Genomic DNA, 72,089 nt, shown 5'->3' on the forward strand with positions numbered 1-72,089 from the left:
CATAAATTTACTAATAACCAGCCTATGCACAGTTCTCTAAATGCTGAATCTAGAGCTAGACATTTGAAATCAGAAGCAAAATTTTATTTCTGAAACAAGTCATCTTCTGACAAACTCAAAATCAGCAATCACTATAAAGGGAACACACATCATGCGGTCTACACTGTGTTCTCCCACTTTATGTGAGTGGGTCTGCTGAGAGCATGATTATAGGTATGTTCGCCTTCATAAAACAGAAACATCAGCCTACAACAGTGAAAGGTCTGCAAAAATAAGATCGAATATGGATACAGTCTCAGAGTCAAAATGATTCTGATTCTCCTCTTCCAACTGCCAGCCTCCTGATGGAGACGCTACACAAGTCTAGCTCCCTCACACACTTGCCCACGCCTTACTGTGGTCTCTTGTCTCAAAAGAAACAGTTCCATGTAAGGAGGAAATTGCAAGAGGGACCTGGCCAGCTCAAAGCCTTTCTTGGGGGTCCATAGAGCAAAACACAAGAAGTGCAGGGGGTGTCAGAGAATTACACATTTTCTGAACTCCGAGGTATTAGGATGTCCAAAATCTTCTAGGAGGCCCTTCTAGAGGAGAGACTAAAAACAAAGACACAGAACCCTCACACACCTAGCGAGGCCTCCAAGCCTCTGCAATGTTGAGTCTCTACCTCAGCTACATTGGGGAGATTTTGGTCACTGGCATCTGGCTTCCTGCCTCCCAGGGGCCCGGACTTGCCCAAGGCCCCGAGGCACCTAATTTTCACTGTAGTTAACCAGACAGTCATAACTGGAAAGGCCGGCTTGTGTACTGAGCAAAGTGAGGTAGACAGATAAACGTCAAAGACGACTATGAAAATGAGCACTTGAACAGGTGAGGACTAAGAAGACAGTAAGCAAACCACAGCCGTGACGTCAGCATGGCCCTGATGCTCTCGGGCTGTGTGGATAAAGTTTTTTGATTCAAAGAGTTTCTCTATGCCCAAGTCTTCCCAGGCTGAGCTCAATTCCCAGCTTCCCCAAAATATCCACCCATTACCCTATGTAATACTTCACACTGTCCCATCCCAGCATCCCACGATCTTCCTATCATGCATAGCGCTTGCCACTTTCCCACATACTATGTAATTTATTTGTTATGTGTATTGTTCAATTTCCATCTGCATGCATCAGAATGAAACTCGTGAAAGGAAGGACTTTATCTGTTTCTCTTACTGATATCTCATGGGAATCCAGAAGAGTGCCTGGCACATAAAAAGATACCTCATTAATATTTATTGAATAAATGAATGAATCTATGACTTTACCTGTCCCGAAAGCTTTGGCTTCCTTCCCACAAACCCTCCTCCATAGCTTGCCAGCTTATCCCACCTTCAAAATGAGAGGAGAGGAATGAGTCCCTCCCTCCAAGGTAAAGTATCTATCAACCCTCCATGCTAGAGTGGGAAGATCATGGGACCAGGCCAAGGGATTAAAGCCTTGAGCTCCAGAAAGACACCCCCTCTTTTGGGGTCCTTCTAGGAACCATCTCCTTGGAGATTTCTTTTCCTCCCAACATAGCCGGCAAAATAAGGTTGGCCTGTTTCCCTTCTACTTTAAAGGGGCTTTTGCCTCTGGTGGAAACCAGGAATGGCCTCATAGAAAGAAGCCATTTATACTTCACATCCACTAGGATGGCTAAAACAAAAAATAACAAAACAAAACAGAAAATGACAAGTGTTGGCATGGATGGGGAGAAAATGAAACACTTGTACACTTGTACTTGCCGGTGGAAATGTATAACGGTTCATCAGCATAAAAAATAATTTGATAGTTCCTCAAAAGTTGCACATAGAGTTACCATCTGACCCCAGAATTCTATTCCTAGGTAGATACGTGAAAGAACTGAAAATGCGCAAGTACAGGTGCATGCACATTCATAACAACACTACTCAGGACAGTCAAAAGGTGGAAACAATAGTCTAAATGTCCATCAACAGATGAATGGGTAAACAAACTGTGATACACTCACACAATGGAATATCATTCAACCATGAAAAGGAGTGACTTCACTTCACCAATACACCCTACAGCATGGAGGACCCTTGAAAACATGATGTCAAATGGAAGAAGCCAGACACAAAAGGTTACACATTGTATCATTCCATTTACATGAAATACCCAGAATAGATACATCCATGGAGACAGAAGGCCAGACAGAACCATCAGACTGGTAGTTGCCAGGGGCTGGGGGGCAAGGAGAGGATGGGGAGAAACTACTTAATAGGGAAGGGGTTTTACTTTGGGGTGATGGAAATGTGTTGGAACTAACCACAGACAGTGGTTGCACAACTCTGTGAATGTGTTAAATGCCACTGAATTGTTCACCCTAAATGGTTAATTCTATGTTATGTGAATTTCACTTCGATGACTTATTATTTTAAGCAACAATTTTTAAAAAGAAGCCACTTAGGTTCACTAGGTATAGACAAAGAATCCTGAAGGTTCAAGTTGTCCAGTGCACTGGGGTTTGGGTCCAAAGCCAACTAAGTAATGCAGTGTGCCTTTGGCTTTATTCTCTCTGCCTCTGTGTGTACCCACCGGAGGTCAGAGGAAGTGATCTGGGGATGGGGAGGTGGCTGCCCAGCATTCAGGTATTCATCCTAGACCCCAGCCTCAAGACTCTTTATTTCACTTGTACCTTGGATTTATATCAGAGAATACTTTAGCCCTTTTTACTGCAGTGGAGATCAAGAAAACTAGCTTTGGAGGTATTTCATTTTCCCTAACCTTGCTCGATCACTGGAACAAGCAAAGGACTATAAAAGAAGCAATACAATGGAGCAACGGGTCTCAAGTTCGTTTCTTTACCAGCTCTGTGTCACTGGACAGTTCAGTTAACTTCGAAGAATCTCTGTTTCTTCACTCATGAAAAAAAGATAAGAATTCTCATCCTACTTACCTGCTGGTTTATTTCAACTGTCAAATTAGAAAAGGAATGTAAGTGCTTTGCAAATACCTGTCATCCTTCCTCCTCCTGTTCTGCAAATCCATATATTTCTTTTCACATTCATGTCCACACACTCCCTTCAGGACATTATCATCATCATCATATTGCACCTGGTTTGCCCTAACCAGCTAAGGAAGGCGATGGCTACTTCCAGTTTGCATTCTTCCCATGCGTTCTCCACTTTGTTATCAGATGATCTTTCAAAACCAAACCTAATGATTCACCTCCCTGCCAGACACCCTTCAACATTTCCCCACCGCCCTGAGAGCAAACTCCTTAACATGGCCTCAAGACATTTTTGATACAACCCCATTTTACCTTTCCGGCTCCTCTCTCATTAACACTTCACTTTCAGTTTCTTGAACGTACATCATGCTGTCTAAAATAGTTTCCCCATTTTTCTACCTCTCTTGGATTCCCTCCATTCCCACTTCCTTAAGCCCTCTGCCTGGGTAAAGTCTATCAAATTCTATCATAAGGTTTCAATAAGACATTGCTTCTTCCAGGAAGCCTTCCATGATACGTACCCCAAGATTGGATTAAATGCCCTTGCTACAGGAGAGGATCCCTCAGATGGTTAGCTCTCAGGGGGCAGATAGGGAAAACACGGCAAGTGGGTGCTGTGTCCTCTCTTACTGCAAGAATAGCTGGCGGGGATATACTTGAGGGATAGGAAGCTGCTCCCACACCATCATATTCTTGATCCTCTGTATTGGAGAAAACCTATGTGAATATGTCGATATTATCACATGGATCTTCCTGCTCCTGGACCATGTGTACAAAGCCAGTGTGAATGTCCTTTTTCTGAGTAGTATTTGTTGAGAGGCTGATTCTAAAGAGTATAGAGGATACAAACATGAATGAACCAGGATGCATCCTCAAGGAGCTCCAACAATGAAGGGACTCAGACGGTTAGGAAGTCAGGCGAGAGCATCTTGACGTGTGAGTTACCACATCCACCCCCCATTGGCCTGAGCTTTATGAGAGCCTTCCATGCACGCACACGCATGTCCATACGCATAATCATAGGCACATATAAGCACTCTCGATACACATACACACACACCCCACTTAAAATTGTCTTCAACAAGGGTTTCTGAACAGGGCTACAGCCAGCTTAGACAATGGCTTTCTGTAAAAAAAAAACAAAGTTGACTGCCTCTAGGCGGACTAGTTAGTGAAGGCAACCCTTCCCCTGAACTCCAGCCAGAGGAGGCCCAGGCCAAATTTCAACTCCCATTTGCAGGACCTTCACAGGTGCCTTACAGGCGCTAACTGACACCGATGGCACAACCATGTGCAGTAGACAAGCCTCACAGGGCCCATCTGACCCACGTCCCTTTGTCATCTATGGCCACTGACCCAAAACCCCACATGAAGAGAGAGAATGTGTGGTGCTTAAGGTTTTCAACCCACAGTAGAAGGAAGAGTCAGTCCCTGCTGCCCCGAGGGGGGAGGAAGTGTTTTAAATTCCCGTAAAAAACCACCTCCCTTTACAGACTTATTAATGCTGGAGACATAGGCTCCATGTAAAAGCTGCAACTCCTTCTGTCTCTTTTTGTTTCATATTTACACATATTAGAGATGCATTCTGCCCCTGCTCAACAAATGTCAACTCTTGGAGTTCAACCAATGAGATGAAGCTCATTATCTCCATATCTAGGGTCAATGATCTTTTTTCATTTGTACAGGTCACAAGACCACTTATCCAGAGAGGACTGATGCTGACAGCAGTGGGCCCTGGAATATGTGGCCCCAATCACTTGCTGCCCCATTGATGAAATGTGCCCCTACCAAGGTCACAGCCCTTCCTGCATGGTCCCCACCCGATGACTTATCTATGAGGGCAGGGCAACATGAAAAGATGCTCAACATCAAGGAAATACAAATCAAAAATACAATGAGATATCACCTCATACCTGTCAGAATGGCTGAAATCAACAACACAAGAAACAACAGGTGTTGGTGAGGATGTGGAGAAAGGGGAACCCTCTTGCAAGGGTGGGAATGCAAACTGGGGCAGCCACTCTGGAAAACAGTATGGAGGTTCCTCAAAATGTTAAAAATAGAACTACCCTATGATCCAGCAGTTGCACTACTAGAATACAAAAATACTAATTCAAGGGGATACGTGCACGCCAATGTTTATAGCAGCAGGATCTACAATAGCCAAATTATGGAAACAGCCCAAGTATCCATCGACTCATGAATGGATAAAGAAGATGTGGTATATATACACAATGGAATATTACTCAGCCATAAAAAAGAATGAAATCTTGCCGTTTGCCACAACATGGATGGAGCCAGAGGGTATTATGCAAAGTGAAATGAGTTGGTCAGAGAAAGAGAAATATCGTGTGATTTCATTCATATGGGCATTTAAGAAACAAAACAAATGAGCAAAGGGGGGAAAAAAAGAGAGATGGAAAGGCAAATCAAGAAAGAGACTCTTCACTATAGAGAACAAACTGCTGACTACCAGAGGGGAGCTGGGTGGGGGGAACCAGGTGATGGGGATTAAGGGGCGCACTTGCTGTGATGAGCACCAGGTGTTGCATGGAAGCCTTGACTCACTATATTGTATATGTGGAACTAATGTTACCCTGTATGTTAACTGGAACGTAAATAAAAACTTTACAAAGTAAATAAAAAATAAAATCCAAGGTACAGAAACAAAAAAAGAGTAAAAAAAAAAAAATAAGATAAAATCCGGTCATTTCAGTCCAACCTGAGACAAGTCCGACATGCCGTTTTAGCTCCAGAGCTCCCCGGGTGGTGGCTGAGGCCGCTGTCAGTCCTACATTCCATCCCAACTTCTCTCTGCATAGCCCGCTTCCTTTCCTACTCCCACACCCTTCCAGTCATGTAGATTCCCGCCTGCTATCTGCCTCAGAGTCCACCTCCCAAAGAACCCAACCTATGACACTGACCATGACCCCATTTCATCAGCTCATCAGCTTGTCTGGGAAGAGAACCCTACCCAGTACTATAAGGCCAACAGTTCAAAAGCCATGTGAATCATTAATTTCATACAAATAAAAGCCTTATTCAAGGAACAGAAATGGAAACCCCATTCACAGGACAGCTTTCCTCCAACCATCTCCTCCCGAAGAGAGACGCACCTGCCTTTAGGCACTGGGTCAGGACTATTACCTCCATACACACAGAGCCAAGGAGGACCACATGCAGTGCTGGGAAATACAGGAAAATTAAATGTAATCTCTGACTTCTAAGAATTATGCACACGTAAAAATGTAACTCCTAGGAGGGAAAAATGAGGGGGAAGACCCAAAGAAGAGAAAATATTTAAAATGTGATGGTGTCAATAAAGAATATTTTCATAAGGGTCTTCTTCATACCCCACTCCCTAGTCCCAACTCCATCTTCACCTAAGAGGTTTTTTCCAGCTTGTCCAATTGTATTGACCTAAAGGCCATGCACACGTTGGGCACATTTGCATGGGGTAGGGGAGGAACTGACATCCTCCTTCGTGGGTTTACATGTTCAGCTACAAGAGGTAAAGACAAGGTACAAGACCAACGGACACACTTTTCCTGGGGTTCTGTGATTACCTCTGACTTCAAGCAAGCCATTTTACCTTTCTGTGCCTTAAAGTTCCAAATACGTGAATATTGGACATGATATCCTAAAGCTTCTCTAGTTAGGGGATTCTATGCTCCTTAAATATTAGTAAAAATTAAATTTTGGAAATTGAGAAAATTTACATAATACTTATCTTGAATTTTGGGGGCAAATCATAGAATCTCCCAAAACTCAGATAATCACTACTAAATGTGTATGGAATTATAAGTTTAGAAACTGGATAGTTTCTTGTGTATGATGGGAATACATTCTCACAAAGAATAAATTTCCATTTGAGTGACATGTATACAAATCATGACATGGAAGTAAATATGAATTAAGTTCTGAATTTCCAAAACTTCCTTCTCATTCTCCACTCTCAAAATCTGAAATCAAATGTCATCTTGTTTGTTACAAGGGCTTGAGGTCAGGATCCGAGTGCTAAGGTTTAACCGAATACGCCTACAAGGATTCCTATGAACACTGTGAACTGAATTGTCTAAAAAATATGATATGGAAGAGACCAGGGTATAGGGAAGCTAAAGCCAATAGATACTTTTCTTTGCTTAGTAGGTAGGCAAGAATTTAAAAGAATGATAATATTCACTGCTGATGAATTGTGAAGAAAAATGTGCTGGTCCAGAAAGATAAGTTAGCAATATGTAGCAGAAGCTTTAAAAATAGTCATATTCTCAATGCTGAAAAATTCTAATTCTAGAAATCCACCTTCAAGCGATAATTTAACACCAGTGTTCACAACTGTGCTGTTTTTAATAATGGAAAGAAATGGATACAACCCAAATGTTTTATAATAAAAAACTGTTTCAACTACAATATTACTATAAAATCACATACTATATACAGCCACCAAAAATACTAATAAAAAATTCTGTTGAGTGAAATAGAAAAATGCTCATATTATTCAACTTAATGAGGAAAATAAGTTACAGAATAATACAAATAATATGAGATAATTTTGTGTAAACACACACACACACACACACACACACACACACACAGACATACACGCATGCATGCACGCATCCAAAAAAGCATGGAAGGATATAGAAGTACAGTATCTGGGAAGTTAGTTGATACACGTTTACCTCCTTTTTTTGCTATATTTACTTTTGAATCCTTGTTCAATTAATATGAATTAGTGGCTAAATAATTTAGTAACTATTTCTAATGGTCTTTCATAAACATTAAGTTCACATTCAAAATAAGGCCCTCAAAGCTACAACTGACATTATGAAATTAGCCATCAGAAAATATGATGGATATTAGAATATTTGAAAATATTGAAAATATTGAAAAATATTTGAAAATATCAGAATATTATCAAAACGTGAAAGCCCAAGGTTTTCAAGAAGCTACTTTGAAGAAATTTTAATAGACAATCTTTTAAAGTACCTCCCTTAACCCTTTCTGAGACTAATCTGAATTCAAGTTTTATAATATGAAACACACACACATACACACAGCAGAAATGACCCAAATCCTAATGGTGGTTATCTCACTATATATTGTCTTTCTTTCTGAAGTAGGTATATATTATTTCTATAATCACAAGAAACCACTTGCTTTTAAAATATCACTTTCAGGGGTGCCTGGGTGGCTCAGTCATTAAGCGTCTGCCTTCGGCTCAGGTCATGATTCCAGGGTCCTGGGATCGAGCCCCACATCGGGGTCCCTGCTCGGCGGGAAGCCTGCTTCTCCCTCTCCCATTCCCCCTGCTTGTGTTCCCTCTGTAGCTGTGTCTCTCTCTGTCAAATAAATAAATACAAATCTTAAAAAATAAAATAAAATACCACTTTCACATGCTATAAGGAAATGATTAGTGATGAGATTAAACATTTTTGTCTCCTACTTTCCTGTTTTCCCTAGATTTTCCAAATAAAGCCTATACTGCTTTCATTATTTAAAGAAAAAAAAAAACCCACTAGAAATACACAAATAGAATGGTCCCAAGTTTCAAAGTTTGATCAAAATTTTGAAGCTTTGGAAAGAATTTAAATGATCATTGGAATTATGGGTGGTATGTTTGTAGTTGCTTTAACTAACAGAAATACAAAACTTAGTATGCAGTTGTCACCAAACAGGATCTGCTGTGTACCTGCATGGAAGGGTCATAATCCAAACACAATTCTGACAGACAGAGACACACCACCGCCATCATGCCAGCATTACTAACACCACTGTTGTAAGCCCTTCATTTAACACTACTCCACATACACATCTTGATTTTCCTAAAAAGGCAGAAACATTTTAAAAGCCAGAGATTAGGCATTTTTGCATCCTTAGCAAAAGCATTGTTCAGTCTTTATAAAGTCAATGGGCTCTGGGCATGTCATATCAAAACACTCTTAAAAGATGATGCACAACATTAAGTAACTGAATGTACTAGAGGAAAAGCTTTAAACAAAGATAATTCATTTTCTTAGATTAAAAAACTTTCCCTGAGGGCTGTTTTGCCTCTAAGAACCACATAATACAATTAAACGTCTCCTCTAAAATATCACTTAATGATATTAAAAAAAAGAGAAAAATACAAGAACCCTCAATGTCTTGAGTTTAAAAATTGTCTTCCTGAGAAGAATCTATTCTTTTTTCTTATTAACACAATCATTTTGAAAACAGTGTCATACAATCTATTTCTTCTAATTTTTGGCTATTCAAACAAAGTATCAGAAATTTAATGCATCATAGCACATTCTAGCTGATCTTTGCAAAACTTGACGTACACTCTAAATTCCAAAAACGCTGGGGTGCTTGGGTGCCCTAGTCGGTTAAGCATCTGCCTTCAGCTCAGATCCTGATACCAGGGTCCAAGGATGGAGGACCCTGCTCAGCCGGGAGTCTGCTTCTCCCTCTCCCTCTGCCCTTCCCCCCTGCTCATGCTCGCGTGCTCTCAAATAAATAAAATCTTTAACGAATAAATAAATAAATTCCAAAAATGTCAAAGCAAGTACAGGGTGGCCTTTTTCAGATAAACTTATTCTCACTTAGTACCATTTACTTACAATATCCATTTCCGAGAATGTGATGGCACCAGTTGATTTAGAACTCCCCCTCACCGTTTGTGACTGACATTCTCCTAGCTACTGGCCCCACCCCATTCTTCCCACAATCCTCCCTGGCTTCTGGTGCCCAAGCTCTCTGGCCTTCCTCCTAAGTCCTATCACTTCTGTTCATTCCTCCTCCTCTGTTGGCTTTCAGATCAAGTGTCCCTCTTCAAGGAAGCCTTCCCTGACGACTCAGAAGACACTGGTTCCCTTTTGTACCCTCTCATGGCCTACAGCCTCCTGTGCCCCCTTCCCAGTACTTCTTACACTGCAAGTCCTTGTCACTAAGGACTTATTTTCAATTGATTAACCCTGTTCCCACCCAAGGCAGGGAGTTCCTTGGAAGCAGGGGCTAAGTATTTACTGACCATTAAATCCCTAGAACGTAGCATGGTGACAGTGGTAGAAAGCTACTCCATTAATCTTTTGCGATTTTGACTGAATGAACTTCATTCCGAAGAGAATTTCCATGTTGTAGACACACTTTTAGTCAAATACCTATATTTGTGTCTCTGCTTAAATGTCAACTCAAAATGGTCTTTCTGCAACACCTCCTATCCACTATTCTCTATCATTTGACCACACTTTATGCTCTTTCAAACTACTTATCACCCGCCCCCCGACATACATTTATCTGTTTACTATCTGTCTACACTGCCCACATGAAAGCTCTGGGAGAGCATGGCCTTGTTGACTTTGTCCTTTGCTGTATCCCAAGGACAAAGAGCAGTTTCCGGCACATGGTAGGCACTGAATAAAGATTTGTTGAATGAATGAGCTGGGTATGCCGGGAAAGCTGCACAAACAGGAATCCCACTCCCACACCCTGATTTCTACTTTCTGATAATCTCTGCCCATCTGTTGCTAGCTTTTCAACGTAAAAGATGTATTTCCATTTTCCTTTCTGTTTTCCAAATGCAAGCTACTCTGACATCAGTACTATTTCAGTTAGTATATAAAAACAAGTACCCTGCTAGAAACTGTGTCCAAAACAGTCCAAGATGCCAGAACAAATTCATTCCTTTCAACATTTCCAGGGCAACAGCGAACCCAAGATGACCTTCTGGTTCCCTTTTGCCAAAATGCATTATAACCCTGCTCAAATAAATGCTCACCAGAAGCAGAGTTCACCATATAAATGGAATTTAATAACACACTTCCTATCTGGAAGCACTTTATATACAATTTAAGAAATCCAGTTTTATTAATAAATTTTAGTCTAGCGAAATCAAGCTACCAAAGAACTGTTTTAAAGTTAGTTTGCTGTACACGTTTTAAAAAGGGTGAATTTTGTGGTATGTGAATGATCTCTCAATTAAAAATCCCACTTGAGGAAATTTCTATAAAGTACATGATCAGTGTTCCTCAAAACCATCAAGGTAATGAAGAAAAGGAGGGCGCCTGGGTGGCTCAGATGGTTAAGCGTCTGCCTTCGGCTCAGGTCGTGATCCCAGGTTCCTGGGATCGAGTCCCGCATCAGGCTCCCTGCTCCTTGGGAGCCTGCTTCTCCCTCTGCTTCTCTCTCTCTCTCTCTCCCTCCCTCTGTCTCTCATGAATGAATAAATAAAATCTTTAAAAAAAAAAAGGTAATGAAGAAAAGGAAAGTCTAAGAAACTATCAGAGCCAAGATGAGCCTAACTAAGGTGATATAATGACTAATACAATAAGATACCTTGGATGGAATTCTGGAACAGAAAAAGAACATTAAGGAAAAACTGAGAAAAATCTGAATGAAGGATGGACACCAGTTGGTATTGGCTCATTAATTGTAACCAATATACCATACTAACAAAAGACGCTAATAAGTGGGTGAAATGGTGTTGCCCATATGGGAACTCTCTGGACCTGATTTGTGATAATTCTGTACCTTGAAAACTGTCTTAAAATACAAAGTTAATAAAGAAGAAGACTTTTAGTTTCCTTTCTCATCTGGTAAGCTTAAGTGCTTACTACTTCCAATAACCTGAAGCTTCCGCAATAAAATCTTCAGTGCGCCATCATCTTAAGAAGTTCTGACTTTCCTTGTAATCTTCATCCCAATGCAATTACACTGAAGAAGTGTAAACTGAACTTCTGCTCTAGGCCCAGTAGTGGGGTAGCTTTATAGTGAATATAAAGATGGGTAAGATAAAATCCATGCTCTCCCAATATGAAGAATACAACACCCAAGTCACTAACCCCAATGCAGATGCTCTGTGTGGTAACAGCTGACACAGGCTGAGCACTGTTTTCAGCATATGTCATGGGATAAGCCTTTCAACCCTATCGACAACCCCATGAGGTAAATGCTACACTTATGCTCCCACAGAGGAGCACTTAGTGCCCTAGAGGAATGAAGTAACTCTCCCAAGAACACTGAGCTAGTGAATGGCAGAGCCGACCTCAAACCTGGGGAGTTTAGTGAAGCACCAGGACTTCTAACCACGACACCACACAGCCTTCCAGAAGCATCTATCTGTGCACATGTAGAAGAATCCCTACCACCTGGGGAGTTTCCACAGATGGGGTGACATTTGAGTTGTACCTTAAATGGCCTGTAGGATTTAAAAAAGGGTTAGAAGGACAGGGTTGAGGGAGAGGACAGATGATGCTACACGGGCAGGAGAGCCACCGTTCGGAGAACGTGGACTCGATGCTGGCATCCCCCTAAGCACTTTACAGATGACATCTCACTGACTCCTCGGGACTCCACGGTATATGGGATGATAATTGTATCTGCATCTCACAGAGGAGGAAAGGGAGACCTAAAGTTACTTCCACCAGCAAATACTTCGCTGCAAAGCCAGGACTCAAATGAGGGCTGTCCAAATGCACCATCTCTCCACCACACTGCTTCTCTATCTCTTACTAATGAAAACAATACAAGGATATTAAAATTCGGTTTGCATACTGTTTTCTCAACTACTACAAATGTGGTGATTACATAAATGTGAGTGTGTGTGAGTGGGAGACGAGATGAAAGGATTTGGGCAGAAAGACTCCAGGGTATTAATAACGGTTACAACTTTTGATGGAGGGAATTAGTGATTTTTATCTTCCTCTTAAAATTTTTTTCTACTTTTTTCACATTTTCTCTTATGAGTGTATGTTAGTTTTATGTTTAGAAAAAAGCAACATAGCAAACTGTGATTGAACTGACTGAAAGTTTATGTTGCTGTAAAATGTTATCTGATTTTTTACTTTTTAGTATTTTTACCTCCTCCACCTACTTTTAAAAAATGGTAAACAGGGGCGCCTGGGTGGCTCAGTTGTTAAGCGTCTGCCTTCAGCTCAGGTCATGATCTCAGGGTCCTGGGATCGAGCCCCATGTTGGGCTCCCTGCTCAGCGGGAAGCCTGCTTCTCCTTCTCTCTCTACTCCTCCTCCCTACTTGGGCGCACTCTCTCCTCTTTCTCTCTCTCTCTCAAATAAATAAATAAAATCTTTTTTAAAAAAAAGGCAAAAGGGTACTGCAAATGGGTTATTTTCTCTGAAGGCTAAACCTCAGCAGAATGTCATCAGCAAAGGTACCAAGTGCCAAAAACGGGAAGACGTTTAACTAAAGCTGTGGGCTCACCTGTACTCACAGTAAGATTAAGCTTACTGATTGCGAGAAGGTCTCAAAGTCTCAGCTTTCCTTTTGCAGGAGGGAAGTTCTATGGGAGGAAGGAAAAGACGTAGGTGAGGTCATTTGGGTCCAGGCATTTACTCAAATGGAGAGGTCTAGAGGGCAACGTGACCCTGGGTCAATGGATACCAAGAGCAGAGACAGAAGAAATGAGAAATGGATCCCAAAGATACGTGTGATCTCTTTGCTTCATCTGGGCTAAAAGCCTTAATGTGGATCCTTGAGGGGAAGATGGCCCATGATCCATCTACTTTTATTACTTTCCCCAAGTTTTCAGGATTTGATCAGTACCTGCTGCATGCCAGATGTTTACCTGTGGTTACATTATCCCTATTCCTCAAAACTGCCCTCTGAGGGAAGGATATGATCTCCCCATCTTACAAATGAGGAAACTGGAAACCAGGGAGGTTGACCTTCATAATACCACCTGACTTGTATATGACTGCAGGACCCAAGATGAAAAGCTGGTTTTGTCTGGCCCAAGTTCTCTGCATTACATAACCTTGCCTGCCCTGGTATCGTAATGGGGAATCATTGGCTTCGGTGAAAAATGTCAATTTCTCTGGTAATTAGAGGAAATCTGAGATATTGCCCACCTACGAAAGGAAGTGAAGATTTAATCTAGTGCAACTGATAGCAGGCCCCTTGCCCACGAAGATGCCCCTGTCACTCATCCTTGGGACAATTCTTCTCCATGGGTAGACTCTCTCTCAAGCCTGGCCTGTGTCTGCTGTCTGTGGTTCCAGAGAAGCCAGAGAGATGTATCTTGTCACTCCATCCCGTTACATTTCTATGTTGGCAAAATACAAGATCATTCTTCTCCTTCCAGAGAGCAAAAGGCAAATGAGGCTACTAGGTTTCTAAACTACAGTCTTATATGGCCTCAGAATTCTCCCTCGCATAAATACACGCTGATACGCTAACTCGGAAGCCAAGAAAAGAAACTATAAATAGCCCCAGTTCCAGCCAGCAGAGGAAGCGGATCCTGTAGTCATGCCAACTTGTACATAGAAGCATAAGGATGGATTCTTCAGGGCACATCTTTTCCTAAAGCCTCATCTACCTATACACAAGGAGAATGCCATGAAGAACAACACCTTTGTCAACAATGAACTGAAAGTCTTTTCATCAAGTTATGCAAGTCAGAGAAAGGTAAAATTCACAAGTGAGACTCCTGGGGGAAAATTGGGTGTGGGTGACTTGTCTGAACTAAAAGAGTTTTAATGTCATTCTTTCATGGGGAAGTACAATTTAAACACATGTGTGCCTGTGTTTACTAATAAGCAAAAGAAAAATAACCCCATATGCAATAAGGCATACACAAAAATTTAAATACCAAACTAAAACGCAAGCTGCGAAACTAAAATACCTTGAAAAAAACCTCGAGTTCCATCTTTAAAATCTGATTTCAGCTTATCTTTACCCAAAGATCCTAAAAAGATTTACTAAAAAGACATAAATATGCATATCTTACTGCGGCACATTCAGAATAACCAGATTACAAAAAAAAACTGTATCTGATCACCAAAGTCCAACTTTTATTTAGCAACAATGACCAGGTGTGCTATAGACTAAATGGAAAGAAGGTGGTGCTGGGGGGTGGGGTGCAGGGTGGGAAGACCTGTGCCACCAGTTCAACCATCGAAGAGCTCATTTGGTCACCCTCCCTTTTACCCAGGGGCACGGAGGGCCCTTATTAATAATCATGGGATAAATATCAACTCTCTACAACAATTCACAGGACAGCCAGGGCTGCCATGAGGCTGCATACAAGCTCTTTCTGTCTCCAGAACTCACAACACGATCTTCATGTTTTCTGATATTCTCCTGAAAGAAGCAGGGGAAAAAGTTACTGATATTTATTTCAGGGTATTAAGTTTCCATTGCAATGGAAATGTTTGTAGTTCCCCAGCTGGTAGAAAAACCATTCTACAGTAAGGCCTAGGAAGTTATGATTCGTTTCTGCACATGTCTCAACTGGAACAAAGAGTTGCCAGGTCTGGGTCTCTCGGTCTGTCTCTCTCTTTCCGTCTGTCTCTCTCTTTAAAATGGCAAAGTGAAGAGCTCCATGCTCCCCTGTATTTGGCCATTTCCTCTACCCTCATCCCTGCAGGGCTTGGCAGCTTATTCCAGAGCCACTTTCCAGTGGCTCAAAGGGTCTCTGTTTCAAACAGACTTGCTAATGGAAGCACCTTCTAAGTCCTGGTCCCCATGGCAACACTAAGGCCAGACCTGAAAAACTTCAGAGCAGAATGCAGCAGAAGCAGAAACAGTGATTCCGATTTCACCGAATTTTTGTTAGCGCTTACATTTCAAGTACATATGCACCCTCACACCCAATATTCTTACTTCCAGCCAAAGATGTTTCTATCATCCATGCTAAATGAAACAAGAAAAAGGAAAACGAACCCCCACCAAATCACTATCTCTTTTGTGACCTTATGGGGCCCCAAAGAAATAAATAAGAATAAAATGAATCGAAATAGAAGAGATTGTGTTGGGCAATCAGATCCTCGAGGACATGACCCCCGTCTGATTGATCTCTATGACTTTCAGCATCTGACATGTGTGTGAATGATGACAGACATGAACAAATCAGATGTTTAATAAACGTTTCCTGAATGAGAATGAATCTGAGAAGTTTTCTTACTACCTGGGCTCTAACAAAGACTAATAAGGTAAAGTTAGTGCCTACAGTACCATTTCAAAGGATTTAAAATTCACTGTGAAGATCACTGACAACAAATATCACAGATACACATGCCAAGGATCACGTGCACTGATTATGAAGGTAAGGTCCTCAAACCCTACAGACTGACCACTGAAAAGAAATTGCAAATACAATGCAGTGACATCATCTCTACATTACCCCAATTCAACCCTACAGCCTCAATAACCACCACCAAAAAAAGGAGAGGGAGAATCTGGGATATGTATCCGTGTGCACTTATTGTCAGTAACCCCTCCCCCCAATAATTGATGCTTTTCTTTCCTTACCCTGTTTATAAGCCAAATATACATACGCTCATATGATTGTTTAGTAAACACTATGTGATCAGGATTGGAGTGCACAATTTTCCTTGGCATCCTAAAAATGACTCTGATGAAGACGTAAAAGGTGTTCTCATCTACAATATGCTGATTTCAGAATTCAATCCAGTCTTAACCCTCTGACCTTGTCTGCAGCAAGAACTCACATCCACACCCACCCCCGCCCCTGGGCAGGTTCCTACTGTAAAAGCATACAGGGTGCTTTCTTTCTACTGGACACCATAATAATCTGGTGGAGGGGGTGGTAATTTTATTTTTAAAAAGGCAGAAGACTGGAGCCCCCTGTCCCTGGGCAGTGCTTCTGGGCATGTGTGTGAGTGGGTGTGGTGTAAACTGTGCATGCGTGTGGGGAAAGAGTTCTGAAGACTTAATGAATAAAGAACCTATTAACTTTAATAAAATGAATGTTCCTCATAAAACATTTTGTTCCTAATGCTGATTTGGTATTTCAATAATTCTAACCTTTTCTCCATACATAATAATAGTTTAATTCCAACCCAACCTACACATCATTTGACTCCCATCCCTCTTGTTCATTGACTATGCAACAAAGTAAACCGACAGAGTAAAGGTAAACCACCCATATGCTTGAGAGGGCAGATCTTTCAAGTTTCTGCTACTTTGAGGCCATGAGTCAAGGGAGATACCCCAGTATCCAACTAATGTCAATGCAGAACCTAACAGCAACAGTGACTATCTGTATTTTCAAACAACATTGCATAAATTTTGACACTGACCCACATAATTACATTGTGTTCAATATTAAGAAACATGGAAAATGGAATATTCTTTAGATTTATTTAAAAGGATTTAAAAGTAAGACCCTATAGTGATGTGAAGTCTCATCAACCAGATGAAATGGTTTTACCAGTCTCTAGCTGAAGGTGGTTAATAGGTTTATTTTGTTTTTTTTAAGATTTTATTTATTTTTTGAGAGAGACTGAGAGAACAAGTGGGCGGAGGGGCAGAGGAAGAAGTAGACTCCCTGTGGAGCAGGGAACCCAACGCGAGACTCGATCCCAGGCCCTTGGGATCATGACCTGAGCCAAAGGCAGGCACTTAACTGACTGAGACGCCAGGCGCCAAACAGAACTGGTTTAAAGGTTATTTCATTTATAAATTATGTTAATATTTTATTTGTAAATCATTATTTCACTGATGCCATAACACTCTTCACTTTGCTTTGTGTGTCTTAATTTATATCTTTATTTTTTAGGTCTTGAAAACAAAATAAAAAGTCTCAATTCTTTAAAATGAAAAAAAAAATTTAGAAAGCAGTATTGAAGTCAGTTCCGACTACTTGCTTCCAGCACAAAATAATTTAAAATGTTGAACACGATATAGTTTTAATATATAATGCAATGAATGGTGTCATAGACTGAATTGTGACCACCTCTGAATTCATATGTTGAAGTCCTAGCCCCAAGCACTGCAGAATGCATTTGGAGATAAAGCATTTGGAGATAAAGCCCTTAAAGAAGTGATTAAGGTAAAATGAGGTCATAAGGACGGGCCTTAATCCAATTTGACTGGTGTGCTGGACAGAGATACCTGGGATGCTCAAGCACAGAGGAAGTCCATATGAGGATAAAACAAGAACGGGGCGATCTGCAAGTCAAAAGAGAAGCCTCAAGAGAAACCAAACCTGCCAACACCTTGATCTTGGACATCTAGCCTCCAGAACTGTGCAAAAATAAATTTCTGTTGTTTAAACCAAAAATAAATAAATAAATAAAAAATAAAATGAATTTGTTTTTTAAACATTTGTATCAGTTAAGGGAAAAGTTTAAAGGTCAAGCTCAACAAATCTAAATTGTATTTAAATTTGAACCAATATTAGAAAGAACAGATATCTGGTGCACATACTCCTCCACAGTGACTGAATCATACAAAACAACAAAGCAAATCTGAAGTCAGAAATAAAGGTGTCTCAAATTCCCATCTTCAAAGGTACTCAGTTTTACTTGTTTTGAGCAATGATAAGATTAAACCAATTTTCAAACTATTCAAAAGGTAAACTATTATAGGGGTACCTGGGTGGCTCAGTTGGTTAAGTGTCTGCCTTTGGCTCAGGTCATGGTCTCAGGGTCCTGGGATCGAGCCCCACATCAGGCTCCTTGCTCAGCAGGGAGTCTGCCTCTCCTTCTCCCTCAGCCCCTCCCTCAGCTCATGCTCTCTCTCTCACTCTCTCTCAAATAAATAAATAAATCTTTTTTTAAAAAAAGGAAACTGTTTGAACAGAGCTTCTATTAGTTACTATTATAGACTAGAGTCTCTTTTTTCACTCTCCAGAAGTTTCTATTACTAGATTTTTACTAATAAAAGTACTCATTTAATAAAGGCCATTTGAGACTCACCAACTATAGCTTTCTTCTGGCAAACTACTTCTGCTGCTACCAGTTCCCCTGAGCTTACTAATTTGCAAATATATCTGCTGTACTTTTATAGAAATGTAAAATCTAAACATTTAAACATTTAAAAGTCTCAGTGAATTGCCAAGCATTTTCAAAACCTACAAAAATGTAACAAGACACAGCCCTACCACTGGATACAAACGCCTAAATATCAACAAAACACACAATGTCCTTGCTTTCCCTGTTAAGAAAACACGTGATATTCAACAGTCAAAAAGTATGCTTCCCCATATTCAAAACCCCCAATATTCATTATATAATGCTAACTGCAAAGGCGGAAAATATTAAACAATGGATTTGATGGTGTAAGGAAACCTAAACCCTCCCAAAAAAGTTAAAACCAAACTCAAAGTTTCTATGGCCTATACAGCTCCTAGGCACCCCTTCCTTAATATGTTCCAGAATCTTCCAATCATGAATACATCTCTTACCTGTGGGTCTCCTGTAAGGAAATACACACTGTCCTAGAATAAGCCACTGGCCTGAATGTTTTATTAACACCCTTTGTGACAATATTTATAGAGTTTACCAAATACCAGGTAGGGTGCTAATATAAACCTTAGGATTTGATGAAATATCTTTCCTTCATCTACATCACTTTTTTTTTTCACTTCTCACAATAGCTTTATAAGGTAAGCCTTTTTATTTTCCCCCATTTGAAGATAAACTGAAACTCAGAAGGGTTAAGTCACTTGCCCAAAGTCAGACGACTGGGGAGATTTGGGAGCACAGACTTGAACTCAGCAGTCTGACTCCAGAGCCTGGGCTTGAAAGAGCTCAGCAATTCTGCCATGAATGGCCAACATCGACATGCTAGTCTCATGCTTGTCAATTAAGTAGGACACACAGTGAGCATAAAGTAAAATATTTGTAGCTTTTAGCAGTGGATTCTGATGACACTAATAGAAAAATACAATTGTGATAACAAGACAGTCTGGTGTGGCGTAGTGGGCACAGGACACCGGGGTTAAAATCCTGCCTCTACTATCTCCTAGCTGGGGAACCTTGGGCCTAATTTCTGTGAACTTGTTTCCAGTACCAGAAGATACTGTATCACTGGAAAGAAACGATGTATGAAAAAACGCATGAAAAACTAGAAAGCGTCGTGCAAATGGAATCTAAGGGGAACCGTGAAAATTCAAGGTAAACATATTTTCAATCAAGTACTCAGAAGGAAGTGCTAGCTCTTCATACCTTGAAAGATGTCACTCTTGGCATTCCCCAGGATAGTATATTTTTTACCCTCCCACCTCACCCTACCCTTCAGTAGAAAGGGTAAGATAAAGGATCCATGATCTCTGTGAAGCGTCTGCTTCCTTCTGCACAGTGTGCAGGGGACAAAGAGACACTCGTATAAGCATCACATACAATGGAAGTCCAGTAGTTCCGCGGACAATTGGCTTGCCCAGCATCCTTTTCAACGTTGTCGGATAACATCCCCCACCCTCCTTCTTTGGTTGACTTGCATGTCCTCAGCTCTAACCATGCCATCCGCCTGCCCTTGCACACCCACATTTGACCAAGCTGGCCCTTCATCCTTGTCCACAGAGATTGGTCCAAAAGATGGTACATGAACTAAGGAGGTCAAGTAAGAGTCCTACTCTGAGGTTCATTGAACTGGAATTAGAAAGAGTGAAAAGACAGAAGCAGCCTTTTATTCTCTGTTGTCCAAGCTGGCAGAAAGGGGGCCTGGAGCTTGCAGTTGCCATGTCCCTGCCTACGTGGGGAAATCTTGTCTGCTAAAAGCGAATCCAGCACCGATATGGGGAGACACAGTCCTGCCAGCATCTTGTCCCCTCCAATAATATCCATGCCTTTTACACTGATGGGGAGCAACAAATCCCCTTTTGCTTATGCAAGTTTGAGATAGGATTCTGACACTCACAACAAAAAAATCCTAACTTGTCACAATCCCCTTTCTAAAGGCCAGCCCTTACATTTCCTGGATGGAGAAACTGAGTGAAACATACGCCAGAAGGAACCCAAATTCTCAGCAGACAACAATACTGTATGTCCTTAACAGGTCTACCCAATTCCACTTGCCACATGTCCTGTGCTGTTAAGCATAAAGGGCAGTTATCACTACAAAGGTCTGAAAACAAGACCAACAATTTTGTTGGGATGTGTGCGAAGCATGCTTTTGATGACAAAGCCAGTGGTACTGAATAGAACATAGGCAGTGGGAAACATCTCACAAGTTGGCAAACGAGTCTTTCTACTGAACGAAGATTCCAAGCAAAAGTTATCATTATTACTTGAAAAATACAATCTAAATCTCAATATGTTAATTTCCCCCAATTAGTAAGATTCTCAAACAGCTCTTTATATTCCCTGAAGGTATCTAGTGTTGTGGGAAAGCCTGGCAATACTATATTCAAGCCAAAAATAACCATTGTCAAGAACATGACTTACTGCTTATAAAAAACAATGTATGCTTAACTCATTGAAAAATAAAAAGAAGTTATTGGTTTCTAAAACTGGTGTAACTCTCTGTTCTGCCTCTAGCACACTGGTGCTGGTTCAAATGTTGTTAAGGCCATAATATTTAGATTTAGCTAGTCTTCTTGTCCCCACAAGGGCTTTTTTCAGAAAACATACATAACACACTATACAACGCTGAAACATTCTAATTTTATACCATCAACCTGGGGTGGCTTCACATAAAGACTACGATTTGATCATTTAAAAAATATACAGGCAACACATATGGCCATCAACATATATTCCTACATGGATATATTTACATACCCATTCCCAGGTCAACAGGCTTCATTCACCCCCTAAAGTGGACCTCATTCTCTTTTTCACCCTCCTCTACCTCATAACAAACAGTCTTCTGATATTTCTCCTGAGAAGTCACCACTTTTCTCTCTCTTAGTCCATGGGCCTTCTGTCAAGTTGACTCTCCTCCCAACTTTAGAAAGAGCACACAGCTTAGGTCTGGCCCATCAGTAGGTCACGGGCCACTTGAGCGATTAGCTCATGGCTACATAGTCATTCAATCAGAGTCAACGAGATACAACTCAACTTGGAAGGATGTAGGCCCAGAGCTATTGGGAACCATCTTGTCACACCTAGAATGGAGAATGAAGCAAACATGGGAGAAAGTAGAGATGAGAGATGGAAAGAAAATCAAGTGCCCAATGACATGTGAGCCACTCCAGTCACTGACACCAGGGCTTCACAGTTAAGAGGGACCCCAAATTACCTTTTTGCTAAGCCATCCTTGGTCATGTTTACAGTCTCCTGCAATAGAAAGTTCTAACTGATGTACCCTTTTGTTGTAGTTGTTTTTCAGATCAGGACTGGGAAATTGGAGGAAGGATGTGAATAAATGAAAAAACTGGTACCGTAAATGTAAGTGATCAACAGGGAGGCAAATACCATCACCAAGTAGAATTTTCTAATAAAAAACGCTTATCTATACTACCTAGTGTAAAATATAGTATAAAATATCCACCTTCCATTACATAAACATTTGGACAAAAACCTAAAATTGAGCAAAATACTCTGAAGTTGAACTCAATCAGAGGACTTTATTCAGAGGACAGTATTTTTACCATACGATTATGCTTTTAACCTCATTCTCTACATTGTACTTTAAAATGGAAATAGATCTGGGTAGAGGAATCAGGAGCTAACCTTTAAGTGAGCATATATTAATTTTATGCCCAGGAAAAAAAAAACCTATTTTGAGCATAAAACAAGAATGAAAGTAGCAGATATTTTAAGTGGAATCACCTACTAAACACATAGGTGTCCTAACAAAAGAACCACTCATTGCATACAAAGCTTTTCTAGCTGGACCAAAACACTGTCACACCATGTACTCCTGGCCATCTTTAAATCAAACTTACTTCTTTTTCTAATACATGTTGGACACATCAAACAGGAAGAATTGGTTTCTTTTAAATTGCCACAAAGACAACAGTATTATCAGTACCGATTCTCTCTGAAATTCTATGCTACTGTAGCTAATGATTGGTATAATCGGGTTATTCAAGCTAGTCCGGGTACCTTTTATTATGTATAGTTAAGTCACCATTTATTTATGTATAGTTACCATTTATTATGTAGAGTTAAGATGGGGATTATGAATGAACTAACAGAAGAAAATAGTTGTTTTTCAAATTTCTGGGCTGTGAAGAGACTATAGAAAAGAAAGTGGTCTCCAGATCAAGCACATTTCATAAGGTCTTTGCAGGGAAACACGAGCCCCAACAAATCAACATCATTGGTTTATGTAAATCATTCACCAGGAGCTTCTATCTGGGGCAAATAATACATGTTTGCTTTCCAAAATGGATTTCTATAGTCCAACTAATTGCCCACTAAGTCACCCAGGCCAGTCTTCCAGTCACACTGTACCGGATGCACCCTGGTGAAAGAGAACCCAGAGGCTGTATTCCAATGTTTGAGTCAAGTTGGAAAGCTGAGCAGACAAAACGGATCTCTTAGCTCCTGAGGTCAGAGAATGAAAAAAAAAAAAAAAAAAGGCAGTATAAAGTGATTGATGTATTCTAAAGATAGCTTCAGGAAACAAACCAAAAAGAGATGGGTGAGAAGGACTCAAATCTAGACCGAGATTTCAAGAAATCACATTTTTGCTGAATGAAGGTCCTTTTGTGTAAGACACTTTGTTCAAAATCAATTTCTAGAGGAAAAAAATAAGTTAATTATCTGTTAATTACAGATTTTTCTCGTAGCTTGATTATTCCGCAACAGCACCTTTCAGCCTTGATCAATAGCTTCCCCAGCTCTCCTTCGCAAAAGAAGTAAAAAACAAATCCAAACAAACAACAGCAACAACAACAATCCAACTGCATGGAATATGAAACTTGTACATGGTTATCTTTTAGAAGTGGAGGTACGGCAATGATTCCTCCAACATTTCTAACACAAAGAGATTTAAAGGCAAAATCTAGAGTAAAGTACCCTGAAATGGGGGTGGCAGGTGGCCTGGGGAAACTTGCTGTGAAGATGCACTTGTTTGGTAAGCATGTAGCTTTCACTGGGGTCTTACATTTGTTTGATAGGACACGTGTCTTAAAGGCACACTCGCCTACGGAATGTGCTGTTTTCCCCTGGATCATGGACTTGTGATGACGGAGATTATGAGCAAGCTGAGGTGCTCCCCCCAGCAGCTACCATCTGTTTTATTAGCCTTACTTTCCAGAGGAGCTGAGGGTTCATGTAACTTTACCAGGTCACACAGGTACTGAGTAGCTGAGCCTCAAATAAAATAAGTACTATTTTCCATAGTCTGCTCAAGCATCTCTGACATGAGCTGCAGGGTTGAGTAGCCTAATGAGAAAGAAAATGATGGCTGTCCTTCCCCCCTCACCCTCCACAGCACCCCCACCTAATCTGTACCGATTTTCCCATAAGAAGCTGAGAACTATTCTAAACAACTTGACCTTTACGAACAGGGTGGGAGTGACCTAGTCGGGGAGGGTGGAGTGGTGGCTGCAGGCTCTAGAGACTTTCCAGCTTCCTTCTCAATAACTGGGAAGGAAAATGGGAAGAACTGTTATCTAGAAGTTTTAGAGAACTCAAAGTACTTCCCAAGCCTTGCTCATTTCCTTTCTCTCCCCTACTCCAGAGAGGTCTGAGGGCCCTCAACAGCTTTTCCTCCTTCTTTGTCAGCCTGAACTATACCTCATAAACCAAAAGGCTTAGTGCACAAATAAACTATCCCCCAAATAATGAAGTGTTTATAATCTCTTAAACATACATCCAGGAAGATTTGTAAGTTTGGAGATTAAAACAAAGGAACTCCTAGGATGCCTGGGGGGGCTCAGATGGTTAAAGGTCCGACTTGATTTTGGCTCAGTTCACGATCTCAGGGTCGTGTGAGATCGAGCCCTGTGTTGGGCCCCCGCTCCGAGTGTGGAACCTGCTTAAGATTCTCTCTCTCCCTCTGCTCCTCCCCCCGACTTCTGTGCATGCTCTCTCTCTCTTTCTCAAAAAATAAAGAGTAAAAGTAAAAACAAACAACTCCTAAATACATGTGGTATCAATTAATTCATATTTGAACTGCCTTGATTTTTAAGATTTGTCACTGTTAACGTATAATGGTAATACTTACGACCTTAATAATAACAGTAGGTTACATTAATCATGTAATCCCTAAAATAATCTGTCAAAAGAAATGTGCATACACTTATACATATATGTGTACATCTACAGTCATACCTATTATGGATATAGGATCAATCTATATTTAAAGCTTGCTTTTTAAATTACATAACTTTCTCCGTAGACTCCTTTTGCTCTAAAATCGCAAATAAAGCACAGTATGTCTGACCCAGAAACCTCCAAATCCTTGAACCACAGAAATATAAACATCTATGGTCAAACTAATGTCAGTTTGAAGGGAAATAAGAAGGCCTAGGGCTTTTGTTAATAAATACACTGCCCTTTAAAATGCCCCACACTGGGGCGCCTGGGTGGCTCAGGCATTGGGCGTCTGCCTTCGGCTCAGGTCATGATCCCGGGGTCCTGGGATCGAGCCCCGCATTGGGCTCCCTGCTTGGCAGGAAGCTTGCTTCTCCCTCTCCCACTCCCCTCCCTGCTTGTGTTCCCTCTCTAGCTGTCTCTCTGTGTCAAATAGATAAATAAATAAAATTTTTAAAAAATAAAAAATAAAATAAAATGCCCCACGCTAACCGACAGCCATGAGAGTCAACCCTTATATGGTGTCGGTTGAGACAGAGTAGGGCCTGAGCAGTTTATTCGGACTGATGTATGTGAATAAGGTGTTGGAGAGATATGTAAACATTTCCCCTGCTATAGAAGTAGAAAGCACAGGTGTCCTACATGGGGTACACAGGTGTGGTGACAGCATTCTCTGGGTTTCACATACCCATACTTAAATGGCCTCATCTCCCACCCGCCCAGCCACCAGCCCGAACAGATGGAGCATGACATTTTCCCCCCTCTCTTCCTGCCTTGGCACAGGATGAGCTCGCTCAGCCTGCCACATTCCTTCCCAGGTTCTTCTCCTAGGACATTTCCCCTCATCCTTCAGTCTCCAGTTCAAACAGGACCTGGGAGAATTAATTGGTCCCTTCCCTTTGTATCTGCCACATTTTGAATTCACCTCTACTACAGAATTCATAACAATGGACTTTAAAGCACTAATACATTTAAAGCTTTAATATTTTAATCGAGAAACCCTGTTATTTTTACTGAGCTATAATAGACGTATAACACTGTATTAGTTTTAGGTGTACAACATAATGATTTGATATATGTACCAAACATCACCACAATAAACTGAGTTAAGTAACATCCATCATCACACAAAGCTAGATTTTCCCTCCCCTGGTGATGAGGGGTGTTTACTCTCTTGAAAGCTTTCAAACATACAATACAGTATTATTAACTACAGTCACTAGGCTGTCCGGTATATCCCCAGGACTTATTTATTTTATAATTGGAAAGAACTTGGTTATTTTATTTTCTATCTGGCCCAGTGCCTGACAAAGACACTCCACATGGGTTGTGAATAAACAAATGAATGAATGGATACATACATGAGTAAATGAGGACCAGGAGAGAGAATGTAGTACAAATCAAGTCTAGCAGAGTCAGAAAGTACATGCACACCTGGCCTGTCTCCAAGGTACTTTTCACACCAACACAAACAAAAGCTCAGAGACACTGTTTCACAAAAAACTGTGGATACCTTCAAATCCTGAATCCAGACTCACTTCTCTGCTTTGAATAAATAAGACTAAACACTGATAATTCGGTCCTGTCCTGAAACAACTGTGTTTGAAAATCAGGCCACATGCAATCTTTTTTTTTTTTAATCATTAAAACACAGTATATTACATTCATAGTACTTATCCCATCTTCACAAAGCTGATGCTTTGTATATTAACTGCAATAGAGAGAAACCATGGAAAACGAGAGTAAAACTGTTTTGATCTGTTTTATAGGAAGACTGTAAACATCTCCCCAAAGACCATTAGCATGCAGAGTTGTCTAACAAATACTAAGCAATTCTTCTTCCAAAGAGGGTAATGAGGGTAAAGGGCAGTGTCTCTTGGTAACCCAAATAACCTAATTTTCTCAAACAACTGCTCTCCCACAAACAAATGGCCTGAGGCAGAAAGAGAATGGCTGATTTTCAACTTATATGACCACTAATGACTACTCCCACTCAGGGGAAAATGGCTGTTAGTCAGCACCCCTGGTTCAAAGGGGTTTGTGCAAATTCACTGAAAGAGCCATGATACAATATTTTACGATAAGCAGCTGTTTGGGGCTATAAACCTTCTAACCTTTTTCAACTTGACGTCTGTGAGGAAAACCTATTTGTACTGTATTTGTACACGGTTTTATTTTATATGTTGAAAAAGTCTTAAAAAGAGAGAGAGAGAGGTCTTAAAAGAGTTTTTTAACGCCAAATTCTGGAATAAAGTTGCCAATAGAAAACATCAACCTCTGCCTCCCAGCTTTATTAGGCACTTTGGCCTCAGAAATATCTTCCAAAGAAGGAGACAGGCAGGCAGGCAGGATGCCGCAGAGGGAATCTCTGAGAGAGACATCACTCCTCCTGCGTGTGCTTCGGTTCAGTGGACACAGCTCACCCACCCCTGCCTGGGGTCCTGGGCTCTCAGAGCTTCGGCCCTCAGCTCACTCAGCACTCGGCCCTCTCCCTCCCATCTCACTACTTCCCTCTGCCCCAAACTAATTTGAAATTATTTAAAACTATAGAAAAATCAAAAGAATGGTCTGATGAATATAGCCTCCACTTAGGTTCCCTCCCCTTGAACAGCTCCTTTTCTTCCTATACACTCAATACTAAAGAGGTGACCCTCCTAACTCCTTGATGGAGCTGGGGCTCTGCTTGAGGCCAACTCAGCTCTTGGGACCCAAAAGGTTGCCCTGCTCTTGGCAGAGTTGTGGCTCAGGTGGCTGGACCTTGGGCCTTCCATGCATGGTCATAATTGCTGGCTTTGGCCTGATGACCTAGAACTACCACGTCACTTTCCCCCAGATTTTGAGCATTCAGTATGGCCTGAAGTCTCTCACTGACTGAGCAAACACCTAAACATTCCTAAGGATACACTAACTTGATCTAGTAATTACTATGTACTTGTAAATGTATGAACTTGGGCAAGTTAATTAACCTATCTAAGGCCTCAATTCATCACCTGTTAAATGGGAATGCTGGGTGCCTGGGTGGCTCAGTTGGTTAAGCGACTGCTTCCGCTCAGGTCATGATCCTGGAGTCCCTGGATCGAGTCCCGCATCAAGCTCCCTGCTCGGCAGGGAGTCTGCTTCTCCCTCTGACCCTCCCCCCTCTCATGTGCTTTCTCTCTCATCCTCTCTCTCTCAAATAAAGAAATAAAATCTTTAAAAAAAAATGGGAATGCTGATAGCACCCACCTCAGTGAGTTGTGCTAATGATTAAATAAAATATTTAGCAGAGTAGCTGGCACACCATTAGTATTCAATAGAAGTTAGCTATTACTACCATCTTTATTCACTTATGTTCTTTGACAGGGATTGATTTCCAATGAGCCAATCCCATCAATGCATCCTTTCAAAATTTGTCCTACCCCAGATGCTGCAGCATAACTCATGGCACAGAAGTGATTGGTGCCCTCCAACACCCCAAGCTCATCCCCCATTCAGCTCTCCATACATCCAGATTCCACAAACATGGGTACTTACCATCCCCCAAACACACTGTGTGCTTAATAGTTTAAATTTTAAGTTACCCTTAATTTAATTTTAAATACTGATTTAAATTTTTTATTTAAAATTAAATTTTTAAATTGAAATGGAAAATTTGAATATAAAATTATTCTTGGAATAAATGCTCTATAAATACTTTCTATTCTTACTATTCAGAATAAAATACCATTTCCTCAGGGCTCATGCAAGCCTCTCTTTTGCCCCCTCTACTATAATGCACACTTACTCTAAGTTCACAAACGGCTTGTATGTCAGTAAAGTCATGCATTCGTTTACTAATTTCCTGGTGGCTGCTTCCTACCTAATTTTTTTCTTTATGACCCTGTCTCATCCCTTGATCCCTTCCAGGTAATAGTGCTTAATCATGAGCACACCTTAGAATCCCTTGGGAATTGTTCCAAAATGCACATGCCCAGCGCTCTGATGCTAACAACACACTTCATGAATTCTTTAATGGAGATTTTTAGACTGGATCCTTAAACACATCCTGCTTAGTGAAGGAACATTACTTGAAATAAAACCTTGAAAAGAATAAATAATGTTCTTCAGCATGTTCCTCACCTTGGTGAACCGGTAAGCATTATCAAATAAATCAGCAAGAGACGACATATGATGTTTGAATTTTTTTTCCCCCATAAGTACATAACAGGACATTCTGACCTACCATGTGGTTTTTCTCATTGCTACAGCTCTCCTTGTAATTGTCTGAAAGATTAAGTGAGGAACTTAATTCCTCACTCTTCCTGGTATTAAATGTCTATAAGCTAGAAGTCATGACTGCAAGAACTCAACAGAGTTAATAATTCACTGTGCAAAATGCAAGTATAAAAATGATTTTTAAATAGCTCAAATCTTGATATATATGAAGGATACTAACTTAGGCCATGTAGTTAATTATTAAAATATAGCTCTGTTTTGGGGCGCCTGGGTGGCTCAGTTGGTTAAGTGTCTGCCTTCGGCTCAGTTCATGATCCCGGGGTCCTGGGATGGAGCCCCACATTGGGTTCCCTACTCGGCGGGAAGCCTGCTTCTTCCTCTCCCACTCCCCCTGCTTGTGTTCCCTCTCTCACTGTGTCTCTCTCTGTCAAATAAATAAATAAAATCTTTAAAATAAATAAATAAAAATATAGCTCTGTTTTTTAAATGTGAGAGGGAAAAGGGTACAAGGAAAACCTAAAAGTCACAAATACATACTCACGCACACATGTACACATAAATGCTTGTGTGTGCGTGTGTGTGTGTGTGTTGACAGCTATCCTGAAGCTAAGGGCCAAGAATCCACCTATTGTAGATATGTAATAGTTCATAGGTACTTCACCCATCAGACAAATTATACTAAAGAGGGAATGAACCAGATTCTGGGTTATACTAATGAATTTAATTTCTAAAAGCCTCAAGGCTTTTGAACATTTTATAAATCCCTGACATGTGCTTATTAGGTGCAAGTTGTCAAGGCCTTAGGAGGAGGTTTTATACTCTGGAAGAAATGAAATAATCTAAATGAAAATTCATATGATGAAGAAAATTGAAGTGGTTTATAATTAAAATATTAGTTGAGTTTATTAGATTGATTATAAAAAATAATGAAATTTTCATGTATTTCTTCATCCACAGGACCATATATGTATCACGTCAACACGTATGGGAGAAATGCACCTTTTTACTCCTTTAATAGTCTAGCAAAAGCTGTTTTTCTGATATATGCTGGCTTTTTAGTGTAAATCTATCTTCATGTTAAACACCTGAGCTGTAAGAAAAAAAATTATATATGAAGCTAATTATAACAGAGTCACCATCTACTATGGATTGAATTGTGACACCCCCCCCATGTTGACGTCTTAACCCCCAGTAGCTCAGGATGTAACTTTATTTGGAGATCAGGTCTTTATAGAGGTAATTAAGATAAATGACGTCATTAAGATGAACCCTAATCCAACATGATGGATGTGCTTATAAAAAGGGGAAATGTGGAGACAGACCCACAACAGGGAGAAACCAACCACATGAACATGAAGAGAGTCACCTACAAGTCAGGGAGAGGGGCCTAGAACAGACCCTTCCTTCACAGCCTCTGAAGGAAGCTACCCCTCCAACACCTCCATTTCATAATCTTCACCTCCAGAATCCTGAGACAATAAACTTCTGTTGTTGAAGCCACCCAGTTTATGGTACTTTGTTACAACATCTCTAGCAAAGGAGTACACCATCTGCATTACTTTTCTTTCAAATGAACAGTTAGCTTGTTTGTTTTGGTTGGGGGGAGGCCGTTGGTTTTTTTTAAAAAGATGGTTGGCCATTTCCAACTTTCAGATACAGCACCCTGATCAATCACCCATCTTTCCATGGGAGTGAGACCTCTACAGGGGAGTAAACCCTCCAGGTTCCACCTCTGTGAAAATGAAGACCCATGGCTGAAAGAAAATATTATTTCCAGGAAAGAAAAACTGGGGAGGTCACAGCATCCAGACTTGCAGACACGATGGAGAAGGGAAAGCGGAGTTCAGGCAAAGTGTCTTGTCAGAAGCCCAAACTTTGTCAAAAGCAGTCCCCTGAGCTACTTGTCACCAGGTATAAAGTAGAAGAAGGAATGGGTACTGGAACTTTTCTACAGACATCAAAGACATAAGGAAATCATGATGGGAGATGTGAGGCCCTGATCCAAGATAATTCTTTAAAACTTGATGATAGTTTTGGAGGAATGGCACAGAACATGAGATGGCGGCAGGGGACAGGGACTTCCCAACAACCTTCAACTACTTTTTCCTAATTATGCATCCAAGGAAAGTTTCTCCCCTCCTGCTGTGACCATTTTCCTGTGTTTTCCCCCCCCCTCCTTTATGATCAAACTCTAAAATAAGCAGATGATGAAAGGAAGCATGGTAAGATCTGAGGAAGGGGCAGGCGCTGGGTTACTTTTCTCCACCTCGGGTCTTTGTAATAAACACACACGCCTGGCCATGAATGTGGAATAACGATGAGATAGAATTGGAATACTTGCTTGTTGAACTGAACCGTAGCAAGTATTTTTGAGACATAAGCCAAAATCTCAAAAAGGACTTCCTTAGCATCTGATAATCATCAGACATGAAGATTTCCAGAAACAAATCAATAGGGAGAGAAGCTGACAATATTTCCATCTATAAAAGACAATCCTTGGTTGGACTAGACTATTTACTATCTTGGGTATGATGCCCGTGAAGACCTAAGACACATGAATAATTAACCTTAAGCTAAGTAAGTGATCTTCAGTGGTACTTCCAAAAGTTTAGGGATCAACTGAAACATACACTTTTTGTAAATTCAGTATTTAATGAAACTCCATTTACTTGAGTTATACCAGCTACTCCATATCAGATCACTTGCAAATTCTCAATCTCATGGGGCAACTTTGGTCTATGACTTCTAAGAATGCATAGATGGGCCAAGCAGCAGATGAACAATAATAGTCAAAAATGGGGTATAAGTGGAAAGCATATTGTAATTTGAAACATCTGAGAGTCAAAGAAACTAAAAACACCTGCAGAAATAATTCTGGGTTTTCAAATTACATATGTATATCAGTGGGGGAAAAAAGACATGCAAAGATAAAAATGCTTCAATCCACAAAATTATTTTAATAATGAGAGATCTTAATTGAACCTCATTCATAGAGTAGGCATTCCAAATACAGAAAAACAGCCTGAGAATGAGGCAGATTTCATATCTAATCATGCCCTTGTTCTCCCACAAAAACTCTGTGAAAAAAGACATTTTAAAGCTAATTATATGAAGTACAAAAATCTAAATTTTGTTGTAATACTTTCTAAAATATGTATGTCTCCTAAAAGAAGAAAGTAAAACATTCATGGCAGTACGGAGATTTATACTGCAAAAAGAACAAGGGAATTCTTTACTGAAAAGCTCAATATTTTTCTATTGATATATTTAAGAAGAGTTCTTTAGAGGTCTCAGAACAGGTTCTGCCATTCACAAAACCTAAGTGAATGCCTAATAAGATAGAAAGCCATTTACAGGAAGTCACAGTGGCAATAAATCTACCACATTATTATTTATAGCTGTGTTTGTGATGAATACAGCATAACAAGGCAACAAGCCAGTATTTAAGGGCTGAAAGATTTATCCAACCTTAAACATATCAGTCTACACAGGCCTGGAGTCTGTAATCATTATCACAATTTAATCTGTCTTTGCAAAACAAAACTAAAAAATAGACTGTGTGTCTCTGTGATTAATCATTCGTATTTAAATCCAATCTGAACTAACAAAAGGTCCAAAAAAGCAGCACCAAGAACATGGTACTGGAAGATGGAATTTGTTTAGAATACCATGTTCTGAAAGTGTCATGCAACCTTCTGTTAAATATTTGGTTCATTCCGTTTTGTCATCCTGATTTGTATTCTGGAAGCTCTTAGAAGCTACAGGATTATTTCGTTACAACCACAACATATGTTGGCGAGCACAATCCCAGATCAGTTGCAGCGTTCTCCCTGTGAGTCCCAAAGAATCATGGCCCTTGAAGAGTCCAAAAAGAGTTGTTGATTTCTAGGGCTGAAGTTTCTGCGCAAAAGACACCAGTTGGCACCACAAGGTGACCTGTGAAAGTTATCAGTGGAAACAGTTTGTGAGTCCTGGCCACCCACGGCAGGGCATATAGCAGAGCTCAGACAACGGTGTACTCTGATTGAAAGTTGCCATGCTGGGGAGTCGTCCAAGTAAAGCAACCTGGCAGGCATCCGCTTAGCATTTGGTGTTCATTTTAGGAATACTGCCAGGTACATAAATGTAGCCAGGGAGAACACATGTCTTTAAGAAAGTGAAGAAAAGAAAAGAAAAGAAAAAGAAAGAAAAGAAAGAAAAGAAAGAAAAGAAAGAAAGAAAGGAAAAAGAAAAGAAAAAAGAAAGAAAAGAAAAGAAAGAGAAAGAGAAAGAAAAAGAGAGAGAGAAAGAAAGAAAGAAAGAAAGAAAGAAAGAAAGAAAGAAAGAAAGAAAGAAACAGAGAGAGAGAGAAAGAAAGAAAGAAAAAGAAAAAAGAGAGAGAACAGCAGAGAACTGAGTGGGCTGAGAAGCAGTTACTAACACTACCCTCTCCACCCCCCATGAGCTGCTTTAACTTTGATGACCAGCGTTCATTTGCAGATGTACATAGTTTCCCCTGACCTTGGCAGAATCAAGGAATTTATACAGTTAGCAGTTCTTGCACAATCTCTTGAAAAGAACAGCACAAATGTTCTATCCTTCAATGCCAGGCAGGCCTTCTTACTCCTCTCCATCTATTTTTCTTCCGGTAAATTAATTTACTCACTTAGGTTCTTGTGCTAAAATAAACTACTAGTTCTTCTCCTTTTCTCCTCCTTCAACAACAGACTTCTGGGATCAATCTTTCTCTTTCTTTCTTTTTCTTTCTTTCTTTCTTTCTTTCTTTCTTTCTTTCTTTCTTTCTTTCTTTCTTTCTTTCTTTCTTTCTTTCTTTCCTTCCTTCCTTCCTTCTTTATTTCTTTCTTTCTCTTTCTTTCTTTCTTTCTTTCTTTTTCTTTCTTTCTTTCTTTCTCTCTCTCTGTGATGAATTTGGAGGGAAGAGCTACATTATCAGAAAACTTAATTATCTTAATAGGCTATAACTTTATGCAAGGCACTACATGCAAACAATTTTAAGAATGGTAGCTTTTCCAGCCTTATTACGATGATAAATGAAGTTCTTTTATCAATGTATCTGTTTGCAACACAGAGCCAGAGTACAAAGAGTTTTTCCCTGAGTCGAAGACAACCTCGGTATCTTAATAAATCCAAGGTAACCACAGCTTTATGTATTAAATACCGTTTGGTACATAAACAATTTGAACCATCATCTTCATTAATTCTAATTAGGATGCCTAGAAGTCATGTTTAACACTTTCTGCCTCTTACTAAATTAAAACTAAAATGCCTGCTTATGAAGCACCAGCACGAAAGAGCTAACAAAACATTTCTAATGGGCCGACTGTTTACCAAGTGCTGTATATGCACCTAATGTTACCCAGATTCACAATAAGGATGATTCATGGGCTGCATCAGCCTCAGCTAGACCTCAGAATGGACCAGCGGGATGCTGCAGGTGATGTGGACTTGAGTCCACATCCAAGTTCATGAAAAAGAAGAAAAAGAGGACTTTCGGGATTCTAAGAAGTATGTGTTCTGTGACTTCTGTGGGAGGAAGGGGAAAACAGACATTTCCACAGCTACTTTTCTACTTGTCATTACTGATACGGGACATGGAGTGGGCTGAATGGTGGCACAAACTGGGACACGGAGCAATTTTTGATGAAACAATAAGGGAATAATACTGGTTTGTTGTTTTAGTTTTTTAAATCAGGATGCCCAGGGGATGTTGACAATGCTGAAGACATGCTCCCCTTCTTATGGGGAAGGAAGTTAAAAGAAGACTAACTTTGTATGCGTTCATCCTAAAAACACGGGTAGAAATCTTTCTACAGGTTTTCCTTAGCTGAAAGAATAAAACACTTGTCGTTGATTTTATGTATTCACAGCTTTTGTTACAAGGAGATGTAGCATACCAAATAAAAACAAGAATCTGGGGCCAGCCACCTGGATTCAAATTCTGACTCCAACCTTACTTGCAATATGACTGTGGACAAGTTACTTGACCTCTCTGTGCCTCAATTTTTCTTATCCGTAAAATGGAGATGCAGATAGAATATACAGTAAACACTCAAATAACAATTAACTATTATTATTTCTTCTGCCATAGTTTACCTCTTATTCAGGTCTTGTTTTGTTTTTGAAAGAGAGAGTGAAAGAGAGAGGAAGAGAGAGAATCTCAAGCAGATTCCCTGCAGAGGCCCAAGCCTGACACAGGGTTCCATCTCAGGACCCAGAGATCATGACTCGAGCCAAAACCAAGGGTCAGACTCTTAACCGACTAAGCCACCCAGGAGCCCCTTATTCAGGTTTTAACCAATGTTCTCAATGAGTAATAATATTTATAAACAATAATAATAAGCTCTTTAATAGTATATCCTCGATACCAGGTACAGTTCTAAGCAATTTACAAATTTGAACTCATGTTATCCTTTCAACTAACTTTGGAGGTAAGCACTACACCCCGAGAAAAACGCTGGGGTATAGAAAGATTAACCTACTTGTCCAAAGGCTAACTAGTAAATGTCAGAGCTGGAATTCAGACTGAGCGGCCTGGCTTCAGAGTCCAGTCCCTTAACCACGACCCCTAACCACTAACCTCCTTCTTGAAAAGAAACCATTTTAAATAAGGCTCCTAACATCATAATTTATGCAAAAGAGATCTATGGAAATTTTAAGTTCAGTATATTGAAAACATATATTGCATACAGGTAACAATTCAACTGCAACATAAAGCAGTAAGACTTTAAAAAAACACCACGATTAACTTTCCCTCCAATTAATGGTTTTAGGAAACCTTAGGAGGGACAAGTTCTTCTTTGAAATGCTTGATATATAAGGTGAGCTAGGCCATCACTTGACAACAAGCTTATAGAAAGTAGAAGCCACAGCAACCTCGTTTCCCAGAGCCCCTGGAAAGCCCTACCAATAATATGCCACACGTAGCCAACCACCCCTGTGGACGGCGGCCACACCACAGCACGGATCAGGACTCTGGTCCTCCCCTGAGCCCCGGCATAAAACCGATGTTTGGGGGGAAATTAACTACCCTCGGGTGGGATGTCATCCTCCAATACCCACTTTGTGGTTTTTTTTTTTTAACTCATTTAGCCAACATATAGTACATCATTAGTTTCAGATGTAGAGTTCAATAATTCATCACTTGCAGATAACACCCAGTGCTCATCACATCACGTGCCCTCCTTAATGCCCTTCACCCAATTACCCCATCCCCCCATCCACCTCCCCTCTGGCAACCCTCAGTTTGTTTCCCATAGTTAAGAGTCTCTCGTGGTTTGTCTCCCTCTCTGATGACTTCCCATTCAGTTTTCCCTCCCTTCCTCTATGATCCTCTGCACTGTTTCTTATATTCCACATATGAGTGAAACCATATAATTATCTTTTTCTGATTGACTTATTTCACTCAGCATAATACCCTCCTGTTCCATCCACATCGATGTAAATGATAAGTATTCATCCTTTCTCTCCAATCCCCACTTTGAAATATCATGACATCAAATAGGTTGATGATGTGAAGGACCAGAAGACTGTTCACTTGGTTAACTTAGGGTGAACTGATCAACTAACAAAACAGAATCCTGATCTATGACTACAAGAATTCTGTCATGACACTTGTTACCCTGCTTCAGGACCTGAAGCAGAAACATATCTATAAGCAACGTTTCCTTAAGACTAATGATTCTTCTTACAAAATAACTTTAGTTAGAACACCACAAACAAATGATGGCTAAAAAATATACAACAAAAAGTTTGGAGAAAACCAAAACCATTGGAAAAAATGCCTCTCACCCTTTTACTTCATAGTCTTCATGTTCATGTTCTAATGTATTACGATATGTTTCAACATATTCCAATAAATATTTATAATTTTCATCAAAGAGCTGTAGGACTAAAATGCAACACAGGTAAATTGTGACTTAGTTATCAGGGAGATGGATATTAATAACCACAATAAGCGATTACTACACTGTCACAAGAATGACTGAAATGAAAAACACTGAAAATACCAAGGGTTGGCAAAGACACAAAACAGTAGAGACTGTTCCCACTACTTGTGGGAATGCATCCTGGTTCAATCACTCTGAAAAACTGGACTGCAGTGTTTACTTAAGTTAAACACATGCATACATAAGACCCAGCATTCCACTCGATTCATAGAACAAAAAAAAAGTGCTTAAAACCATACCAAAAATGCATACCAAAGGTAGACGCAAGAATATGCATGCAGCATTACTCTCAATAACCCCAACTGGAAATAACCCAATGTCTAGGAACAGTAGGGTAGATAAACAATTGTGGTGTATTCATATAATGGAATGCTGTATGGCAAAGATTTGCCAATTACTGCAACATACAATGTAGATAAATATAACAATCATAAGGCTGAGTGAAAGAATTCAATCACAAAATGATTCTGTTTATATAAAACTCCAAAAACAGGCCAAATGAACTTATGGTATGAGAAAAAAAATGATTGACAAGGGTCAAAAGGGGGAGTCTAGGGTGCTGGTGATACGGATTTCTTGATCCAGGGGGTCATTATGTGGGTGCTTACTTTGTGAAATCTCATCAGACTGAACACTTATGATTTGTGCATTTCAGGGCATATATGTTACGTATCAGTAAGAATGTTTACTTTAAAAGTAAAAAAGTAAATAAATAAAAAGAGGTCAAATATATATATACCTGTATTAGTCTATTATGGCTGCCGTCACAACAGCACAGATTGGGTGGTTTACCCCATAGAAATTTATTTTCTCACAGCTCTGGAGGCTGGAAGTTCATGATCATAGTGCTAGCAGGGTGGGTTTCTGGTGAGACCTCTCTCCTTGGCTTGCAGATGGCTTTCTTCTCGCTATGACCTCACATGGCTATTTTACTGTGTGTGCATATTCTTCGCATCTCTCTCTTATAAGGATACCAGTCCTACAGAGATTATGGCCCCACTCTTATGAGCTCATTTAACCTTGTTGCCTCCATATAGACCTTCCAAATACAATCAACATAGGAATTTGCGGGAGCTACAACTCCATTCATAACAAGCTCTATGATATTCTGTCTGTTACTTATTTTAAAATTCTTAATTATTTTTATATGAAATTTTCACATTTTCAACCTCCGAAGCTTTCTAAAGTACCTAGTGGTTCCCAAGTAGTTTTAAAAGTCTTCACAAATAATATACTTGTAAAAATATAATTCTAAGGTTTCAAAGTTATACAGGAATTATTTTTAATTCAAGGGCAGGAATATAATCTAACTGTAAGACATTTTTAAATAGATCTCACTTATAGTGACTACTTTTCCAGTATCAATTGTACATATGCCCCAGCCACAGACAAGTAAGTAACATACACTGACACAAGTCAATTGTTTAACAAAACGTCTACTTATGATAAGAAAAAAAATACTTAAAAGATGTTCTTCCAGATTATTTAATAATCTAACATATGCTTATTTTTATTATCCACCATGAATGAATGAATGAATCAATGATGAAACCATTTCTATTACATACATGGCAAGGTAGCTTTTGCTTATTTTCAAATAGCAGCAAAATATGAATGCTGCTTTAAACAGAAGAGATTAAATTATCAAAGCAAAACTGGTTTTTAACACAGCATTCCTGCCAAAGACAAGATAGAATGAAGCTAGCACTTCAGGGTTCTTGATGCCTGTGTAATCATGATCCCCAATCCATGCCATAGCAAGCACCTTATTCTGCTGAGATTCAAGGAGACGGGCTTTATTTCAAGGAGATGGACCTTTAGGATAGATTTTTTTTTTTTTGTCTTCTTAAATGCTCACATATATTTTGGCAATATATATCTAAATTTACAGTAAGTAGTTTAACAGCTCTCTTTATTATTTTTTTATTAAAGATTTTTTTTAATGTACTCATTTGAGAGAGAGAGAGAGCCCAAGAGAGACAGCACAAGCAGGGGTGAGGGGCAGATGGAGAAGCAGACTCCCCCCTGAGCAGGGCCTGAGCCAAAGGCAGATGCTAAACCAACTGAGCCACCCAGGCGCCCCTCTCTTTATTATTTATAATTGTGTTTCAAGCACAGAATCTCACACACATCACCAAGAACACAAAGTCAAAAGGAAGTTATCATGACAAAAAGCAAATTCCAGATAACTTACATGCAGTGAGGCAATCACTCCTTAACGAATGAACTTAATGAATTAAGTTCTCAAAGCACCATGACAAGGGAATTCAGAGACAAAGAGACAACTGGAAAAATGAAGTCCAGTGATTGTCTTGAAATGACATTTTTACAGAGCTACAATGAGCAATAATGGGCTCTGTACTATTAATTTCTATTCACAATATCTTGCTCACTTGAAACATCAGTTTTTCTTTCCACGTAATCTCGACAAGCTGCCTGTCATTTTGTGTGGCTTTTGCCACAACTACTCTGGGTCCTAAGAAGCTTATTCTTTCCTGCTTCAGGTCCTCGAGTGTTCGGCACAGATGATGACTCACGGTTGTGGATTCTCACTACTCTGGTTCAATCTCCTTGTCCCAGAGGCAGAATAAATATGGATGCTTGAAATGGAAAAGGCCTTGGGTAACTTTCCTTTAACTGACTCACCAAACCTAAGTAACTATTGCTCAAGACCCTTCATTCATTCTCAGAACCATGACGACTGCATTCTGCCCATGATGACATCAGGCCAATGCACACACCTTTGGCTCCTCTTATACCCTTCCCGGCTCCTTCTGACACCATTAAAACATAGCTCCAGGGCTGGGCCTTGCTTGGCTCCATCTTCTTTTCTCTTTCTAAATGTTTCTTAGCAAAATAGCTCCATTCTTTCTTAACCAACTCTTTTTCTAACTTCCTGTCACTGAAACAATTCTTAATTGGCACGGACCAGAACCAAGAATTTTCCAGTTGCGTGTCAGTTACTCAGGCGTACCTTTGGCACACTTGACGGTGCAAGGCAGGAACACATGGCCTAGGAGGGATCATCCTTTGTCTGTGTCAGGACCGCGGGAGGAGGCAGCGACCAGCCAAGAACAGAATCCCCGCTGGTGCAGCCGGTGAAGCCATTTCAGCTCAACTGCTTCTAAGTAACTGTGGGGGGAGAGGTGCGGGAGTGGGGACACCAGAAGGAACGGGGAGAGTGGCAAGCAGAAGAAATGGAGCAGCTTTTCCAATGGACCACCATCGTTTTGGGGGACGAGGGGTCACCAACAAATTACTTCTGAGCACAAGAGCCAGAAACCAGGGGTCCTTCAGCCACAGGATCAGGTTCTGTCTGGCACTGTCCTGCACAATTCCATCTCCACTGAGAAGGGTTAGGTGAAGATACACACCTGCACCCTGAAGAGCCTTCAGTCTAGTGCATAAACCTATCGTCCTCGGGGACAGGGCCACCTGTGTCCTTGCTCCGGCAACTCAAGTCCTTTCTGTTAGCACATGTGAATGTTCCCATATTGAAGATGCTCACGCTATTCGGGGGACAGCCGCAAACTGTTGCACAGGAATGCACCACATGTTACCTGGAACAAAGGCTCCGTCTCCAAAGGCAGTTTACCTTATTCCTCAAAGACGGCACGCGCTTTATTTAACCTTAGTAGCCTCAAACATTCCAAGACCAAACACGATTTCCTCTTTTACCATCCAAACCCCAAGAGGGAAGAAGAAAACTCAAGCTAGGGGAACACCAGTATTTCAATGTCGTAGCTGGCGATACGGATGCCCGCTGAGATCCCCTCGTCCCCAGCCGAAAAAAAAAAAAAAACCAACTCAAATCTGTAATCATTGCTGCTGGAGTTCACTCATTCTGTGATGAAGAAATCCTTTTTCCTGGCAATCCCAACATGCCGGGAAAGGGTGTAATTACTGCACAGTCTCACTTAAAATTGAAATATTTTAATTATCACGTGAAACGGCACACTTTTCACTTCAACTAAAAGTACAATAATACCATATAAGTTTTAGCGATAATGGTATAAAATCACCTTAAAAAAAAAAAAAAACTAAACTCATTTGACTATACTTCTCCAGACCAGAAATTTAAAAGCTCTCTTACCTGACGAACAAAACTATTTGAGGTAGTGTCAGAAGAAGTGCTCCCATCAGATCCTTTAAATCTGTTTTTCCTTCTAGCTCCTTTTCCATAAGACTACAAAAAAGAAAAAGAAAAAAAAAAGACAAATGAGAAATCTAGGCCTACTGCTAGAAAGAGGTAAAAAACCCAAACAAAATATAAATCGCCACCATATGGGCAGCATTTGAAAATCATTATTGCTGGAATCACCAATATTAATTTCAAAACAGTGAGTTTAAAGGGAGCAGAGGTTTCTAGACAAAGCATTTAATAACTCTTGAATTACAACAAGTTATGCTATCTGTTAGCATATCGGTCATCAAGAGGGGCAAAGCCGCCAAAGATAAAACATTTAAAAGTAAGCATTTTGAGGCAGGAGAGCACAGAGCTACAGCAGTAAGTTAGGAGAGAAGGTAATGTGTCAAAGCCTCTTGGACAGCATGAATGCAACAGTTTTGTAGATCATGAAATGCTGTTTCCAAGTGCCCCTGGGCCTCCATTTTTGCTCTTTTTCATGTTTTAATTTGTAATCCCATAGGTACTTGTAAGAACTATATGGTAGCTGAAGAACACTGTATAATATGAATTCTGATTACCTTGAAATATATATATATTTATATATACGTATATACATGCACACACACACACACACACACAGGTCTACATGGAACACTAATGAAAACACGGTGCCAATTCCTCACATAATCCTATGAATCTAGAGGCTGCTTTCAGAAGTGGTGAAAGAGCTCTGTAAGTGGTAGTGAATTAGATGAAATTAAAATGCCTCATAAAAATGTCTGGCCCATTGTTGCAATGTTTGAATGTGATATGAAAATCTGGTGGTTTTTTTTTTAAAGATTTTATTTATTTATTTGACAGAGAGAGAGACACAGTGAGAGAGAGAACACAAGTAGCGGGAGTGGGAGAGGGAGAAGCAAGCTTCTTGCGGAGAAGGGAGCCCGACACGGGGCTCGATCTCAGGACCCTGGGATCATGACCTGAGCTGAAGGCAGAGGCTTAATGACTGAGCCACCCAGTCGCTCCGAAAATCTGGCTTTTTAAACACTTAGTGATTTTGCTGAGAATTTGAGAAAAATAAATTTTATAGAATAATAACAATAAGACAAGCATTTAAGAACGGGATGTTAAAAGTAAGACCATTTGCTTCAATAACAGAATTGAGCAAAGCATGAACATAGGCAAATGAACTTGCTTTTTAATTATATCTACAGTTTATACTCGGAGCACTAAGAGCAAACTACGCATCAATCTCTGCTTAATTCTAGGCATAGGTAAAGTTGTTGCAAATACTGAACATTAACATATAATTGAAAAATAGCTCCAAACTGAGCTTTACAGTTTAATGCACATAGGCTGGAATCCTGCCATAGCAGACCATGAGCAAATGTCTTAACTGCTCCAAACACCAGTCTTCTCATCCTTAAAATGGGGATACTGCTACTTACCTCACAGGGTTAAATGAAATGAAATAATAGATTTATAGCATTTAGTATAAGACCTAGTATATGATAAAGGCTCAGAATAATATTTTTAAAAAAGCAACATCCACATACAGATTGAAGAGTGGGGTAAAGTTGGGGTGAAGTACATAACATGGTCAGAATGCTTGGGCTCAAAGAGACTTCATAAGATTATCAGCATTTACAAAAGTTATTTTTTTTAAATCAGTGTTCAGGTTTTGAAAATACTACTTTGTTATATTTGATATACACAGATTGTTTTCATTAAAAAAAAAGAAATATCTTATAAACCATGGTATACGTAGCACTTAGGCAAACTAAGACCTATTACAAACATTTGTGTTATGAGTAACTTAGATGACTTTGCAATCAGTGAGAGGGTGGTATAATCTTAAAGCAAAAATTTTTCTTAACCATGTTTGTTCTCTTTCAAGTATCTACGGGATTTATACAATACAAATGTGTTTCCATGGCATTTAATTAACTCTCAACTTCATAAAAGGAAAGACAACCTAGGCTGGGTTTTCACAGTGTATCATACAAGGCTCTCCTCACTTAGCAGCTTATTCTTCTTACTTATGTAAACATTATTCAGTAAACTGTTGAAAAATAACATTCTTTCAAGAGCGTTCTTCCTTTTCCGATTATTATATAAAGGTTTGGACAGAGTGTCTTCCAAAGCCTAAGAACACAAAAATAAAACATGAAAAGTTTTTTAAAATTAAAAATATTTTTTATATTATTGCACACGGAAAAAAACTTATTACCTTTGAAAGCATTTTTTTTAAGGCCTAACGTGTTTCTTGGGGGCGGAGGAAGGGGCAAACCGATGTTAAACACACTATTTTTCTTTTTCCTTTTTTTTAAACATATATTTTTCTTCATGAGGAGCATAAATTATCTTTGAGAACAAAGACAAAATACAATCTTACTCCATCATGATGTGTCTTTCTAGTACCATTTTGAAATGGGTGGAAAGAGAATATGAAATTCTATCATTGTCATTTGCTTCAGATTTTTCATGATAAATATGTTTTATTATTCAGCTGCTTTGGTGTGTAAGCTTTTTTGCGGCTGCTCACAAATGCACAACAGGCACTGTGAAAACCACACAATTTTTAAGACATTCAGTCCTAGAGGAGGAGACAGTTCTCTGCAAGAAATTAGACACATTTTAAAAAGTGTTTAATTTTAAATGTATGTTAATTTTTCCAGGCCCCTAGGGATACTATTCATAAACATTACTTCGGGTGCACTTAGCTACCTATACAACATATACCTAAGTATATATATTAGATTATCAGAGTTTTCAACTGTACTAAGGCACAGTTTACACACTAAACAAACAAAGAAACAAAAAGAAAAAAAAAACTATGGCTGAATTCCACGCAAATTGGTGATAATTTTGAAAAATCTATATTGTCCTTTAATCACTTAAATTTATGGAGAAAGCTTTATTGAAAGTATTAACTTGTTCATGTCTTAATAGTGATGTAGCAAATCCTTATTAATTATGTATCATATTAAATCTAAAATAAATAGATATGCTTAATTACACTTCTGTTCTCTTACTAATTTCAGCAGTCATTTCTCTTCCATAGTCTCCTTTTTAATTTTTAATGTTTTTATAACAATATCCTAGATCAAGGGAAAAAAAGCATCTTTTGGAAAGCTAATACAGTCCATTTCAATGTACTTTAAAAAATGTTAGTGAAAATTTATACTACCATTACAAAACAAAGTTTCCTTTGATCCAATGCATATTTAAAATTAAGTCCATCTTGCTGGAATTACTTATTCTTTAGTTACTCTAAATCCTTGAAAACGAGGACTAGAGTGTTTCATCTGCAGGAATTAAAGAAAGAAAGAAAGAAAGAGTAAAAGCCAAATCTTCCCAAAATGGAAAAAGACAGGAAAGATTAATTATTCAAATATTTACTTGACTCAGTTTGGAAAAGAAGTATAGTTTTCTTAGTTCAGGGGCTACTTCAAATGCAGCCTCTTTTAGGACCAGTGGTTTTTCTAACTTTTTTTTTTTTAGCAACACTAAATATATGAACAACCAATATATGAAACAGTTCACAATCAGAGTCACCCAGATTTCAGGAAGTAAAAGGCAGAGGAGAAAGAGAGTTTGGGTTTGGCCAGAGTGCAAAGTGTAACCCATCATACTCTCCCTGACACACGCAGACCCCTAAGTCCTTTTTGGAGCACTGTCTGTAAAGCCACTAATTTCTACTCATTTCCTATTAGTTATATGAAGCTTCATGAAAACAAAGAATGTCACCATAGCAGAAAGGAGAAAAAGAAAACCATAAACCGAAATTCTTTCACTTCTCCTAAAACACCAACCAAGCTAAGTCAGATTTCAGAAACTAGAAAAAAAAATTAAGAAATTTCCACAAATATATAAATGACTTATTAAAATGATATCCGACATTCCTCATGATGTTAAATATCAGCTTCGCGTAAATGAATGTCTTCCTTGATACTAAATAATTTTGAAACTGGGCTGTAGTTTTAAAATCAGCACATAAATGTTTTTATATTTCACAGGTAATTGAAATCTAATTTCTCTATAGTTGAAATGGACAATAGTAGCTAATTTTAGAAGTTGCCAGTCAACTGGAGATTTGAGCCCAGCTGTGCACGCAAAGTTGGCGTGGCAGACCCTGGGGACAGCTTGAAGAATGATGCTGCTTCTGTGGTTGAGAGATTGGGTGACAGTTCTCCTCCCTACAAATTGCTCCCCATGAGCATAACGCTGATACCTGAAATTAGTTTCCACCCCTCTCGATTAACATTCATTGATATTTATATTTATTTATATTTATCCCTTTGAATTGCAGACAATCGCAGCGAGAATGATCCAGAGAGAAATCAGACATTAAATCTCCTCATTTACTGACAGCTCAGTATGAACGGGGTTGTCAGATCCTTTACTTTAAGGAGTGAAGTGATTTAGACTACCTCCCTAGGAAAAGGGAGGTAGGACATAAGTTCTGTTCAATATGGATCAGTTTACACAGAAGCAGAAAGGAATCAAGAGGCAGCATAAATAGAACTCTTTTGGGGGGTCTGGAGGTAGAGAAGGAAGGAGGGACAAGGCCAGGCAGCAGAAAAATGTCTAGTGGGAAACTCCAGGGGCAGGAAGGGCAGGAGAAGGCCAGCGACCAACTCTGCCCTCTTCATAAGCTACCTCCAGGCAGGCCTGGAAAGAACTCCGAGACAGACTTCGTTCCTTGTGTTGGTGGCATAACTAATTCTAACTCCTTGTCACTGTGAAATTAAAGAGTGCCACCACCCCCTATGGGGTTAACACGTTTTGCTCAGCTTTTCTTGAAAGGACCAAAGCTACATAATTGTATAATTCAATGGAATTAAATCCAGCAACAGGTAGACTAAGTCTTTCCACTAAAGGAAAGACAAAAAGAGCCATAAAATCGACAAGACCAACCGAACCTCACATCACTCAATCAGATATTACACTTCACATTTTAAAACACACTCGGAAACTCTGATTGGCATGTTTTTAAATTTCTCCCATGCAACACCAGAACAAAAATACCATTTAAGAGGAAAGTGATGGGGGTTAGTAGTGAAGGTTCTAGCAAAACATAAAACACAAGACCCGTGATAATTATGTTGGGAGACTGCAAGAGACTGAGCTGTACCTCAGACCTACAAGTGTTTCTGGAAAACCGTACTGACATGGCTCAAGAGCCACAGGAGAGCGGTTGCTGTTCTTTTTAGATAAAGCTCCTTGCTGCAGCGATTCAGGATGTTGCCATTACCAGGCTGTATGACTACGACACGCTTGAAAAGCATCTGGCAAATTCAGCTGGGGTGGAACCAGCTGGGTTCTGTTGCTAGGAGCAAAACAAACAGGGACCTCTGGTTACTGTCTGTTCATTTTCAGGTGTGGCGAGAGGTGCTGGTTACAATCTCCTTTGTGGCCTAATGGTACTGAGATGCTCTTGTTTCTTGTCCATCTCCTCCCGTGTCTCCATCCTACTCTCTCAATGCCTCCCACCTGCTTCCCATCCACACAGCCTCTGTACACAGTCAATTCCCCTCCCCAGAGATCTACCAGTGCCATATTTTAGACCACAGCTGTCCAACAGAAATATAATGCAAGCCACATGTCACCGAAATTTTCTAGTAGCCATACTAAACAGGGAAGCGGCAACAAGGGAAACTAATTGCAGCGATATATTTTACTGAAACCAATATATCCGAAATGTAATCATGGCCACCTGTCTTCAGTGTAAGAATGATTAATGAGATGTTGTATATTCTTTATTTCATATCGAGTCTCTGAAATCTGGTATTTTATATGTATAGCACATCTCAGTTCAGGCTTACGTGTGGCTAGTGGCAGGAGCAGCGGACAACGCAGATGTGGAGCTCTGGAGGGAGAATACTAAATTAGCACCCAGACTTTGTAGGTAGACTGTGTCCAAGTTTGCGCTGAAGCTGTGCAGCAGGTCACCTACAAAGCGATGCAATCTGCTTAAATCAGATTGTAGTTAGGTTGCCAACTCGCCTCTCCCGTAAGAAATAATATTCATGTTGTTTATGACAATGTGCTGGAGGGAAAGGGTTGGAATGTAGGAGGGTGCCCCATCCCTAGGCAGGATTAATTAACATAAAAAGGAAACTGGGCAGTCTGTGAATCTGCATCTTTTGCTTTGTTCAAACGGAACTTGGAATAAAATCCAGAGGTAAAACAGGATTCTTAAAACCAAAGATTGCTTAGAGACACCATTTGCAAGTGAAAATTCCATTTTTAAGTATCAGTATCAGAAAAAGGGGGATGCTCCTGAGATGGCCCCCCCTCTTTTCAGGTGGTTTTACTGCTGTCCTGTCCTGCAAAGAGAGATGGAATAGAGTCTTTGCCAAGCTCTCACCGCCCTATGATGCCATGATTTATTAGATATAAAATAAACATGGCAATGTTTCCCCTCACATCATCGAGGTGATATAAACACAATTCAAGGAAAACTGCCTTTCATTTTTGGAAGGTAGAGAAAGCAAGGAAATGGATGGGGATGCAGTTGAATATTTATACCTCTAACCTGCTTATAATAGCCTTTCCTCCCCTTTTCCTGTCTCTCATGTCCACTCACTTGCCAATTCCTGTACACTGAGTCTTTGAAATGTCCCATGCATGGGCCTGTCATCTCCATTATCTTTCCTCTCCCTTCAGTTTAAGCTTTGTTATCTCTTGTCCAAACTGTTAGACCAATTTTCCATCAGGCAGCTCCACCTCTGGACTCCTGAAACTCTAAAATACCTTCTAGAACATTCCCAGGTGAATCTTCTGAATGAGCTGTTATGCAACTCCTTGGCTGAACCCTTTCCATGGTTCTCCATCATTTCTTACACTGCTGGTTCCAACACCTCCAAGGTGTGGCCTCAAACTGTCTTGTCAGTCTTACGTCTAACTATGCCTGATCCCTACCTTTCCGTACTCTCTTCAAGCTACACATGAGAAATACGTGATAAGATTTATAACTTCTGTGACTTTACTTCCTGTATGGCTCCCACCATCTCTCTAACAATCTCTGGTCAAATCTCATCCATCCTTTGAGTCTCTTCTCAAAAGCCACCTCTTCTATGAAGCTCTTACAGATTATTCCGCGTAGAATGCCTGTTGATCTTTACTCCTTGGAAACCACGTAAGATTCAGTACTTCTCTTAGTCCTATTACCAGACAATTGTCGTACAAGTGACACACTGGCAGCTACTGGAATATCCGTTCTTTGAAGACAGCAGTGGTGTCTCCTCATATCTGAATCATTTCCACATTGCAGTTAACAACAAATACTTGTTGACTTACATTTAACGACATAAATCACTAAGTGAATTTAGTATTCCTTATCTAAATGCAGTCATGCTTTCAGTCAGCCTTAACTTTGATCTCCAGGAGTTCAGGAACTCTTTTTATCATAAGAATAAAAAAATTTTTTAAAAAATCCCTGAAGGAAGATCAAAGGAAAAAAGGGTCTAAGAGTCCTTTCTTCTATCAAAATTCAAGACCTTCATCCTGGAATAACAGAGTTCTCGGAGTACATTTCTTACTCTCATCTAACCTGGTTAAGTGTCTAGATAAAATCACAAGTCTAGAACAAATGTGACATTTGTTGGTAAGAATTCAGGTCCCCTGGCAGAAACTAGATGGAAATGTAGGTGATTCATTACATGTCCCCCCTCTGCTTCAGCAGCCGAACAGCCCAAGGTTGACTAAAATCTAGCTGTCCTACCCCTATGAAAGAAATGGGTTTCTGATTACACAACTTCTTGGTTTCTACATTTTTCCTCCATCTCAAATCAAAGTGAATTATGTGTTTTAAGTAAGCAAGGTTATTTCCCAGTGGTTAAAGAAAGTTCACTAAAGCTCCACGATTATGCCACTGGAACGACCATTATTAACGGTATCAAAATACCTGGAGCAGTCAATTTCCATCCCCTATCAAAACAACAGTGGCAACAAAACATTTGTAACCTTTATTAGGGTGTCCTACTCCCGCCCCCATTGCTACAGGAAATAATACTCTAACATGGATCTCTCTCTACAAATATAAAATATATAAATAACACATTTATAAGTTTTGTGTAAGTCTAGTAATACGTCACCACCACATTTACAATCTAGCAAATGCAGGCCTGAAATCAACAAGCCCGTATCGCTAGGCAAAGAGATATTTCTCCAAAATGATGCTTGAAATAGAAGCCTAACTCCTTCACAGCGCTCCCCAAGCAGCCCCACAGCTGGGAGTCTGAAGTCATTTGCCTGCTAGGATAAAAGTTGAGAGACTCCTTACCGCTGAGACCTGGAGGTGTCTGTAATCCAAACTGTACCTGCCAAAGCCTTACGTAAAAGCCAGCACCTTATCATTGCCCAACGCCTACAACTGACATCTCTTATTTCACAACTGAGCAGCAAACCGGAATTTTTCCAGAAACCGCTACTCCTCATCGGAGAGAAAGGTGGTCCTGAAGCTCCCCGGAATGGATAACATTTCAGGGGAAATGGAAAAATAAAAACTTTCGCGTCCCCAACTCGCTCTCTTAGGAGAAAGAAACGAGGAGGGGTGCAGGCAAACGGGGGCACGAGGAGAGCTGAGCTGTCAAGGCGGCAGAGCTACCCAGGTGCGGGGCGGGGGGGCAGGGCTGCGCCGGGAGACCCGGGCAGAAGGCCCCCACCCATGCCCCCCCTGCCCACCTCTCCCCCTCCCCCCCCCGTCGCCCCCTTCCCACCCCTGCCCCGAGCTCGCCCGGAAGGGTCGGCGTCGGAGCCAGAGCCGCGGGGAGCCGAGCCCCTCCCGCCCACCCGGACTCACGATCTTGAGCAGGTCCAGTCCACTCGCCTGGTTCATGTCTCTCCATGTGCGTCTCCCGGGAAGGGGCGAGGAGGGCTGGCTGAGCAGCCCGGGGGCAGCCTCTGAAGACCGGGAGGTCTCCCCCCGCCCCTTCCCACTTGCTTTTCGGAAGCAGAGGAAAATGGAAGCCGCAGAAGAGCCCCGGACAGGCGAAAAGGGGCAGGGTCCCCGGCGCCAGGAGGGGAGAAGTGGGTGGCAAAGGGCGAGGGGAGAGGAGGTGGCGGAGGAGACCCAGGCCGGGGGGAGCGGCAAGGCGAGGGATCCGAGCGGAGGAGGCGCCGGGAGAGCGGGAGGTCGGCGCCCCGGCTGTTCACAAAGAAAGGAGAAGGCGCGGCGCTCTTGCTACCTGTGCGGCCGCTCCGAGCGCCCCCGCGGGAGCCGCGTTCTCCAGCAGTTCCATCTGGATCTCCTGCGCCACCGCCGCCGCCGCCGCCGCTGTGGGAGGCGACCTGGACATGTCGCTTTGGACCATTGGCGAGAAGTCGGCTCGAAGCTAGCAGCCAGCCCCTCGCGGCGGGTCCCCTCCTCCCCTCCCCCCGCCCCCCGCTTCCCGCTCCGCGCTCCGGGGGCCGCCCGGGGCTCCGCGCCGCGCTCGCAGCTCTCAGGGCGCGGGACGGGGCCGGGCCATTTTTGAAAAGCGAGACGCGGGGCGGCGGCGGCGGCGGCGGTGGCGGCGCGGGCTCGCGGCCGGGCGGCCGGGCAGGGCGAGCGCAGAGCGGCGGCGGCGGCGGCGGCGACGGGAGCCGCGGGCGCCGGGGAAGGTCCTCGCCGGGAGGGAGGGAGCCCGCGGAGCGCGAGCCCAGGGGGAGGCGCGTCGGAAAGCGAGAGTGACAAGGCAGCCGAGCGCCGAAAAGTTCCCCGCGGGAGGCGCGGGCCGCGTGGGCTCCGGCCCAGCCGCTGCGCGTCGCCGTGGCACGCGCGCTGGAAAGTTTTCAAAGCCACGAAAGCGAGGCCTTGCGCCCGGGAGCTGCCGGGCTCGGCTTCCCCTTGCTCCCCAACCACCTCGCGGGAAGCCTGGCAGCCTGCGGGCGGGAGCGGGGCGGGAGCGGCAGAGATCGCCCGGGCTCCGTTCCTAAACTGGGCGTCGGGAATCTGTGCAGGCGGCCGGCGGCCCCCGGGGGCGGGAGCCTGCCGGGGACCTCCCGTCAGCCGTTGAAGGCACTTGATGGTGGCCGTAATGGGGAGGCAGGAAAGACGTGGGGCTGAGGACCCGAGCGTCTTGCAGCTGGCCTCCTCCGCTAGGTCCAGAAGCACCACTTCCCAGCCCCAGTCCGAAGTTTTTCCTTCGTGACGCCTGTCTCATTACTCTTTGCCCAACAGCACTGCTTTCCTCACAGAGTGCACTTTTCCTACCAAGTGGGGAAGTCTTCCTGTCACGTTTCGGGCAAAATAAGCACTTCTTTACTATCCTGAATTCTTGGTAAAGAGAGTAGTGGACATAGCAAGAACATTTCACTTAGCACTCCGTTTAGATATTCCGAGTAAGACTCCTTTTTCTACCAGAGGGTGCCTCTTATTTCAACAACTTTTACTACAGCGGAACTCAGTACAACCAGTCTTCGAGGCGTCGGTGTTGTTGTGTAACAATGCGACGTGTACGGTTTTGTGTGCTGAAATATACATACAGAAATTTACTCCAGTAGGCTTCAACTGCCTTTTCTATTTTGCCATGGCATGTTAAATTCCTGTGGGACACAGCACTTGTTCTTCTCACAGATCAACGGTTTAAACCTAGCTCCACCATTCGCTCATTTTAGTCAGGCTGAAAGAACAGGTTTTGGTAAGGTTAAAAATTAGGCATATCCATTGTGTCACTGATTTTCCTAATCTTTGACGTTAAAATGGTCATTTTTACTTAAATTTTCGTGAATGTCAAATAGAAGCACCGGAAATATTGGATAATAATAATAATAATAATAATAATAATAATGTGACATTTTGAAAAACAATAGACTGGGAAGCTGGGAGGCTATTGGGTAGGATATGGGTGAGTAGCCAGATGACAAAGGAGAGAGCACCCTTTGCTTTGTAGCCATGGCTGGAAGCCTCCCCAAAACCCTGGCTAAGAATTGGGGAGCGGGGGAAACAGCAGTGTTTTTATATGTGTTCATGTGTATATGCATACATGTATAGCAAAAAATACAAAAGATATTGTATTTAAAGTTTTGGATTTATTGTTTATATTAACTTCATGATCTGCTGATGACATCACCCTCCTAGATCTATTCATTTAACAAAACTGTTCAGTTTTCTTGAGAGAGTGTTCACATTTCAGGGATAACATTAACTCTAGTTCTCTATTAGACTGGAAGCTCTGTGTGGGTAGGAGCCCCTCATATTCATCAGGGCACATTCAGAATCTGGCAAGTTGCCCTGAGTTCTTTCAATAGTCAGTCAATAAAGTATGACTCAAGCTACTATTGTGTACCACTGGAAGAATACAGACAACAAAAACCAGGTCTCTTGAGGCTTACAGTCTGGCTAATAAGCACTTAGAAACCAATCAATACACCCTTGTTGAAGGAAGGAAGGTAGGAAGGAAGGGAAGGGAGGGAGGGAGGAAGGGGGGAAGCATTCTAACATGGTTTTTAAAAGCACCCAGTTTGATGAAACTTAAGTGTTTTCCCAAGACATCTGTGTGATTTCTTATAGTATACTTACTTATCTGCGCATTAATTCTTTCTCTATAACCTGTGTTAATTTAATTAGTATATTCAACAGTAACACAATACAATGACCCATTCAGACTCTCGTCTGCTTTTTGAAGGTTTCAAATAAAATGTAAGGCAATGTAACCCCTACTTAAAAAAGGAATAAATGTCAGAATAAATATAGATAAAGTTTGAGAGGGGCACCTGGGTGGCTTAGTTGGTTAAGTGTCTGCCTTCAGCTCAGGTCATGATCCAGGGTCCTGGGATGGAGCCCAATGTCCAGGCTCCCTGCTCAGCAGGGAGTCTGCTTCTCCGTCTCACTCTCCCTCTGTACCCCCCCAAATAAATAAATAAAATCTTTTTAAAAAAAAGTTTTGAGAAGCTTATTATGGATGCCTTCTATCATGGTCAGTTTTGTTTTTAACATACCTTGACTTTTGCAGTTTTTAAAAGCCACTTTGCTTAAATTTGATAAGTAAAGCCTAATTCTTTTCAATGTTAAAAGTTATGCAGATGCTCTCTAGCAATAATGGATGTACAATCATCAGTGGAGGCATCCAAATGCAGATGACTAATTTGTTCAAGCTGTATGTAAACTTCAGCGTGCTTATTAGCCAATGTAATGGACAGGCATATTATGGGCATTACTAATGCTCTGAGAAGGGGGGTCGGGGGGGGGGCAGTAAGAAACATTGGCCAAGGAAGCCAGAAGTTTAAAAGAGTAGGGTTTTTTCCTCCAAGTGGGAGAAACAGTGATTACAATTACTTTACCCCTCTCTCACTTGCAGATTTGTGACTATGTTTAAATCCTTGGAGTAAGAACTCTCTGGGACAGATAAGCAGCATGTGTGATTTTTTCATTTTTCTTAGTAAATCATTTTTCACTGCATTACAATTCTGGATCTCTGTCATTATTTATAGCATTTTCATAAGGATATACCTGTATCCGCCACTGACCTAAGTTGGTATGGTGCATTCCACTAAATTAACATTTGCTTTTTGTAAACTTACACTATAAAATGAATGTTGTGAATTACGGATTGTTATTTAAAAGTATATAAAGATGCAAGCAAACCCAGTATAAGAGGGTAAGAGTGTGTGTGTGTGTGTGTGTGTGTGTGTGTGTGTGTGTAGTGAAAGGTTACAACTGAAATGTACAAGTGGTCAGGGAAACCTTAATTTCATTTCCAAAGAAAAGGCTTCATGGAAGTAGTAAGATTTCATGAGTTCTTAGAACTACCTAGGAGAGGGCGCCTGGGTGGCTCAGTCAGTTAAGCAACTGCCTTCGGCTCAGGTCATGATCCTGGAGTCCTGGGATCGAGTCCCGCATCGAGTCCTGCATCGAGTCCTGCATCGGGCTCCCTGCTCGGCAGGGAGTCTGCTTCTCCCTCCAACTCTCCCTCCTCTCATGTGCTCTCTCTCTCTCTCTCTCTCATTCTCGCTCTCTCAAATAAATAAATAAATAAAATCTTTAAAAAAAAAAAAAGAACTACCTAGGAGACAGAACTCTGGAGTATTTAATATTCTATAGCACTTCTTTAGTTTAGAAAGCACATTCATTTTTTACTTATTTCTCATCTAAACCCTGTTACAACAACTGGTACTTTTGTTTACATACAAGGTGCCAGGCTTTGTGCTAAGGATTTATATACCTCATCTCGTCTATGAATTAGATATCCGTATTCCCTATGTTCATTAGGATAAGTCCAATTGCTGTAACAAGTACATGTTAAATATTTTGTGGATCAGAGAACAAGAAACATATCCCTTTGATACTGGGGTGGTCGTTCACCATCAAAAGGAGTACTGCTTCATGATGACATTTAGTAACCAAGTCTTTATTTTTTTTAGATTTTTTTTTTTTTTTTGACAGAGAGATAGCACAAGTAGGCAGAGTGACAGGCAGAGGGAAAGGGAGAAGCAGGCTCTCTGCTGAGCAGGGAGCCCGATGTGGGGCTTGATTCCAGGACCCTGGGATCATGACCTGAGCTGAAGGCAGCCACTTAACCGACTGAGCCACTCAGGTGCCCCAGGAACCAAGTCTTGAGTGACTATCTATCATATTCAAAATATGGCTCCCAATGTCACCATGGTTGTTCCCATCTAAGCTAGTCAGCAGGAAGAGGGTAGAGGATTTGTAGTTTGCATGTTTTTACTGGCCCACCTCAGAGGTGGCCTCCATCGCTTCCATTTATATTTTATTGGCTAGAACTCAGTCATGTGAAAAAATCTGTAAGACAAGTTAGAAACACAGTCCACTCGTGGAAAAGGAGAGTGGATTTAGAGTAACAGTGAGCAGAGACTGACTTAACCAAGCCTGAATAGCTCATGAGTGGCAAGCCTTCACCACACGACTCTGGAACCCCAACTCTGAGACTCCTTTTTAGTTCAACATAGTTGCCTATCTGGTTTACTTCAAAGGCTACATAGGTTACGGCTGGATTTTTGGGTAGAGAAACAGATTTATGTTATTTCTTTTGCTTGCACATTATGATAACTATAATAACATACTTACTAGAAGTAAATTTGATCTCATGAATAGCTATGAATAGCAGAAGTGTTATCACTCCAGGCCATGTGTGTGTCCAGGTGCTCGTGGAGCAATAAGGATGATAGCACTGAACAAGGTATGGCTTCTCTACTTATGGAACTACAGTGGAGTTGGCAAGACACAGATAAAATATGATGAATATGAGTGCAAAATATTATGGGAGGCAATTTAAAAGATCAGGAAAAAAATGCTCCAGGCAAAACAAGCAGAAAATACAAAGATGGAAGGTGAAGAAATTCAGTACAGCTAAAAGGTAGAGTTGGAAGGTGAGGGGGATGGGCAGACAATTCATAATGAAAAATATCCAACTTACCATATTGTTTGCTCTCCTATGGCCTCATTCTTTTGATAGGAATGTCCCATTTATAAGCAAAGCCTTTGGCCCTTCATGCTTTTTCTTTCCAAATCATCGTAACTGTTTTCTGGGAGATATACATGCACAGGTATACTCACGTGTCAAAGGACTAGAGACTAATGAGACCTGCATTATCAAGAAACACATCTGATGATGTGATACTTATGTGGAAAACCCAAAAGACTCCACCCCAAAACTGCTAGAACTCATACAGGAATTCAGTAAAGTGGCAGGATATAAAATCAATGCACAGAAATCAGTGACGTTCCTATACACCAACAACAAGACAGAAGAGAGAGAAATTAAGGAGTCAATCCCATTTACAATGGCACCCAAAACCATAAGATACCTAGGAATAAATCTAACCAAAGAGGCAAAGAATCTGTACTCAGAAAACTAGAAAATACTCATGAAAGAAATTGAAGAAGACACAAAGAAATGGAAAAACATTCCATGCTCATGGATTGGGAGAACAAATATTGTGAAGATGTCAATGCTACCTAGAGCAATCTACACATTCAATGCAATCCCTATCAAAATACCATCCACTTTTTTCAAAGAAATGGAACAAATAATCCTAAAATTTGTATGGAACCAGAAGAGACCCCGAATAGCCAGAGGAATGTTGAAAAAGAAAAGCAAAGCTGGTAGCATCACAATTCCAGACTTCAAGCTCTATTACAAAGCTATAATCATCAAGACAGTATGGTACTGGCACAAAAACAGACACATAGATCAATGGAACAGAATCGAGAGCCCAGAAATGGCCCCTCAACTCTATGGTCAACTCATCTTCGACAAAGCAAGAAAGAATGTCCAATGGAAAAAAAGACGGTCTCTTCAACAAATGGTGTTGGGAAAATTGGACAGCCACACGCAGAAGAATGAAACTGGACCATTTCCTTACACCACACACAAAAATAGACTCCAAATGGTTGAAAGACCTCAATATGAGACAGGAGTCCATCAAAATCCTAAAGGAGAACACAGGCAGCAACCTCTTCGACCTCAGCTGCAGCAACTTCTTCCTAGAAACATCACCAAAGGCAAGGGAAGCAAGGGCAAACATGAACTATTGGGACTTCATCAAGATAAAAAGCGTTTGCACAGCAAAAGAAACAGTCCACAAAACCAAAAGACAACCGACAGAATGGGAGAAAATATTTGCAAATGACATATCAGATAAAGGGCTAGTATCCAAAATCTACAAAGAACTTATCAAATTCAACACCCAAAGAACAAATGATCCAATCAAGAAATGGACAGAAGACATGAACAGTTATTTTTCCAAAGACATCCAAATGTCCAACAGACACATGAAAAAGTGCTCAACATCGCTTGGCATCAGGGAAATCCAGATCAAAACCTCAATGAGATACTACCTCACACCAGTCAGAATGGCTAAAATTAACAAGTCAGGAAATGACAGATGTTGGCGGGAATGCAGAGAAAGGAGAACCCTCCTACACAGTTGGTGGGAATGCAAGCTGGTGCAGCCACTCTGGAAAACAGTATGGAGGTTCCTCAAAAAGTTGAAAATAGAGCTGCCCTATGACCCAGCAATTGCACTACTGGGTATTTACCCCAAAGATACAAATGGAATGATCCGAAGGGGTTCGTGCACCCCGATGTTTATAGCAGCAATGTCCACAATAGCCAAACCATGGAAAGAGCCAAGATGTCCATCAACAGATGAAAGGATAAAGAAGAGGGGGTATATATATATAATGGAATATTATGCAGCCATCAAAAGGAATGAAATCTTGCCATTTGCAACGACATGGATAGAACTGGAGGGTATTATGCTGAGCAAAATAAGTCAATCAGAGAAAGACATGTATCATATGAACTCACTGATATGAGGAATTCTTAATCTCAGGAAACAAACTGAGGGTTGCTGGAGTGGCGGGGGGTAGGAGGGATGGGGTGGCTGGGTGATAGACATTGGGGAGGGTATGTGCTATGGTGAGCACTGTGAATTGTGTGAGACTGATGAATCACAGACCTGTACCTCTGAAACAAATAATATATTATATGTTAAAAAAAAAAAGGTAGTAGGAAGGGTAAAATGAAGGCGGGGAAATCGGAGGGGGAGAAGAATCACAAGGGACTATGGACTCTGAGAAACAAACTAAGGGTTCTAGAGGGGAGGGGGGTGGCGGAATGTAAAGTTAGTCTGGTGATGGGTATTCAAGAGGGCACATATTGAATGGAGCACTGGGTGTTATACGCAAACAATGATTCATGGAACACTACATCAAAAACTAAAGATGTAATGTATGGTGATTAATATAACATAATAAAATTAAAAAAAAAAAGAAAAGAAACACATCTGAAATTCCATATTCAAAGCAGTCAGCTTATGAGTAGCTGAGATTCCTAGCTGTCCATGCCTCCTTCTTATGGAACCTGTGTTTTCAGCTGGGCACGTTGGTAGTGAAAATAAAAGACTATATATTTCCCAGTCTCTGTTGCTGCTAGATGCAGCTATGTGGCTACATTCTGCAGACTGTAAGCCAAGTGTGGTGAAGCACTTCTGAGAAGTATCCATAAAAGGGAGACAAAGGCTTTTACTCCTCTTCTTCCTTCCAGCTGACAACCAGATCGTGGATGTATTAGCTAAGCTGCAAGTGGACATTTTAGACAATGAAGACACATAAAAGCCACATGCTAGAATTCAACGAGCTTGAGTTGTTGATGGCGCCACAAAGCCACCATACCAGCTCTGAATTGCTCACTTTCAGACTTGTGAGGCAGAAATAAGCATTTAGATTGCTTAAACTTCTGTTACTTTCGGTCTTCTGATAAATCATACCAAACCTAACCAGCCTAGTGATCCTTTCATTACTCAAAACATTTTGTTTTTCTTTTGAAATTAACTGTCGGGATGCCTGGGTGGTTCAGTCAGTTAAGCCTCTGCCTTTGGCTCAGGTCATGATCCCAGGGTCCTGGGATCGGGTCCCGTGTTGGGCTCCCTGCTCAGCGGGGGAATCCGCTTCTCCCTCTGCTTGCTGCTCCCCCTGCTTGTGCTCTTTCTCTCTGACAAATAAATAAATAAATAAATAAAATCTTTAAAAAAGTTTAACTTTCTTAAGGTGTAATTTACCTTATCTTGGTTTATAAATCAGGGGAATGCTGGCCTCATAAAGTGAGGGCCAGTGTTGGGAAATGTTTCTTCCTCTTTTATATTCTGGAAGAGTTTATATAAACTTAGTGATACTTCTTTCATACATATTTGGAAGAATTCACTAGTGGATCTGAGTTTCTGTGTTTTTATTTTTTTTAATTTTAATTTTTTTAAAGATTGTATTTATTTATTTGACAGAGAGAGATAGCGAGAGCAGGAACACAAGCAGGGGGAGTGGGAGAGGGAGAAGCAGGCTTCCCACGGAGCAGGGAGCCCCTTGCGGGGCTCGATCCCAGGACCCTGGGGCCATGACCGGAGCTGAAGGCAGACGCTTAACAACTGAGCCACCCAGGTGCCCTTCTGTGTTTTTAATATTAATTCAATTCCCTTAATTGATGTGGGGCTAGTCAGGTTATCTATTTCTTCTTGATCCTTGATAGTTCACATTTTTCAAAAAATTTGTCCATTTCATCTTCATTTATCAGTTTTATTGGCATAAAGATGTTATAAGTATTCTCTTATTATCCTTTGAATGTCTATAGGTTCTATAGTGACACTTTCCTTTTTGTTCCCAATATCAATAATTTGCATTCTTTCTTTTCCTCTTGATTAATCTGGTTAAGGGCTTATCAATTCTGTCAATCTTCTCAAGTAAGCTTTAGGTTTCATTGATTTTCTTATTTTTCTGTTTTCTATTTTTTTAAATTTCTGCTCTTATATTTATTTTTCACTTCCTTTTTTTTTTTAAAGATTTATTTATTTATTTTAGAGAGAGAGAGCACAAGTGGAAGGGGCAGAGGGAGAGGGGGAGAGAAACCCAAGCCTACTCCCCGCTGAGTGTAGAGCTGGATGTGGAGCTCGATCCCATGACCCTGAGATCACAACCTGAGCCAAACCAAGAGTCGGACGCTTAACCAACTGCTCCACAAAGGTGCCCCGTATTTTCTTCCTTCTTCTGGCTTTAGGCTTGTTTTTTCTCTTCTTTTCTCCTGGTTTCTTAAGGGGAAAGTTTAGATCTTTTCATACCTTACTTCTGTCCTAATATAAACATTTGATAGTATGCATTTTCCTTTAAGCACCTAGTTAGCTACATCCACTGATCCTGACTTGTGTTTTTCTGTTTGTGTAATTCAAAATATTTGCCAATTTTCTTTGTGGTTGCCTCTTTCCCCCCTGGGTTGTACAGAAGTCAGTTTTTGAAGTTTTAAACACATAGGACATTCTTCTGCTTTTGATTTTTAGTTTGACTCCATTGTAATCAGAGAATATATTCTGTATACTTCCAATCTTTTTAAATTTGATGAGATTTGCTTTATGTTTGTGGTTCCGGAAATCATCCACCTTGGTGAGTTTTTTGTGTATGTTTGAAAATAATTTGTATTCTGCTGTTGTTGGGTGGAATGTTAGAGAAATATAAATTAGATTCAGTTGCCCGTAGTGTTTTTCAGGTCTTCAATATGTGTCCTATTTTTTTTTCTTGGTCTACTTACTAGATCAATTAATGAGAAAGGAGTGTTAGAGTCTACAAATTTAATTTTGGATTTTTTAATTAGTTATTTTTTCAATTTTTTATTGTGATAAAATACATATGAAATTTACCATGTCAGTCATGTTTAAGGGTACACTTCAGTGGCATTAGGTGTATTCACATTGTTGTATAATCATCACCACCATCCATCTCCAGAACTTTCTTCATCTTCCTGAACTAAAATCCTATATCCATGAAACAATTATCCCTCATTCTCCCTCATCCCCCGGCAATCCCTCTTCTACCTTCTGTCCCTATGAATTTTATTATTCCAGGTACCTCCATAAATGTGCAATCATGCAGGATTTGTCCTTTTGTGACTGACTTATTTCACTGAGCATAATGCCTTCAGAGTTCATCCATGTTGTATCATGCATCAGGATGTCCTTTCCTTTTAAGGCTGAATGGTATTCCATTGTGGGTATCTACAGCATTTAGCTCATCCATCTGTCAACGGATACTTACTTGGGTTGCTTCCATATGTTAGCGATTTTGTGAATAATGCTGCATGAACATGGGTGTACAAATTCAGGACCCTGCTTTCAATTCTGGGGGGTAATTGCTATAGTCTGAATGTTTGTGCCACCCCTGCCTAAATTTGTATGTTAAAATCCTAATGCTCAAAGTGATGGTATTAGGAGGTGGGCCTTAGGTCATCAGGGCAGACTCTCATGGATGGATTTGTGCTGTTCCAGAAGAGAGCTTGCTTGCCCCCCTGCCATGTGAGGATATAGCAAGAAGTTGGCAGTCGGCTACCCACAAGAGAACTTTCACTAGAACCAGAGCTTCCATCTCCCAGAATTGTGAGAAATAAATTTCTGTTGTTTGGGGCACCTGGGTGGCTCAGTCATTAAGCGTGTGCCTTCAGCTCAGGTCATGATCCCAGGGTCCTGGGATGGAGCCCCACGTCGGACTCCCTGCCTTGCGGGAAGCCTGCTTCTCCCTCTCCCACTCCCCCTGCTTGTGTTCCTTCTCTCGCTCTGTCTCTCGTGTCAAATAAATAGATAAAATCTTTAAAAAAATTTCTGTTTTTTATAAACCACCCAGCCTGACATTTTGTTAAAGCTGCCTGAATAGTCTAAGACAGGTATATATGCAGAAATGGAATCTCTAGATCATATGGTAATTCTATTTTTAATTTTTGGAAGAACCAGCACACTTTCTCAGTGGCTCTGTCATTTTACATTCCCACAAACAGTGCACAAAGTTTCCAATTTCTGTATATCCTCATCAACAATTCTGAGTGCTGAGTGCAGAATCCCATGGGCAGGGTGTTCTCCAAGTATAAGGTGGCTCGGGTAGTCCTGTGGCTATGGTTCTATGGGCACTGGCAGAAGCATATGAAACTTCTGTCATAAAGCCTTGATAAGCATGGACTCAAATTCCAAAATTAAAAACACACAAGAAAATAAACCACAATGAGAATCAGCAAAACAACAGAAAGTGCAATTTGACTCCCAAGAACTTCATAAAATGGGGGCAGAATCATTTAGTAACAGATGGAAGTATTCCATCTGAAGTGAACTTTTATCTTTAAAAATGGTAGAATTTCATCACTCACCTCTCTTATATATATTTTGTGGACAAGGAAGCATATGGATGCTTCCTTGATGTTTACCTTTATGATGATCTTCAATAACTAATCCAAAAAACTTCAATGAGGTAAGACTTCAGAAAGACCATCTTGCAAAAATAGCCTTTTTTTCCCTCATATTTGGGAGCAGCCTAATATTTTCTTAGGAGTCATCATGGAAATTGAGAAATGGGACCAAAAAAAGATCCTTCCCCAAGCTAACACTATCACAGTTGTCTTTGTGTTATGATTTTACTGTGTAATTTTTTGTAAAGTTTTGTGTAGTACATCTAGCAAACTGGATTGAGAAATAGAACTTCATATATAGGTTGATGTATTTGTTGCCCTTTTATTTAACTCCTCCTAGGAGAATATAACATATTCCATTTTTGAAATCCTGTGTGAGCATGACAGTATCAGTTCTGTATTGAAAATACATATTTATGGGCTCCTGGGTGGCTCATTCGGTTGAACATCCAACTCTTGGTTTTGGCTCAGGGCATGATCTCATGGGTCCTGGGATTGAGCCCCACGTCCAGCTCCACCAGGTTCAGTGGGGGAGTCTGCTTGAGGATTCTCTCATTCTGCCCCTCCCCCCACTCCTGTGTTTACACACTCTCACTCTCAAATAAATAGATGAATCTTTTAAAAAAAACACTTATTTACCTAAGTTTATTAATAACAGCTGCCTTTTATCAAATGCTTAATCTGTACCAACCACTGTACTAGGGACCTCACATAAATTATTTCATTTATTTCACATAACAATTCTGAGATGTTACATTACTGTTCCCATTTGATGGAAGAGTAAACTAAGGCTCAGAGAAATAACCTCCTAAAAATCACTCAGACAGTAAGTGGATGATGCTTCTCAATTAACAATGTGGATCTTTGAAGTTCTTGCTCACAGATGGAGAGTTACTCCCTTCTTGTTGTTTCATGCTTGGTCACTCTGTCTTTTGCCTGGAGGGCATGCCTTTCTTCATTGGCTACCCCCAATTTATTTTTAAACTCTGTCCCAGGAAGCTTACCCTCACCACCTGAGTGTGGGATGGAGTGCTTTTCTTTGCTATTTATATTCTTATTTTTTGCACTTACACACTGGAATGAAAATGACAATTCGTCTCTCTTCTGCACTAGACTGCTAGGCAGGGCACCTCTTCTATTCATCTATTTTTAAATTTAATTTTATTATGTTATGTTAATCACCATACATTACATCATTAGTTTTTGATGTAGTGTTCCATGATTCATTGTTTGCGTATAACACCCAGTGCGCCATGCAGTACGTGCCCTCTTTAATACCCATCACCGGGCTAACCCATCCCCCCCTCCCCTCCAGAACCCTCAATTTGTTTCTCAGAGTCCATAGTGTCTCATGGTTCATCTCCCCCTCTGATTCCCCCCCTTCATTTTTCCCTTCTATTCATCTCTACACTCACAGCTACCCTGTGCCACACTCACTGAAGAGTCACTAAAATAAAGCAACTTTATGTGAACATAACTGTTGAGAAGCAACTATAAATAGTGATCATTTCAGACTGATCCACCTTCTTATTATGGTACCACACTATAAATGAAGTCGGTATTTGATTTTAATTCTTTGCTTTTTTTACATATAGGATATGATTCAATCTTTAGGGTATTGTGCTATCAACAGTGGAGTTGTTTAACCATAAGAGACTCTTAATCTCAGGAAACAAACTGAGGGTTGCTGGAGTGGTGGGGGGTGGGAGGGATGGGGTGGCTGGGTGATAGACATTGGGGAGGGTATGTGCTATGGTGAGCGCTGTGAATTGTGTAAGACTGATGAATCACAGACCTGTACCTCTGAAACAAATAATACATTATATGTTAATAAAAACAAACAAACAAAAAACAGTGGAGTTGTTTATATATTCTGGATAGTAATCCCTTAGGCAGCCCTTTTGCACTTGGTCAATATAATGTTCAACTTCTGATATCCCTGCTAAGGAAAAAAAAAAAGATTTGGCTTTAGAATATGGTGATGCAAAGATAAAAAAGTTACAAGATAGGGACGCCTGGTTGGCTCACTTGGTTAAGCGCTCAACTCCTGATTTTCCCTCTGATCATGATCTCAGGATCGCGAGATCAAGCCCCGTGTTGGGCTCTGTGCTCAGTGTGGCGTCTGCTTGAGATTCTCTCTCTCCTTCTCCCTCTGCCCCTCCTCCTGCTTGCTCTCTCTTAAAAAAAAAAAAATACTATATTTTAAAAAAGGTTCCAGGGGCGCCTGAGTGGCTCAGTCAATTAAGCATTTGCCTTCAGCTCAGGTCATGATCCTGGAGTCCCAGGATCAAGCCCTGCATGAGGGGAGGGGTTCCCCCTATCAGCAGGGAGTCTGCTTCTCCCTCTGCCCCTCCCCTCACTTGTGCTTGCTCTCTCTCTTTCTCTCAAATAAATAAAATCTTTAAAAAAAGTTCCAAGATAAAATCGTATTTTTCTCCCAAACACAGATGCTTCTTTGTTAATTTCTCTCTCACCACCAACTTCCTGGCCTCCCCTGCTGCTGTGATATTTCTCTTTTCCCTTCACATTCTCCTTGATCACTCTATGCCTCCCCAGCCAGAAATAAACGAAACATCTCAGAGACCAAACCAAACTTTCTCTGCTCTAGTTGCCCTTTAGGTCCATAAGCAGGCACTCTCTGGACCTCTGCACTTAGTAGCCAGTTTTAACATAGCCAGTTTGTGATATTATCAAGCCGAGCAATGTCTTTCGAAGGCAGTTCTTCCACAGTTTCCACACTAGAAGAGTTTTCGTGTGCCTGCCGTGGGGCAGGTACTATTTCTCAGCTCAGCAGATGAACGGCTCTGGGGGAAAAGCAAACACAATAGAGCTCTGGGGACCCAACTCAGGAGCCGCTAGTCTACTGAACACTTGAAATGTAATTAGTGCCACCTCTATACATTTTTAAACCAAAGCAGTGTACCAAAAAAGAGACGGGAGATATCTCATTAAGAATGTTATATTGACCATATGTTGAAATTATATATTTTGAATATGTAAGATTAAATGTTATTTAAAGTATTCAAATTATTAAAATTAATTTCACCTGTTTCTTTTTACTTTTTAAATATGGCTACTCGGGGTGCCTGGGTGGCTCAGTTAAGTGTCTGTCTTCAGCTCAGGTCATGATCTCGGGGTCCTGGAACTGAGCCCTGCATCAGGCTCCCTGCTCAGTAGGGTCCAGTAGGGGAATCTGCTGCTGCTTTTCCCTATGCTCCTCCCCACCATTCATGCTCCCTCTAGCTCTCTCTAGCTCTCTCTCTCTCTCAAATAATAAAATCTTTAAAAATAAATAAATATGGCTACTAAAAGTTTTTAAATACTTATATCATCACATATGTAGTTTGCATTATATCTCTGCTGCACAGTGCTATTCAAGAGAATCATGGATGGCCTGCTTGGATTCCCTAAGAAAAGTAAATATATTTGAATTCTAAGTTATAGTTTGTTACTGTTGTTCCTTTTTTCATTGTGATGAATCTATTAGTGTACAGATTCAGTGTTTTTTAAAAATATGCCAAAATATGCATACCATAAAGTTGACCGTTTTAACTATTTTGAAGTACCCAGGTCAGTGGCATTAAATATATTCATACTTGCACCATCCTCACCGCCACCCACCTCCAGAACCTTTTCATCCTCCCAGACTGAAACTCCATACTCATTATACACTAAACTCACCGTTGCTCCCTACTCCTTGGGAACCACCATTCTACCTTCTGTCTTTATGAAGTTGATTAACCCAGGTACTTTGTGTATTTGTCCTTCTGTGACTGGCTTATTTCACTTAACATAATGTCTTCAAGGCTCATCCATGTCATAGCATGTGTCTGAATTTCCTTTCTTTTTAATGCTGAATAAAACTGTATCGTGTTTACATACCACATGTTATTTATCCATTTATACATCAATGAACACTTGGGTTGCTTTCACCTTGCGGCTATTGTGAATAATGTTGCTTCGAACAACTGTATGAGTCCTTGTTTTCAAAGCTTGTGTGTATATATCCAGAAGAGGCATTGCTGGATCATATGGTAATTCTATTTTTAATTATTTGGGGAAACTGCCATACTGTTGACCATAGTGGCTGTAACCATTTTACATTCTTACCCACAGTGTGCGAGGGCTCCAATTTCTCCACATCCTCACAAACATTTGTTGCTTTCTGTTTTATTTTGTTTTTAGTACCATCCTAATGGATGTGATGTGCTGTCTCATTGTGATTTTTCATTTGTATTTCTCTAATAATTAGTGATATTGATGATCCTTTCATGTGCTTATAGACCATTTGTCTAACTTCTTGGAGAAACATCTATTCAAGGCTTTTGTCCATTTTTTAATTGCTTTTTGTTGTTGTCATGAGTTATGGGAATTCATCACATATTTTGAATATTAATCCCTTACCAGGTAGATGATTTGCAAATATTTTCTCACATTCCATGGATTGCTTTTTCACTCTGTTGCTAGTTTCCTTTGATGCACACAAGTTGTTAATTTTGATGAAGTCCAGTGTATTTTTTCTTTTGTTGCCTGTTTCCAAATCCAATGCTGTGAAGCATTTGCCCTGTTTTCTTCTAAGAGTTTTATACTTTTACGTCTTACCTCTAGGTCTTTGATCCATTTTGAGTTAATTTGGTTTATGATATAAGGTAAGAGCCCAAGTTTTGTATTCCCAGCTTCAGTACTGTATCTTCTTAGATGATTAAATAATAAGAAAATAATATCCATGAGAAAGAACAATAGAAATGTGCTTATTCAGAGATGAACTTTATGATAATGTTTACCTGTATAAAGAATTTTATGTGAAGTAGCCCACTTCTTAAAGCATAGAGAAGCTTCAGGTGGAGCTTGAAAACTCCATGGTACTTTTCCTTAGAGGCACCTAGGTGGCTCAGTCGGTTAAGCTTCCGACTCGTGGTTTCAGCTCAGGTCATGGTATGAGGGGTCGTGGGATGGAGCCCCACGTTGGATTCTACGTTCAGCTCAGTCTGCTTCAGATTCTCTCCCTCTGCCCCTCTCCCCTCTCTAACAGATAAATAAAATCTTTTTTAAAAAAGATTTAACTTTTTTTTTTTTTAAAGATTTTATTTTATTTATTTGAGAGAGAGAGTGAGAGAGAAAGCACAAGATGGGGGAGGGTCAGAGGGAGAAGCAGACTCCCTGCTGAGCAGGGAGCCCGATGTGGGACTCGATCCCGGGACTCCAGGATCATGACCTGAGCCGAAGGCAGCCGCTCAACCAACTGAGCCACCCAGGCGCCCTAACTTTTTTTTTAAATTTAGCAAGTTCTCCTCTCACCCCTCCCTGAGAAAAACCCTAAAACAGTACAAATATTAAACAAAAACCTCACTGAGACAGCTTTAGATATAGAGGGTTTTCCTTGAAATGGAGAACTAATGTTTAATAATTGCCTTCTCTGTGCCAGGCTGTCTGCTTTACATACATGGTGTCGTTTTGCTCCCCACACACGGAGAGCAGGGTATTGTCATCTTCATCTTACAGCTGAGAAAACTGAGGCTCAGAGAAGGTAAGCGATGCGGGATCTGAGCTCTACACAAGCTCAGATTTGTGGCTCAGCCAATACCCGTTGTCTCCAACTATTTGTGAATAACCAGCAAATGTTATTCTGGTAAAATTCAGCAAAATATGAATCCCTACTTCAATAGGGCTGGAATAAACACTAGTGTAAATAATGAAAAGAATTTATCTTTATAATTCAACCTCAATCTTATTACAGACGTGCCCCTAGCATTTGCTCTGATTCCTTCATCGGCTCTATTTTTAACTGTTCCCACATTTCCGTTGGCAAGCAGATACACAGTAAAATGCCACTCAAGCTGTCAGAGTCCCAGGCTGCATTTTTCTGTTATGTTTGTACTTTGAGTTACGGCTGTTCTAGTGCTTTTAGTTGATTAGTCTTCGCTTACCTAAAGCTTTGTCTTTATCAGAGGATGTGAGAACAAATGCTTACTTTCACATTTAGATTTCGAATTTAGAACATTCTAAATCTCTAACCCATATTTAGAACAAAAGTTTTCCAGAGATCCCTGCAATATTTAGTGACATATTTGTAAACCTCCCTTTTTTATTTTAGGCTAGAATACAATTTGATATTTTAATTTCCTTTTTCACATGCAGATAAAATCCACATAACATCAAAGTAACCATTTTAAAGGGTACAGTTCAGTGGCAGGTAGTACATTCACGGTGCTGTGTACCTATCATCTTCATTAGTTCCGAAATATTTTCAATACTGCAAATGGAAACTCTGTATCAGTACATGGTAACTTGCCATCTCTCCTGCTGCTAGCCACTAATCTACTTTCTATCTCCATGAATTTGCCTATTTTAGATATTTCAATATAAGTGGAATCATACACTATTCACCCTTTTTTGTCTGACTTATTTCATTTAGCATGATGCTTCCAAGGTTCACCCATGTTGTAGCACATGTCGGAACTTCAGTTTTTTTTTTTTAAGGTTTTATTTATTCATTTGAGAGAAAGAGAGCACAAGCTGGGGGGAAGGGCAGAGGGAGAGGGAGAAGCAGACTCCCCGCTGAGGAGGGAGCCCAATGCAGTGCTCCATCCCAGGACCCCAAGTAATGACTTGAGCCAAAGGCAGACGCTTAACTGACTGAGCTACACAGGCGCCCCAGAACTTCATTCCTTTTTATGCTTAAATAATAAATCCATTGCATGGGTATATCACATATTGTTTATCCATCCATCCATTATGGACATTTGGGTTATTTTTACTTTTTGACTATTGTGAATAGTGCTTCTGTGAACATTCATGCACAAGTTTTTGTTTGAATAATTATTTTAAATTCTTTTGGGTAGAGAATTCTTTTCAATTCTTACTTGGGGTGGATTGTTCACTCCTATGGTAATTCTCTTTAACTTTTTGAGGAACCACCAAAATCTTTTCCACAGTAGCTGCATTATTTTACTTACCCAACAGCAACGCATCAAGGCTCCAATTTTCCACATCCCCACCAACAACGTTATAGTCCATTGTTTTGATTGTAGCTTCCTTGCAGGTGTGAAGTTGTATCTCACTGTGGTTTGCGTTTGCCTTTCCCTAATGACTAGTAATATTTAGCATTTGCCCCCCTGATTGTTGGCTATTTATAGGTCTTCTTAGGAGAAAGGTCCTTTCAATTCATTTGCTCATTTTCATTTGTACTGTTTGTCTTTTTGCTGATTTGTGAGAGTTCTTTATATATGTTGGATATAAATATTTTTTCCCATTCTGTGGGTTGTCTTTTTATGTTCTTGATAGTGTCCTTGGATGCACAAAAATTTTTCATTTTAATGGTGTTTAATATATCCATCTTATGCTTAGTTGACTGTGCTTTTGGTGTCACATCTAAAAATGTATTGCCAGATGGATGTGACCTGTTTATATGGCCTATGTTTATAATTTCACAGAAAGGTATTATTTATGATCATTTAAGAAAAGTGAAAATAGTTAAGTTAGGATTATCGAATAGACTTCAGTCAACAACATTACATGGAATTTTGCTTTTTATATCTTTTTCAAAATTAAGATGTGAAATTTTGAAAAAATTTAAAATGCCATTATCAAAAACCTCTATTAATCCAGTCATCTTAGGGTATATGATATTTTGGTTTATTGAATTCAGGGAAACACTGAGGAGACTTCTTGAAGAATCTTTCAAAGTATTTTAATTTAGGCAAATATTTTATAACCGTGAAGTCCTAGAGAGTATCAGTATGAACAATTATCACAGTAAATCCAAACTAAATCTAGATAATTTTCTGTATTTTTATTTTATTTTATTTTTAATTTTTAAAGATTTATTTATTTGAGAGAGAGAGGTATGTAGAAGGGCAGAGGGAGAGGAAGGGGGAGAGAGAGAGAGAGAGAGAGTCATAAGCAGAATCCCCACTGAGCACGTAGCCCCCTGCGGGGCATTTTCTTGTGACCCTGAGATCACAACCTGAGCCAAAACCAAGCGTTAACCCACTGTGCCCCTCAGGCACCCCTGTATTTTTGTTATTTTAAATAAATGTACTGAACTGATTCTCTCACTTCCTACTCTATTCTGCCTTTTCTTAAACACGTGGAAAACTATTTCCAATTAGCTGAGACGTCTAGGTCCTGGAAGCTGAAAAGTGAGATGTCTAAATCATAACACGTGACAGGCAGCTTCCCATGGTAACCTGGATAGTGTTTTTAACACCATAGTATTTATTTTGCGGTTCAAAAGATGTAAGAACAAGTTCTAGATGTAAACACTAATGACTTCTGCTGCCTAACTTTAATTTCCTTCATTTAAAAAAGGAAGTTAGAGTAAATTTTTATTACTTTTCAAGATTCCTCTCAGCTCTGAAATCCTAAGATTTGAGGAAGAGAAGTTGAAAGCAAATGAAATACTGTCTCATAGCGACCTCTTCTACTTTTTGTCTTGTTTGGAGATAACCCCTTCAAAGGAAACATGGAATTTTTCAAAAAGATTCCAGATGATTCAATATCTTTCTATGGTATGCCAAATAAAGTAGCAAAGAATCTTAAACCTGCATTGTCAAATTCAGTAAAAAAGTATATGCTTATGGATTTGAGAATATAACATTTTCTTATTGTAATGAGTGAACTTCAGCACATTTATAAGTATTTTATGCTCCTCTAATAAGCCATCCTGATGCCAGAATAACTGGCTCTCTGAATCACATATTGAAGGAAAATGTCTCAATCATATTTGAAGAGGCATCTAAAAGGGCTTTATAATTAAAGTACTAATAATAGTATTTTCTACCAGTTATGGTACACTAAACTCAAGGGTCCCAAGGAACTTTACAAATTAATGAAGCCTTGCAATATTTTGGCAGATAGATTTTATGTTGCACATTGAAGACTTTGGGAGGAATGACATACTGTTGTCACATCAACCACAGACATGAAACAGATACAAAATGCCTTATGGTGACAATACGATAGAAAGCACCTTTCTTTCATCCTAAAAGATCTCCAAGGGTTTTGTAAGGGTAAATGAACACGCTTAAGCACAGCCCCATGTAAAGAGATCAGAAGAGTGCCTTTGATCCCACACAGCAACAAGATAACAATTTGGAAGTGTTGCTTGCTTGAATGCAGCAATGCATTCCTCAACAGGAAGGTAAAGATGGGCTTGGAATACGAAGACATAATAGTTTACAAAAATAAGGAGGCAAGTTAAACCCCAAGCAACAGAAATGTAATATTTCGGTGAGATGTATGCACAATTTGAATTTTTTACATACACTATGTGTTTAATATGGACCAGGTGCTATGCAAGTGCTTAATACGTTAATCCTCGCAACCGTTCTGTGAACTCTGTCCCACTATAATCCCCCCTTTATAATGAGGGAAAAGATGCTTAGCAAGGAGAAAAATCTTGCCTGAGGCTGAGCAGATAATTGATTTTATATATACACATACACATGCCTGCACATCTGTATCTAATGTATACATATAGATCTATACGTGTGTGCATATCTATGTGTTTAGATACAGATGTGCGTGCATATATGTATACATGTGTACGTACATATGTGTATATATTGATTGGAATATAATCATTTCTACTTTTGGTATTAGAGATCTGTCTTGGAATCATTTAATTATAAAATGGATAAATAAACTAGTAATTCAACATGGTGAAATTTTGTCACCATCCTGCAGTGTACTTGTATTTTAATCCATGAAATAAAGGTAATGTTCTAAAAGGAAGGAAAGAAGAAAGAAAGAAAAAGGGAAGGAGGGCAGAAGGAAGGAAGGAGGAAAGGAGAGAGAATAATCGGCTGAAATCTTCTTGAATCCAGGCCGTTATGCAATGAACTTCATCATCAAGTCTGGCTCTATACAGGCCCCAGAGTCCGGGTCCTCTCATCTGAATAAAACTCTACGGTCTGCAAAATGGCTTCATGCCGTGGGCCACTGACATAGGTCCGTGTACCCACAAATACCATCCTGCTCTGTGGGGCCTTGGAAAAATTCTTCCACCTCTCGGGAGAAGGCTTCTTATCCATAAATTAGGAACAATAATCCCTATTTCTCAAACTTGTGGACACTAGATGTAGCAATAAGCCTAAGGAGATTTAACGAACGGTAACCAGTCCATAGATAGTAATCCTTCCCCTCCTTTCTGTTGGAAGAGAGAGAATGAGAGACAATCCCCCCAAGTTTGGGTAACTTGCACTTATACATGGTGACGGTAAAGAGGCAGTGGACAGGAAAGAATCTCATAGCTGAAGAGCTCATCTTGACAATTCTGTTGT

Source organism: Eumetopias jubatus, unplaced genomic scaffold, assembly GCF_037043125.1.
Source record: "Eumetopias jubatus isolate StellerSeaLion01/CBP00866 unplaced genomic scaffold, mEumJub1_p1.0 scaffold_8, whole genome shotgun sequence".
Lineage (NCBI taxonomy): Eukaryota > Metazoa > Chordata > Mammalia > Carnivora > Otariidae > Eumetopias > Eumetopias jubatus.